This window comes from Pinus tabuliformis, chromosome 7 (genome assembly GCF_031772625.1).
Source record: "Pinus tabuliformis cultivar Carrire ecotype Pingquan chromosome 7, CPIR1, whole genome shotgun sequence".
Taxonomy (NCBI): domain Eukaryota; kingdom Viridiplantae; phylum Streptophyta; class Pinopsida; order Pinales; family Pinaceae; genus Pinus; species Pinus tabuliformis.
Window position 1 is genome coordinate 245,346,276 of NC_142293.1, and position 72,089 is coordinate 245,418,364.

A 72,089-nucleotide genomic window follows, 5' to 3' on the forward strand; every position below is an offset into this window, starting at 1 on the left:
GCCAGTCGAAGTAACTGTCTGAGAATCGAACCACTGCAGCACCCTCGTCAGGATGCCGGGCCATCACCGCAACCCATCGAACAAGCTTTGGCTCCCGAGGACCCAAGTCATCAACAGTGAGTTGCTGAGGGATCAGCATAGGAACTCTCTCCAAGGCAAAGCTCACGACTAGAGGCCCATATCCAAAAGTCTTTAGTCGTCCGTTCTTTGCCTTGGTTAGTTGGCTCTTCATATGAGCCGACACAGCTTCGCACCAGTTGAAGATGGTGCCTTGGTAACAGTCAACTGCCATCCGCATTTGGGATCCGGAAGCAATGTGCAAGGCGGCCGCGCCACAAATCCTAGTGACCGTAAATGCAATAACTCTAAGTTCCGCCAGAGCGATGTGCTTTATCTCCACGCCTTTTTTATGGCGAGTCCCTGGTCTGCACCACTCCTCGCGGAGATCATCAAGGGATTGGCCACCCGGCCTGGTCCCCGCAAGGTTGAGTTGCTCACCTCTGTTTGGCAAGCCAGTGAGAAAGTATACATCCGAGGGCTCTATCTCGAGCTGGTGCCCTCCAATGTAAAAACATTGATCCTGAACGTTCCATCGCTCAACCAGCCATTCCAAAAATCTTACCTGGCCCCTCATGCCCGGTATGGTCCAATATTTGTACAATCCACATGTTCTTAAGGCATCCAGAGAGGGTTGGTGGTTAATCGCAGCTTCATCGTCTTCTACGTGCTCTCTCTCTCTCCAGTCTAACATGTTTTGGGCCCTGTGCATCAAAAGAGTCAATTAGAAATTAATTTGAGCAATTTTGGTGGTTTTTTGAGAGAGTTGGGGTTTTAAATGCGCCCTTTGCGGAAGACGCACCCCGGCTTTGTAGCACAGGGCGTCCGGACGCAGCTCGCCTGAAGGCGGCCTGCGTCCCCCGACCTTTTTCCCGTGTGAGAAAAAGTCGGGGGACGCAGGTCACCCGAAGGGCACCTGCGTCCGCCGAGGGGCGCATTTTGAACCCAAAACCCCCCCAAAAAATGAAACAGAGACCAAAAACAAAAAACTAAACGGATAAAAATGAAGAGTGGGATGTGTAAAATACCTCGGTGAAGCGGCGTTCGATTCCGACGGTCAGATTTTCCGCAGCAACCACGGGAAGTTTCTTGTCAAAAGCTCCTTTTTCAACCTCAACAGTGAAACGGTAAAAATGACATGGTAAAAGGTCTTTTTATAGGTTTTTTGGATGAATTAGTTCATTTTTTACCATGAAAAGATGTTTTCAAATGTATTTTTGCCTATTTTAAACAGGTATGAGTAATGTGTCGCTTTTGTGCAGGACGAAGGGATTTCAAGGGAAATTGTAATTTTTCACAAACAAAATTTCAGAGTCATCTTTTAAGCCCTTTTCTGACTCCTAAAACATGAAAAGATCGCCGAGTGTTTCTTTTTCACTCGTTAAAACGGAATTAAAAGACGGTCCCCTTTTAGCTCTTTTCTGACCGTAAAATCAGGAAAAGATTGCCGGGTTTTTGTCGTTTCAAACTCGATAAGGAAATAAAACGACGTGTCTTTGATCGCTTTTTACTTTTCAGGTCAACGATACTATTATGAAAGTACTCCTTGGTCGCAAGATCAAGCGGTTCCCCCAGGTATTATTTTATACTTTTTCGGGCTTGAGGGACACAAATATACGAAAAAGTTCAACGTGGAGTTTCCTTAAGTTTTTCAGACTCTCTAAAATTGAAAAACGCCGAGTTTCTCCTATACTGGGCTCGTTAAACTTTTACAGTAAAGGACCTGTTCAATTACAAACAGGAACGAACCACTCCTTCCTAGGGTTCGCATTTAAACTAGGTTGGACTCGTCCGAAGGATGAGCTTATAATCAAGCATATGTTATCCTCCTCAAGCTTGTTAAAAATAAAGAGGTACTTGCCAGAAATGGTGGGGGAAAAAAGAGAAGAATGAACCTATTTGTCACCTTTTGCCTCAGAAGAAACTTTATTACCACTCTTGAACACGACACTTTTCATTCACCTGGGTTGGGAAATCTTTTACCTCACAGTTGACTAAATCACTTTGAAAATCTTTAACCGGGTTCAGGGATCAACTTTGAGTTATTCGTCACCAAACCATCTGTTGTGTCGTTATGTGTTCAAGAGGTCTGCAAGCAAAACTTTCATCTGCAAAATACTTGTCATCCATTGACCATCCCTGAGTCAGTCCTTACAGCAACATTTCTTCAACTTGAACAATGATTTCGTGTTGCGGGCTTGCCTGCAACGGGTCGCTTTCTATCGACATCGACACATTATCTAGAAAGATGACTTAGGAATCGACAGTACCTTGAAGTCTGCATGCATCAATGGCAGGTTTCTCGCCTTTGACGTCAGTTTACATCATTGACTTTCGATCAGAGGATTCCGTGAAGTGTTCGACATCAAAACATCTATTCACATTTCACGGGTTGTGCTTGGTACTTTGAGAACCATTGACATTACTGGTGGTTTCTCTCACGCTTGTTAACAGTTTACATCATTGACTGGTAATCAAGTGGTTTCTACCATGTTCGACATCGAATCATTTAATCACATGGCTAGAATCGTACCAATTCGGGAAGTAGAAGTGAAGACCCTGGATCTAGTTTCTACCATCCAGGCTGCGAGGAGTTTTGTATTCATTATCTATGTAGACTAATCATAAACAGATGGCTGCGTCCATACTGTGTCTACAAAAGTCTATAAAAATGATGTACTGCAAGATCATTCCTGTATCAGAATAGTTAGTCCATTAGTTAAAGTTTTGAATCTGAGTATGGGAATGCCTACCTCAGTGATGATATAATCTTATCATGTATTTTGTGTTGAAAATTGCAGGTTCCAACCAGGCCATCCACAAGGCAATCCTTGAAATGATAAAGCGCTTCACCCTTCCTAGAATTACAAAACCCTATTCTATTCCAGGCTTCGCACTTTAGGGGGCAATCTGTTACACTAAAAAATGTCACCTTGACTACTTACAGTTAGTATGGCTCCAATCAACAGTCATGCTACCCTCTTAGGCAAGTCTCATGCCTCTGTTATCCATCTCAAACTCAAAGAAGAGAGAAAGTCTTGTAAAAATCATGTTTATCTCTGGGGTCGCAGGTTCTCTCTAGCCTTACCTGCGGGGACGCTGACCATGTTCACAAAATCTGCGTCCATGGACGCTCTGTATGTTAAGGGACAGGTGCGTCCCTCTGTAAAAGGCAAAATGCGCGAGTTTTATCTTGAAAAAGTTACTTGTGGTTACTTCTAGAACATTCTAGAGGTCGGTTTGATGAAATGGATGCGCCTCCAGTTGGTTCATGTATCTCTATTAAGGGGGAACTTATCCCATCAATAAGGGAGCTATCCCACCCATAGAGGGGGATGATCCCATTGATAGTGGACCTGAATAACCTCTTTACAGCACTATAAATGAAGGCATTGAGCCAGAAGGAGAGGAGGTTGGAGCTATACATTTTCTTTGGGTAAATGCTGCAGGATTTAGGTCTTCCATTAGAGCCTTTGTGAGGAGAGATTGTCTTCACTTGATTCTACTTGGGAGAGGGTGAGCTTTGTCAAAGTAGAGGAAAACCCTTGATGGACCCTGGGAGGAACTTGCACAACACCAAGGCCAGGTTGTAAGAGTTTCTTTGTTTCGTTATTAATACAAACTGGTTTATTTTTCTCAATAGCTTGTGTTAATGAGTTATTTCATGTGTTCCTTGGTCTGCATGTTGAATATATGTTTTATTATATGAAATGCAAGTGCTTGGTAATTGTTTGATTGTTTGTGGTTGCAGGAATTGACTTGAAGGAGGAGCTCATCCGGATCGTCAAGAACGGACTTCAACAACAGCGTTTTGGAATAAGGTAAGCCTAAACACTTGTAGTTTTCATGTTGTAAAAGGTGTATTTAGAGAAAGATCACTCCATTTTGTCTTGTTTGTCATTAGAATGTCTTAGACTTCTAGGAAGGTCAGTCGTGTCCGCACCCTTGACAGATTCCGTGTGACACAAGACTCAACACACAATGTGATGCATTAATGAAAAATGTATTATAGACTATGTGTGAATTCGCTTATGTTACTTAGTGCAATGGATCGAAAATATTGCGAATAACATAAACACATAAACAACTTGAAAACACATTCAAACACATCAATACATCCAAATTTAATAAAGGAGTTCACCAAACTTTCTAGCTACGTCTCTTGGTCCTTTCGCTTCCAGTGTTGACCTCTTTATTTTGTCTTCAAATTGTTGTTACAGGTATGAGCTCAAAAACAGAGTCTCAAATAAGAAAATAGACATCACCACTGCATTCAGCTCGAGATTTCGAGTCAAACAAGTGTAAACTCGACCATATTTGGCCATTGTGACCTCCAGGCCCCCTAGAATGGTCCAAAACCACCTCTGTCCCTACAAAACCACCCTTTGTTTGGAAAAAGCCACTTTCTTCCTGCATAAAACCACCTCGGACTACACGCTGGTGGTAGGGCAGGTTCAACACCTACTCTGGGTGGCTTGGTTAACCAAGTCCCACCCTTTGGCATGTCGGTTCTCCTTTTTTTGATATGGTATTGATATACCATATATAGTTGCAATATGCGATGAATGAGGAATAACGCGATAACATAAAATCAAAGGATCGACGGTCGTGGGGTTGACCCTAACCGTCCGGCCTTTTTCTTGGCAAAGATCCCAGCACAAAAATAAATACAAGTTTATCATACCGATCCATCAGCTATCATATCACCCGTTCACTAACTATCTTGGCCGATCTCCACCGTCAATCAATCCCGCATGATCCAACGGCTATCGTGTCGTCCTCTCGTCAACTATCCCAGACAATCTTCACCATCGATGTGACCCGTCCAATTGAACGACTATCGTTCAATCTCGCGTAGATTCTTGCACGATTGATATTAGATCGAGAGTGTGCGAGGAAAGTGTTTTTCTTGTGCTATGTGTCGCGAGCTAAGGTTAATCGCGTGAATTTTAGAAATACCATTTCCAGCCTTTAAGGCACGCGAGAAACCATTTACCACTTGCCAAATAATACCCACATGCTTAATCTGATATTTTCATTTCTTAACTTTATTTTGCGCAACTTAATCCTAGCCGTCTATCTCCCTCACTCTCGTTCGTTGATCTGACTGATCCAACGACTGCGCTTCATTGCTCTAATACCGCTTTCAACTACATTTGAAGACTTCGATCCGAAGGAAAAATTGAATCCATTTTGGATCACTCCTCCCCACTAGAATCTTTTGGTCCACCAAAAGTTGGTTTTAGCTGTCGAGTAAGTGAGGATAAAGTTCCCTCACTTTTCCAATCTCTATCCATCGTGCTTTACTCGGATTTGTAACTTTGAGTCCAACTCGAAGACACTCAACATTCCCCCATCGTGAAGTCCTTATCCTCCTGTCAAGAACTATGTCCTCCGGTAACTCATTGAGATACTCGAGAAAAATATCTTCAATGGAAGGTAGCTGACCTTGCTCTTCAGGATCTTCAATCAATGAAGGCTCATACAATCGCAAGTTTTCAACATTTACAATGAATAGATTTTCATATAAGCTGGTAGATCTAGGTGGAAAGCATTTTCACCAATTTTGTCAATTATTTTGAAAGGACCATATCTAATTGGTTTCAACTTTTTCCTTCCCCTTGCAGTCTTTCTTTGCTGATGTACAACCAGACTTAATCACCAACTTGAAAACTATTCTCAACTCAATGCCTGTCATGCTACGCCTTATACTTTGCTTGGCTTCTTTCTAGCTGTTCCTGTACTGCCTGTTGAATTTCCTGGATTTGTTCAATGAACTTGGTTTCTTTTTCCACATCACTGTGTCCATCAACTACTATGTCTTTACCAAAGACAAAATCCAAGGGAGACATTGGTATAAAACCAAAACAAGTCTCAAAAGGAGATCTCTGAGTAGAAGAATGTTTTGCATGGTTGTAAGCATGCTGCACATAACACAAATGCTCATCCCAAAGTTTGGGATGCTTGCTGCAATATCCTCGAAGCAATTGTATCACTGTCTTGTTGACCACTTCTGTCTGACCATCTATTTGCGGATGAGATGCCGCACTCCACTTTAACTTTGAGTCCATTAACTCCAATAGACTTAACCAAAATTTCCCAACAAATCGAGAATCTCGATCGGATACAATAGAAGTGGGTAACCCAAAATGAATCCATACATTTTGAAAGAACAACTTTGCAGTTTGTTTAGCTGTGACCTGTTTATTACATGGTGTCAAAATAAAAATCTTACTGAACTTATCCACAACTACATACAAATAATCATGACTCTTTCTAGACTTTGGCAATCCCCCAACAAAATCCATGGAAACACTTTCCCAAGGACAAGAAGGAATTCGAAGTGGAGTATACAAGCCTAATTTTCTATTACTTGGCTTGCTTGTAGCACACATAGTACATCCTTTAATATATCTAGAAACTGTCTCATTCATTCGTGGCCAATAGCAGAATCTTTGTAATTGTGCAACTGTTTTACTTACACCAAAATGACCTGATATGAGAGAAGTATGTGCTTCTCGAATTATATTTACTCTTTTATTTTTTGGAATGCATAACTTTCTGAAATGGTATAAGAGTTTGTCCTTTATGAAATAATCCAATTCTTCTACCTGCTTTCCATGACTTAAAGTTGCATATACATCCTTAAAATCTGTGTCTTAAGCATATTGTTCAATGTAACTTTCATGAATTACCGAATTATGCTTAAGTATTGTGGATGCATTTATAATTGGTCTTGATAACATATCTGCAACCTTATTATGTATGCCCTTCTTATATCTGATAACAAGATGAAATTGTTGTAGAAAACCCATCCACTTGTAATGTCATGATTGTTGCAATTTAGTTTGTGAGTGTCAATATTAAAGTGGTTGATGATCTATGTGTATGATTGTTTCTTTACCCATTATGTAATGTTTCCACTTTTTAACACTCTGAACTAATACATACAATTCTTTATCATATGTAGGATAGTTAACTACTGCTAATGTGAATGTCTCAGAATGAAAGCATATATGCTTTTTGTGCTGCATCAACACTGTCCCCATGGCATATTCACTTGCATCTGTCTCGATCTAAAATGGATGTTGTAGATATGGTAGTGCTAGTACTGGCATTGTACTGATCCTTTCTTTCAATGTGTCGAAGGCTTTCTGCTGTTTGCCTCCCCACTGAAACACCTGTTTCACACTTGTCAAAGCATGTAAAGGAGTTGAAATCAAAGAAAAGTTAGCAATAAACTTTCTCCAATATTGTGTTGCCCCTAAGAAACTTCTAACTTCTGTAGCAGTATTGGGCTTAGGCCAATTTACAATGACTTCGACCTTAGAGGGATCTATCTTCAATTCACCACCCCCTACAATATAACCCAAATAATTCAAAGATGTTCTACCAAATTCACATTTTGACAGTTTTACATAGAGATTTTCTCTTTTCAAAACATCTAAAATCTACTTTACATGCTTTACATGTTCATCCCATGTTCTACTGAAAACAAGAATATCATCTAAATAGACTATTACAAAATCATCAATGAATGGTCTAAATACATCATTCATGACTCGCATGAATGTAGCTGGAGCGTTAGTTAAGCCAAAAGGCATAACCATCCATTCATAGAGTCCTTGCTTCATTTTGAAAGCAGTCTTCCATACATCCTATTCTGCAACTCTGATCTAATGGTAGCCACTTCGCAAGTCCAATTTAGAGAAGTAAACTGCATCTTTTAACTGATCTAACAAATCATCAATACGAGGAAGAGGATAACTATTCTTTATTGTGATTTTATTTAATGCTCTAAAATCAATGAACATTCTCCATGAATCGTCTTTCTTTCACACTAACACAATAGGTGATCCGCACGGTGATGTGCTTGGTCGAATAAACCATTTATCGAGCAACTCCTATACCTGCTTCTTTATTTCTGCATTCTCTAGAGCTGATAAGCTGTACATTCCAATGTTCGGTAGTGGAGCATCTTGCTGCAAATAAATCTCATGTTCTATCTCTCACTTGGGTGGAAGCCCTTTAGGCTCTTGAAACAGAATATCATAATTGGAAACAACTTTAACTAGATTTGCTTTCTGTTTAGGATTACAGCCTTGGAAAGCATCAGATTTATGAATATCCTTTTCTTTTACAATCTTAAGTAAAAATTGTTTACTTGAATTTACAATTCTTTTCATCTGTCCTGAATTTATGAGAGAGAAGTTATCTTTGAGTTTATGAGCCCTTACAATATATTTAGTTCCATCCTTAGTGAGTTGATACTTATTTTCAGTTCTATAGAAGATAGCATTTCTATCGTACAAGTTTGGACTTCCTAATACAATTCCACATATGTCCAATGGGACTATGTGTAACTCAACCTCATCAACAAACTTTGACCCAATAGCAAAACGAAGTTTACATTTTTTCATAACTTGTAGCTTAGTTTTATCACACACCCAGCCTAATGGATATGGCTTTTTACGAGGTTTTGTTTCTAGACCCAACTTCTTTACAATTGCTTCAGAATTCAACTTAACTTGTGACCCACTATCAAATAAAGTATCAATTTTAGTATGCTTGGAAATGACCCTAATATGAAATAGCTCATTTCTTTTCCTCTCATTATTATCATTATAAATAGAATGCGAAGAAGTACTTATAGATGCTTTAGAATCTTTACCTTTTATACCTGTAGTTGTAACCATTGTCTCATCACCTGAATTTGATCCCAAGTCCTTTTGAATAGCAGTAACATTCTTTCACTCTTTACTCCAAAACTTCTTAGGCTTCAATTCCGGATGCAATGACTAGCAGTGTGCCTCATCATGTCCTTCCTTCTTACAATGAGTGCATGAAGGTTTATCCTTCTTCACAGTGTTTGTTTTCTTCTCCTTCCATTTAAGTTTCTTTTTGCCTTTATTCTTGCTTTCAATAGGTTTGGATGACTTCCCAACATGTTGGGCTACATTTTTACCTCTAGATTCTAAATGAGTTGCTTGAACCGATACATCATCTAAGCTAGTTGGATTAAGCATAAGTATGGTATGCCTCAAATAACTATGATGACAACTTATGTATTTCAACAATGTCTCTGGTGAGTCCAATGATATGCCTAATGTTAAAGCTCTCTTATGGAATTCCTGAGTATAACTTTGAACACTTTGCCCTTTTAATTGACGTAGTGTTTGCCAACTCATCATTGCTTGTTGCATATAAGCCAAAATATAAAATTTCTTTTTAATAGCAGAAACAAATTCATTCCAAGTTCAAATGATTTTACCATGCTTTTGGAGATCTGCTTGTGTTTTGCCTTCCCACCATATAAGTGCGGTTCATCCAAGTCGAAGGCTAGCAAGATGGATCTTCTTCCTTTCTAAAACAACTTTCTGCACCTTGCAATACACTTCAATTTGTCTTATCCAATTGTCAAGCTCTTTAGCGTTAAGTTCTCCATCATAAATTGGCAAATCAAATTTTACATCTAATTTGATCAAAAAGGATTTCTTCTTCTTCTTCTTAGAAGGACTAGATTTATGAGAAGAAGAGGATGATGACGATGATGGTGATGATGGAGGAGACGGTGGAGGAAGCATTCCTCCCTTTCCCTTATCTTCTTGATCTTTAGGTGATGAAGTGCCTTCATATTTGTTCTTCTTAATCTCGTGATACATCTCTTCCACCATTGCACGTATCGTCATGAAACTATCCAAGAATTGAGATTCTAACCCAAGTGGAGTTTCATCTGCCATCCTTCTTCAGGAAAAGACCCTTCCAATCTTTGGATTCACCTCAACAAGTTCACCTTCACCTTGTCCGAGCCTCAACCTAGTAAGCATTCAAATCTCCACACAAACTTATCAAACCTTAAAAACCTTGATGCTCTGATACCACTTGATCCATTAATGAAAAAGGTATTATAGACTATGTGTGAATTCGCTTATGTTACTTAGTGTAATGGATCGAAAAGATTGTGAATAACATAAACACATAAAAAACTTGAAAACACATTCAAACACATCAACACAGCCAAATTTAATAAAGGAGTTCACCAGACTTTCTGGCTATGTCTCCTGGTCCTTTCGCTTCCAGTGCTGACCTCTTTATTTTGTCTTCAAATTGTTGTTACAAGTATGAGCTCAAAAACAGAGTCTCAAATAAGAAAATAGACATCACCACTACGTTCAACTCAAGATTTCAAGTCAAACGAGTATAAACTCGACCATATTTGGCCACTGTGACCTCCAGACCCCTTGGAATGGTCCAAAACCACCTCTGTCCCTACAAAACCACCCTCTGTTTGGCAAAAACCACCTTCTGCCTACATAAAACCACCTCGGACTATGCGCTGGTGGTAGGGCAAGTTCGACACCTACAATGGTTTATTAAATTGGTGGCTTGGTTAACCAAGTCCCACCCTTTGGCCTATTGGTTCTCCTTTTTGTGATAGGGTATTGATATACCATATATAGTTGCAATATGCAGTGAATGAGGAATAACGCGATAACATAAAATCAAAGGATCGACGATCATGGGGTTGACCTCAACCATCCAACCTTTTTCCCGGCGGAGATCCCGACACAAAAATAAGTACAAGTTTATCATACCGATCCAACGACTATCGCGTCACCCGTTCACCAACTATGTTGGTCAATCTCCACCGTCGATCAATCCTGCGTGATCCAACAGCTATTGTGTCATCCCCTCGCCAACTAGCCTGGACGATCTTCACTGTTGATGTGACCCGTCCAATCGAACAACTATCATGCAATCTCATGCAGATTCTTGCACGACTGGTACCAAATCGAGAGTGCGTGAGAAAAGTGGTTTTCTCGTGCTATGTGTCGCATGTTAAGGTTAATTGCGTGAATTTTAGAAATACCATTTCCAGCCTTTAGGGCACGCGAGAAATCGTTTACTGCTTGCCAAATACTACCCACGTGCTTAATCTGATCTTTTCATTTCTTAACTTTATTTTGCACGACTTAATCCTAGCCGTCTATCTCCCTCACTCGTTCATTGATCCGACTGATCCAATGACTGTGCTTCGCTGCTCTGATACTGCTTTCAACTACATTTGAAGACTTTGATCCGGAGGCAAAATCGAATCCATTTTGGATCACAACATGAATTTGACCTCTATAAAAAATGTAGCTTAGCTTCGGATAGGGCCTTGTTACATATGACACCTCTTTTATAGATATTTTGAGACTATGACAATATTTTACATGATCATGACAGCCTTCAACAAGTACACAATAGAATAAAAATGATACATGGTGACTCATGAGTACATGACATACAACAGCTGACATCAATGGCAACACAAACATGCGAACAACAAAATTATATTCTTGTCTCAAACAAGCATTTGCCATATTGAGTGATTATTGAAGGAGAGGTTATATCATGTTTTCATCTTCCTTCCATCTTAGAATTGGCTTGCATATTTGTCACTTGACAAACTCTAGAAAAAAATGATATTTTTCTCTACATGGGCTGACATTATTAATAGATTAGTCAACCAAATCCAATTTCGTCTAGGTTTCTCATAGGTAAGCCTTCTAATATTTTTCCTCAAACTAAAATATTCTATTGTCCATTGCCTTGTATGGTCCATATTATGTATTTTGTTGAGTTTATATGTGCATAATCTAGTCACACGTAGTTTTAGTGAGTGTTTTAAAGTATCTGATTGACTTCATGGATTTCCTTTTTTTCATTTGAGTCGGTCTTGAGGAAATTTGTAAGTATCTGGATGAGGTCGTTATAATCTCAATTTAATGGAAAAAAAAAAAATATAGAGTATTCAAATTGTTCAACATCAACATCAACTAGGTTGGGGCATGTATCCTCCAATAACAGAGTATTTGTAGATGTTTTATAGAGTTCATGTAAGAGGTTGGAGTGGGTCATTTGAATGACAACAATCTGCTTCTCAGAGAAATGATATACATATTTAGAATATCATTTTTTATTATGTGATACTTGATTCGACATATCTTATCAATCTATTGTTTCCATGTGTTGCCAGAGAAGCCCACCTACAGTCATTATGCCCCATAATTTCTTAAAAATTAGTAATATTAATCTACCATTTGTATTGTGGCATTGATATCTTAAACTTACCTGTGAATGAATTTGTTATCTGATGATGGTGCACATTTCCTAAATATTCTTTGCAAGATAAGGTGTGACCTACATGCATTTATTAATACTAAATTTTATGCATGAACTTGCAATTGTCTAGGGAGATCCATATGATTTGTGTAATACAACCTACATCGATTAATGGGCATACATTTATTCGAACTAACACCCTTAGACCTACAAAATTGCATCAGATAGACCTAGTATAAATTAACACTGTTGGATGCTAGAATCGGGTGTGAGAAAGAGATTGCATGCAGACTGACAATGTTCATACTCTTAGATCAAAGGAAAATTGGTTGTTTCTAACAAATTTTAATGGTTGTAGCCATTGTTGAAAGAAACAACTAAGAAACTAAATAAATATTCATAAACCTTCACTATTGAATGTTTTCTTCAAACGATGCACACATATGATTGTGTTGTCTTTGATGGCATGTTGTTGGGTATTGATGAGATGGTTTATGCTGTAAGCAGTTAGAGATAGAATGGAAACAAATAAACTTAACTTTAGAAAAGGTGAAAACCAAGATCATAGGAAAAGCCAAACCAAAATCAAAATACATAATCATGTCTCTCTATAATATGAGAGACATGATGAAATTAAATATAGTTTGTATAGTTTGATTCTTTTAATGTGCGGGCAATTTTTGTCATTTAAGATTGCTTCTTTACTTTGTTATGGTTTTGTTTAATTATTCAAATTTGGTACTCAGTGCTTCATGTTAAGTTTGTGGATGCTTATAATTCATTTCATTACCAATCATTTATATTTTGTTAATGAATACTTGTATGTTGTCTCAAATTTTGTTCAAATTTCAGGATGCTCTCTATCTATATCTTATCAATTCACCAGTTGTACAGGCAGAACCCATGAGATTCAAGAAAGATGGAGTCTATGGTGTGGTAATGATTTCGTGAGATTATATATTTATGATATAATATTAATATGCCTTATTAACATATAATGTGCTCTCATTCCCTTTAAGATTAGTCTTATGGCCAGTTTGTATTCTATTATTTTTTTGAGGCAATGCTTTACAATTTTTATCTTTCCAGAAAATGAAGGCTTCGTATTCCTGGCTATGCTATGTGCTTTGTTGACTACTTTAGGAGTTGCATTAAGATAATTATAATTTTGATATTCCATTTCCAGGTCAAAGATGTTTTTCTTCCATGGTACAACGCATATAGATTCTTGGTTCAAAGCACATAAAGGCTTGAGGTAGAAGGTATGAGTCCTTTTAGACCTATTGACCACATTATATTGTTGACATCAATAAATGTCCTTGATTAGTTGATCAATTCTACTTGTGAGAGTCTTGTACAATTTGTGCATCAAGAAATTCATGCATGTCATCTATATACAATAAGACTTTGCTCTCTTGAATTTGTGGTGGTAATTTTGAATGTTCATGTCATCTTAGTGCTACTAAATATATAAAATATTTAAATGGGATTTTCATTTTAGCTATTGGCATATTTTCTTCAACCTTATGTTTTTTTATCTATTTATTTGTTTTTTCATTTTCTTCATAGGTGGTACCTTTTATTTTGAAGTTCATTGACAATCTTACTAATATATACATGTGATTTAATTGCAAGAGATTGAAATGGTGAATAGGGGAAGAGGGTTGTACAATGACACTTTCAACTCTTTACCATGTGAGTAATTAATTCAATCTTATTTTTTTCCAATTTATATTACATAAATGAATAGAGCTGCTAGTTTATTTTCTTTCACTGCATGCTTATTCCTACTTTCTCTGCTAGTTAACATGCTTTCACTGTATTTGATAAGTCATGATTTTAGTTAGCTAGTAAAAGAAATGAATTGCTAGCTACTAATGAATTGTTTCTCCTTTGTGATATATGTTTAGGTGGATAATATAGAAATTCGATAGTCTCTATTTTGACAATTCTTAAAGGCGAATTAGGTTCCCAAATTCCCTTCATTCAATGTTCTTTTGGCATGCAATGGGGACTCCTTGAATTGAAATTTGAAACTACTCTTCTATATTGCTACCTTTTCTTGAAAAAAAATGCTTTTATTTTCTTTTTTGCTATTTTTGCATGGTTAACTCATGCCTATGTATTTAAAGTTTATTTCTGCTAATATTTACGTACATTACTACATTTAAATCTAGTCATGCATGGTTTTAATGGGTGATGGCCTAACTAATGCCTATATACTGGTGCATATGTATATGAGTACTATCAACATTAGTCTCAAAAACATATAGGTAACATAGGTAGGAAATTTGCCAATATGGTTATCAACAACCATATTAGCAATAGACACAACAACTGTATCATTATCAATTGAAACAACAACAATCTACACTCTAACCACTATATCATGTTGGTAAAGAAACTCCTTTCTATATTTTGGACTTGTACAATAATTTTACTAGTATTTGAGAAGGGATTATTCAAGGATTGTTATCCTAGAGAGATTCCTTTCTTTAGCCAACTAGAGCCCAAGCAGGAGGCCATACATTTCAGCCAAATTAATTTTCCTCTTGCCAAGTCCCCATGAATACTTAACTACTTGATTTCCTTTGGAATTTAAGAGAATCTCTCCCCCTCCTGCCACCCCTATGTATTGTGAATTATTTTAGCCATTGTGCTTAATGTTATTGCAATATGATGGAATGATTATATTGTAGGTGGTTAATATATTTTTTTATGGTAGCTTCTTAGAAGATATTGATCATTTTTATATTTCTACTTCCAAGCCTCAAAGATGAAGATACCTACTACTGGGTTCTATTATGACCCTGACTATGGCTTGAAATTCTTCTATATATGTTTTTGCGGACCAACTGGCCTTTCTATTTTATGCTTTTTATAATAGATGGTACTTTCCTTATGGCTCTTCTTTTTTCCACATGATGTGGCCTTGTGGCACATTTTTTCATTTCTGAATTTTGATGTCATCTCAGTGCTACTAAATATATAAAAGATTTAAATGGAGTTGGCAGTTTAGCTATTGGCAGATTTTCTTCAACTTAATGGTTTTTTGATGGATTTATTTGTTTTTTCCTTTTCTTCATAGGTGGTACCTTTTCTTTTGAATTTCATTTACAATCTTACTAATATATACATGTGAGTTAATCGCAAAATATTAAAAGGGAAAGGGGGAAGAAGATCGAAGAATGTAACCTTCAACTCTTTACCATGTGAGTAATTAATTCAATCTTATTTGTTTTTCCAACTTATATTACATAAATGAATAGAGATGCTAGTTGATTTTCTTTCACTACATGCTTATTCCTGCTTTCACTGCTAGTTAACTTTCTTTCATTGTATGTGATAATTCATGCTTTTAGATACTAGTAAAAAAATGAATTGTTAGCTAGTACTGAATTGTTTCTTCCTTTTTATATATGTTTAGGTGGATAATATAGAAATTCAATATTCTTTATTTTGACAATTTTTAAAGACGAATTAGGTACCCAAATTCCTTTTATTCAATGTTCTTTTGGCATATAATAGGGACTCCTTGAATTGAAATTTGAAACTACTCTTCTCTATTGCTACCTTTTCTTGGAAAAAGAATCCTTTATTTTCTCTTTTGCAATTTTTTCATAGTTAACTCATGCCTGTGTGTTTAAAGTTTATTTCTATGAAAATTTACCTACATTACTACATTTAAATTTGGTCATGCATTGTTTAACATGGGTGATGGCCTAACAAATGCTTATATACTTTTGCATGTGTATAGGAATACTATCAACATCAGTCTCAGTGGCCTGTAGATAACATATTTAGGTAGGCGGTTTGACATATGGATATCAACATCCATATTATCAATAGACACAACAACCATATCATCATCAAATGCAACAATAACAATCTACACTCCAAACACTATATCATGTTGGGAAAGAAACTCCTTTCTATATTTTGGACTTGTGCAACATGTTTACTAGTATTTGAGAAGGGAGTATCCATGGATTGTTATCTTGGAGAGATTCCTTTCTTTAGCCATCTAGAGCCCAAGTAGGAGCCCATACATTTCAACTAGATTATTTGTCCTCTTTCCAATTCCCCATAAATACTTGACTACTTTATTTCCTTAGGGATTTAAGAGAATCTCTCCCCCTTCTGCCACCCCTATGTATTGTAAATGCTTTTAGTCATTGTTCCTAATGTTATTGCAATCTGATGGAATGATTATACTATAGGAAATTAATCTGTTTGTTTATAGTAGCTCCCTAGAATATATTGATCTTTTTTTTCTTTCTACTACCAAGTCTCAAAGATGAAGATACTCACTACCGGGTTCTTTTATGACCCTGACTATGGCTTGAAATTCGCCTTTCTATTTTATGCTTTCTATAATAGATGGTACTTGCTTCATGGCTATTTTTTTTCACATGATGTGGCCTTGTGGCAAATTTTTTTATTTATAAATTTAGTGCCTTAGCTGATAGAACTATTTTTCTCATGGAAGTTTCTTTATGAAACCTTTTCTTCTTTTTTAAATGGCTTGTATATGTTTCATTGTATTAATTATTAAAGGAGATATTTTATTATGAAATGGATGGTTTTATCTTCTTGTTTCTATTTGTGCAAAGATATTTGTGCCAAAAGGTCTTATGGAACATGACCTATCTAGGTATGTGTACTTTGTTTGTATTCAATGTTCTTGTGAACCTTTCCATGTGTTTTAAAGGAAGTTTTATAGTCTCGACGTTATATTGCAAATAGTGATTAGATTTTTAGTGGATGTTTTCATTAAAAAAGAAGATGAGATCACATTATTAATAGTTAAGTGAATATTTGTTGGTTGCGCATCGAAGGGCTCAGATTCATCTTCCAACGTTGGACTATCCAAAGAATGGTGCTTCTATCCTCAACATGACTCTCAAATGATGGATGCTATTACACAATTAGAGGCAAACCATTGAATGATATGAAAGATGGAGAGACATATGTGCAATGCATTGGAAACATAGTGGGAATGTTTTGAAGTGATTAAAAAATATTTTGTGTGTAAATTGTAGCCCAATCAATATTCAATTGGAAACCCATATTGTAATACTTGAAATTTCATATAATAAAATTTGTGGTTCAAATTATTTATGAGTGTACTTGATAGTTTTTTATGTTGTAATCAACTTATGAGACTTTGCATGATTCACATGTGTTTTCATATTAGATGAACATGAATATTTTATGATATCTTTTATTATAGTTGCAAAATCATACTAATTCATTTATGTTGATTAATAATGAGCAAAAATAAAATGAATATAAAACTACTAAATAAGTAGTTTACATTGATTAATAATGAACACAAATAAAATGAATATACAATGACTAAATTAGTTGTTTATAATGATGATTGATGAAATTAAAAGAAATGAGTATACACTACTAAATTAGTCATTTCACAACCAAATATACTACTATGTGATCACCCAATGGAACCAATTAATGACAAAAGAAATATGACCAAAATGTTGATCGGGAGATAAGATACTGTAAATTAGACACCAATAGTCATTTGTGTGCAAATTTTAGTCATCATTTGAAACTAATTAATGACCAAAAAAATATGACCAAAATGTTGGCCGCGAGATAAAATACTATAAATTAGCCACCAATTGTCGTTTATATGCAAATTTTAGTTGTTGTTCACAGTGACAAATATGTCATTTCTAATAGTCATTTATTTGTTTGTTTGGTCATTAAATGTGGCAATTAATGACTAAATAAATGGCCAAATTCACGACTAAATATACTACTAGACGATAAAATTGCGACACCAATTAATAACTAAGTTAAATATGACTAAATTGGTCGCAAAGATATGATCTTATAAATTATTTGCTAATGGTCATGTAACCAAAAATAGTCATTAATATGTGGCTTTTAGTAGTTCTTTTAGTCACTAATTTCTGTTTTTCTACTAGTGATTTCTTCTAACTCTACTCAAAACCACCACCTTCAACTTAAACTAGGGTTGCATAAGGATTCATAGTCTTGGATAGACCATTGTAGAATAAAGGAGGAGATCATCTTGTAGAATTCAGATAATATTAAAAATATTTTTACTTCTAAATTTAAGGAGAAATTGTGGGGAAATAAAGAGTTGGAGGGAAAAAGAAAACTATAATATTATAAGGAAGTGATCAACCCCAATCTCGAAAACAAAATTTATCTGTCTTGACTAGTGTTAAGAAGAAAATAAACATTGCCAAGACTAGAACTAATTCTCATGAGCTTCATAGTGAAACTGGGTGTTGGTAAATTCTCAAAACATCATGGGATGACGAAGTTTGTCACCTGTGGAATCCTAGGAGGGTTGAAGATGAAAAACACTCTCTTATATTTTCCATACTATAGTCACATTCATTCTAATTTTCCAAATATATGTCACTACCAACCTTCTTGACCTTTTAACTCAACAAAACTACTGTGATCTAGGAGTTGTTCTCTCACTTCTTTTCTAGCATATACATAAAATGTTAAAGAATTGTAATCAAATTCTTACCTTCTTAAGATGTGGTAGACCATATAAGTCTTAGTGGATGTTAATCATTATCATGTTCATTTTTTATGATTAAAAAATATATAAATAACAATAGTGATGGGCACAATTTAGATATTTTATAAAATAAAATAAATTATGAAATATAAATTTGCAAATGGTGAAATTGTAAGAATAAAATCGATGAGTTGGAGGAATCATGGTTATCCTTCCTAGCTGGGTTTGATTTTGATTGTTATCCTCTTCATCGAGATTTAATTTCCACATTGACATAATGAGTTTATATTGAATATATTATTATTATAATGACTTTAAACTATTAAATTCAATAACTTTGAAACCTCAATAATATCTCACTCTGAACTATAAATTCAATAATAATTTAGATAAACAATTTAAAAACGAATTTCACAATTTTATTGACTAAAAAATAAAAAAAAATTCTAAATGATAAATTAAATTTAAAATAATAATTAAATAATAATAATAATTAATTTTAAAAATTTTAAATATATTTATAAAAATCTAATATATTTTTAATTATAATTATAATTATTTTAAAATATAATATTATAAATTCCGGATGATGAGAAAGTAAACCAAATCGTCAGTACATGATTAAAGGTGGGTATGTTTTTATAAACTCTCCAAGATTAAAGGTGGGTATGTTTTTATAAACTCTCCAAGATATTAGAATTCAGACTTTCTCATTGGCTCGTTATTGTACTTTAGTGTGATTTTGGACCACCATAATTAAAAATATTTGTTTGTTTTTTTATTTATGATATTGGGGATTTAGATCATCAAAGAGATTTAGAACAGTTGGTGAAGGAGAGCACTATTAAGGCGCTCTGTAAGGAAAGGTCATTGGTTCTAGTCTCGCCGATACCAAAAAATCTAGCATGGTTTCCGCTGGTGCGGCTCATGCCGACTGCAATCCCAGGGTGACTTTGATGGCTTAGATGCCCCTGAATCATGACCTCTCAGCCACAGATTAACAGTGATTTTCAGAGTTCACCCACTTATCAACCAAAAAAAAGATATTAGGGATTTAGATCTTTTTATTGAATCTTTTTGTATTTTTTTGGGTAATCAAATAGAGTTAGAGTTTTGATTTGAGTTAATGTTATAAATAATAAAGTCAACTTTGTTTTAAATTTCGTTAAACTAATAAAATAGAATTTAGAATTAAATAATTATATTATTATAAATTTTAATTGTTACCATGGAATCTTATTTTCTAGCAATTTATTTAAAAAAGTTTCATTAACATTATCAATCGGTGTAATCGAAATGGTTGTAAGGGAAACTTCTTATGTTTTGATTTAAGTTCAAATCTAACAATGTAGTGTGGGATATCTATTCACATGTTGTTGACTTGGTTATGGCTTTAGAGTTCACACATATGAGGAGAGGTAAGTACCTAGAAAAATCCCCTAAAAATACCTTTTTTTTCCTGTAAAATACCCATGTGACATCTCGCTAAAAAAATGAGCTACATATGATATATTCACATGTTATTGAATTGGCTTTAGGGTTTACATATGATATATTCACATGTTATTGAATTGGTTTTAGGGTTTACCCAGAATGAGTGGTTGAAGTGCCCAGAAATTTTCTTTCTAGATATTTACCCATGTGAATCTCAAAAAAAGTTACTAGTGTATATCCTTAATCACATCACAAAGATAGGGAGTCTAGGTGACTTCAAAATCTAGTACATTAAGTTCAAAATACTCAACCACTAAAAATACTCAACCACTAAAGTGAATTTACAAACTATTTTTTAATTTATGTTTAAAATGAAATAATAAATAAATTGAAAATGAATATATGAATAACGAGAATGATGAGTTTATGTCAAACTCTCATAAAAGTAGAATAAGTTATAGAGCACTAAATTGGAAAGACGGAAAACGATTATAAAATTTTGATGGAGACTTTGAATGTCTAAATGGTTAAAAGTAGAATAAATTGGAAAGAGGGAAAATGATTATAAAAAGTTGATGGAGACTTTGAATTTCTAAATAGTTAGGTTGTGACAAGTGGTCAAGTAGGTTGATCTCATAATTTTTTTTGGTAAAAAAAAGTGTGTAGTGGTTAATATTATAATTTTACTTGATACATATTTAAAAATTTGAGAGTTAATTTTAAAAATTAGAAAAATAAAAATTATTTGATTAAAATTTATTTTAAAAATTGATTGACATAGAAATTTGTCAAGAGTATTTTTCTATAGATGGAATCACAAATATCAATAATTAATATTGCAAAACAAAGTTGTCACCAGGGTCTTTAGGGTTGTTAGTCCATTGGGCTTTGAATTGACGGTAATATGTGTATTGTTAAGGCATTTATTGCAAAAATATCATTGGATACATGATTTGCATTACAAATAACAATTTAAACTAACAAAAATTGCAATTTCAACAATTGTTTTATAGCCAAATTCCAATGATAACAAACCACAAAAAATTCAAAATCATAAAATGATTAACCTTTTATATATGTCACTATCAATGAAATATTTAGTATATGCAAAAATATGCAATTTTTTGTGTAGAATTAGTCACAATGGGGGTTATTTAATCTCTATTGTGTTTTAATGAGACTTTAGGTGACACTAGGTTATATTGGTATGATTAGGTGTATTCAAAGACCAAGATTTTGGGGTAGACTAGATTTTCTAAATATAACTCATTGTAGGAGCAAAGTCAATTGAGTTTGTTAAGGTAACAAACTAAAACTTAAAATTAAATATTTTTTTGTGCTTATTTAGCATTCATGTTTTTAAGTTAAAATATATTATTTAATATTAATTTACTATGTTTATTAGCATTCATGTTGTTTTTTAGAGTGTCTTTCATATTAATAACATCATTAGTTGTTTGGTCAACATTTTGAATCATTTAAAATGTAGTTCATCCCAAGGACAAAGATGAAAAAACTACGATTTATCCATAATTTTAAATAACAAAGTTGCATCATGTTCCAAATATAAATGTTAGAGAGAAGTGAGAGAACACGTCTTCTAACCTAGACCCACACTAAATGTGATTACTGTTGATTAATTTTTTATTTTAAATACTTTGATTGATTTTAATGTATCACTTTTCGTTAAAGGTAATTAATGGTATAATAACTCAATTCCAAACTAATGCAACGAATATGAAATTATAACCTTTTCAATTCGATGAATACTAACTATAGTAAGGAATGAGTGGTTTCAAGCAAAGAAACAAGTGCAACATTCAAAGCAAGAAACATGAACCACTTTTTGAATTCAAATCAAGTAAAATGCATGATACATGAGTCTTGGCCCCCATGTCCATAAGGGGGAATTATTTTTGAAAAATACAACTTATTTTCCTTAAAATCCAAGCTAAAAAATGCTTCACCAATGAACTACAATACAAGATTTTTCTTTCTTTTTGAAAAGAAAATATTCAATGGAAAGGAATAAGAACTTTTTCAAAAAACACTCCAACAAATAGATCTTTGACAAAGTAATTCCAATGCAGAAGAAGATTGTAAATACTTCAATCAGCAAGTAGAAACTAATTACGTCAAAGGAATGTAAATGGAAACTTTTCACAAACAAAAATATTTTCCACAACAAGCCAAACAAACAAACAAGCTCAAATTAATCTATCTTTTTGTGAAAATAATCTAAAATTCTTTACCATAGACACAATGAATTCTTTGATCAAATCACTGAAAGAAGACAGATTCATACAACCAATTTCCAGAAGTAAGAAACGATCTTTTGATAGATCAACAAAACTAATCAATTCCAAAAGCCTAAATATGTAAAGATAAAAAAGTTACACAAAAAGAAAATCAAACACGACAAGCTAAGGTAGACTTTCCAGACAGACAATAGACTCGAAAAAAATAAAAAAATAAAATCAAAATTTTAGACCCAAAAGGAAAATACCCTATTTTTTGCAATTTACAGGTATCATCACACGTAGCCAGTTGACACCAATGCACTGGACACACTTTCTATATAGGAAAAATGTGTTGCATCTCTTTGTCTCTAAAGACAAAGTGTGATGATCACTAAGAGCAAGGAAAAAATAAAAAATCATTCAACAGGTCATAAAATCAAGTTTTCAAGGTCATATTACAGTTGATAGAGATTCTAGAAGGCAAAGGTAGAAAAAGGAGGCCGCCGAAGAACTAAATCGTTCCCCAGTATGGTCGCCAATTTTTATATTGGACAAATCCCTCTTGTGGATAAGAGTGATCTCTCTAAACTCAATGATCAAATCTAGAACAACCCAAAACAGTATATGCTACCTTTTCTCTAGAAAATACTTGAACAATTCTCACTTGATTAATGAAGTAGGTTTTTTGTGCTTGATATCCCGCTTCACTTTCTATCTTTGAAAATGGAACTTGCAACAACAGAAACATACAAAAGATCAAAGCATATAATATATAAAATCTCAAGTATTAACTAATTAGAAGATAAAGGAATTTTGAAACATACATGTAAATACTTAACACATAATGTGAGAATAACAATATACTTTGTATTAAATAATTGAGAAGGAAAGGTTACAACCCAAGCCTTGATGTCATAATTCTCCTTCCACCATTCTCCAATCCTCCCTTTAGCATAATAAGCCTTCACTTCAACAACATGAATACATGAGTTAGAAACATCCAAAGCCAACCCTCTCCTCTTTAGTTTGCTATGTATTTTTAGGAGAAGAGAAGAGGTTGCAGATCCACTTTTGAAGGGGTGAGATCCATAATGAGGGGTGATAGGATCCATAATGAGTGGGATGAGATCCATAAAAATGGGGATAATGCCTAGATAGGTGCAAACTTGAGTTCATTTAGTTTGAAGAAGATTCTTGAATAAGGCTTCTAAAATTTACTTTTTATTTTTACCCATGTACAGTTGTCATCACACTTTTTGGTCTAGAAAACTGCACTAATAGTTGCATGTTTTCAATGATTATAGGTGCGACATCACACTTTCAGAATGAAAAATGTGCAATGAGGGATAAAATTAGGGTTTTTGCAATGTAATCCAGGATTCTTGTATTTATTAGAATGACTGTTATTCCATCTTTGTAGGGGAATGTTGAAAAGGGTTCATCGGATAACCAGAGATCGAGATTTAGGGTCCTTTTCTTTAGTGTGACAAAATGGTGTGTAACAATGTGGTCCATCGTAAAGACAAAGATGAAAAAGTCTTTATCTATCTATAGGTTCAAATAGCAAAGATGCATCATATTCCAAACATAAACATTAGAGAAATCAAATTAATAAAATTTTAATATTTAATTAAAATACAAACATTAAGTTAGAATATTTAGTCATTTTACTATTTTATAAAAAATTACTAAAAATAAATCAGTTACTTATAGAGAAATCAAATTAATAAATTTTAATATTTAATTAAAATATAAATGATAAGTTAGAATATTAAGTCATTTTACTATTTTATAAAAAATACCAAAAATAAAACACACACTTAGGGAAACTAACAGTTTAAAAAAAAAAAAACTATATATTTAAGAAAGAAAAATAATAAATAATATAGAAGAGGGAAAAAAGTTTGACCAAATTTATATTATATTATTTTATTATATAATAAATTGGGAATAAAGTGATCCAAATATAATTATATATTTATATTATTATTATATATAATATATTTATATTATTATTAGAATAGTATATAATATTATGATCCAGGTAGATGTTGGTGGCCACCCACTTATCCCACTTGGACCCCCACAATTGTCTCTTTCATCTTTTCAGTTTACTATTTTTAGCAGTTTTTCGGTCCTGAACTTCTGGAGCCATTTTGAGGCACTAAACGACGTTTTTTGGGAAAACTGGGAGCAACATGGGTCCAATGGGTCCATGGACCAATTTTTCTATTCCTAAAGTTGTAGTTCTCAGATAGATCTTTCTAATGAAATATTGTGTGCATCAAACGAAGATCGTATGCCAAAGTTACGACCCCGGGAAGTTGATGTACCAATTTACCCAAACGGGGCCTACAGTTTGGCGTTTCATCTTCTAGGGTTAGGTTTTTGGATGTTTAGGGTTTTCCATTGTTTCTAAACAATAAATAGGCCTTCGAGCCTCATTGTAACACAGTTCAGAGGAATGTAGCCACCACATATCTTTTCAGAGATAAGCTACTATCACCCTAGCTGGTTTATTTCCATTTCTGTTTGTAAGCATATTTCAGTATTTTACATTAATGAAATGAAGTATTATTTCCACTGCATATCTATATTTATGGTTATCTCTGTAATTTGTTGCGTTCCTGTTTAAATCTGGATCAGTGGTATCAGAGCGGTCTGATTTTTCTCTGTTTTTCTTTACATGTCCCCAACGAGGTCGGGATATAAGGAGTTAGGGCTTGAACTGGTTGAACCTTTGCAAGACCAGCCCCGCAAATCCCGACGGCCTCTCATAGCAGATGAGAAGAAAGATGAGGGGGCAGGAGATCCTATCAAAATCTTACTCAAAGAAGCCCTCGAGAGGCAAAGGAACGCGATGATGGATAGGTTTGCCCAGATCCTTCAGCGGCTACCCAGAGGCAACGCATCGGCTTCCAACAGCTACTCTGGAAACGCCACACCATTTAAGGTACAAGTTAATTTTGAAATCCCCATCTTCGAGGGTCTAATAGACGTAGATGCCGTAGATAAATGGTTAAATCTGCTAGAAGGGTATTTTTCTGTTCATGAATTTTTGAGTCAGGAAAAGATTTTTCGCTCTTCTCAAAGTATCCCCCCACGTCAAGGACAGGTGGGAAACCTACTGCGAGCATAAGTATGAAAGTAAAAGCTCACTATTTTCAGCTGCACCCACTTGGAATTGATTCTGGGATGCCATCAAGGAGCAGTACTACCCTGTCAAAAGCTACGAGGAAAAATACATAAAGTGGACCACGCTGCGGTAGAGAAGGGACCAAGATGTGTCGAAGTTCACAAACATTTTTCATACCCTTCGCACACAGTTGGGTATCAAGGATTTTGAGCTACATTTGGTACTCAAATACCGCGGCTGCCTACACAGATACATCCAGGAATAGATGGAGTCCTTGAACATCTCCTCACTCGGCACGGTGTACCGATGCGCTATGAAAATCGAACAGGAGCTCAAACAGAAGAAGCGAGACTTTGGATCTGCAAATCCGAAGACCAAAGGACAAAGCCAAGGCAGGGTGACCCAAGACAACCCGTCAAAGCTGCAAAAAAAGAACAACACCACGAAGTCGAAGAAGGACACAGGAAAGTGGTGTGAGTTCCACAAGAGCCCCACTCACAACACAAGTGAGTGTCGAACCAAGTAGTCGCTGGTGGCCGAGTTGAAGGCTTCAGAATCAGATGCATGTTCCAACCCTGAGTCAGAACCCGACAAGGGGAATGGCAAAGGGCAGCAGATCATTGATGTGGAGCCTAGCTCCATTTTTACCACTGCCAAGATCCAGAAGAATGAGCCCGAAGATCCAGAGGAGGGGAGCGTCTTTTCCACTCACAGATGTGGGTGAAGGGTTCACTGCTGCAATTCATTGTCGACAGTGGTAGCCAAAAAAACCTCATTTTAGCAGAGGTCGTGAAGCAGTTGGGCCTACTGACTACACCACATCCGCAACTGTACAGTATCAGGTTGCTTCACCAAGGACGAGATCTTTAAGTTTGCCAGCAGTGTCGCCTTCCCTACAGCATCAAGCCCTTCATAGATAAGGTATTTTGTGATGTTACACCTCTGGATGTTTGTGATGTATTATTATGCCAACCATACTTGTGGAGGAGACATGACGTGTATAAGTCAAGGCCCCGCACTGTTATTATTTCTTTGGATAATTCATTATACAGGATACCTTAGGTAGCCCCACCTACTGCCACCTCTTTGATCATTGTTAAGAAAGGCAACAAGCTCATCTCCTAGACTAGGAAATTCATTTTCTGTCTGGTTCTCTCCCAAAGTAAGGGGAAGGTCGTCGCCACATCCATGACCCCCACGAAGGGTTCCTCGACACAATAGCAACAACAGAGGGATACGGTCATGAAAGAACATAGGAATAACTTCTCCTCACTCACAGGGGTACCACACAAGTTTCAGGTGGGCAACAAAGTCTGGTTGCATCGACAGAAAGAAAGCCTTACCAGAACCCATCAGAAACGCAGACCACTCCGACATGGTCCTTGCACCATTACCAGGTTGTGGGAAACAATGCTTTGGAGCACAGCATTCCCTCATTCCTTCGACTGCACTGAGTGTTCAATGTGGAACGCCCTCGATCATGCTTCCCACAATTACTGGACACATCAGAGATTGCAGAATAGCTCACTAGGGACCAAGTTCAGCAGATGGAGTAACTCAACGCAATGGGGACCATTGCTTCCTAAGGGGGGAGGAATGATCTAGGTGGATGTTGGTGGCCACCCACCTATCCCACTTAGACCCCACAATTGTCTCTTTTAGCTTTTCAGTTTCCTTAATTGTAGCACAGTTTACTATTTTTAGCAATTTTTTGGTCCTGAACTTCTGGAGCTATTTTGAGACCCTAAATGATGTTCTTTGGGAAAACTGGGAGAAACATGGGTCCATGGACCTATGTTTCTCTTCCTAAAGTTGTAGTTTTTGGATAGATCTTTCTAATGAGATATTGTGCGTGTCAAACGGAGATCATATGCCAAAGTTACGACCCTGGGAAGTTGATGTACCAATTTACCCAAACGAGGCCCACAGTTTGGCGTTTCATCTTCTAGGATTAGGTTTTTGGATGTTTAGGGTTTTCCATTGTTTCTCAACAATAAATAGGCCTTCGAGCCTCATTGTAACATAGTTTTAGAGGCATGTAGCTGATGAGCCCCAATTTTGGTACAATTTGGGCTCATTTTTGGCCTATTTTGCTTGCTCAAACCATTCATTTTTATTGTTTATGCATACACTTCTTAGTTTATTCATGTTGTTTGTAGGAGAAAGGATAGGCACTTTATCTACGTAGCTAATGCATTGTGATTCCAGGTTTTGGCATTAAAAGGGAGCAAAAGACAACGAAAAGGTGGCAAGGAGACAACGAGTTGGCATTGCTGACGTAAGGAGAGGTTGTCCACGGTCTTGGGGGACATTCCTCGTGATCCTCACCAAGAACTCCGAGCCCCACTCCATCCTCCCTCCGAGCTTAATACACGGCCAGCTGTTCTACAGGAACAGCAGTTCAAAACTGCTCTACAGGAAACAGCATTTATGATCATCCTACAGGATCAGCAATTAAACTATAGATTGAACAGCCGAGCTCCTAGAATCATGGATACTTGTTGGAGCATCGTTTTGTATAAGTATAGAGGCCTTAGCCTTGTTTAGGTTGTTGAGACTCTCGTATTACTATTGTAATTTTGGAGCACAGCTCAAGTTTCGTTCTCTTTTGTAAGCCAATTTGGCATGTTATCAGATTATGAATAAAGAAGGCCACTTTTGAGTTAGTTCTGAGTTTTCTCAAGGAGCTATAGCTCTCAGGTTAGGGCCCAACCTGAGAGCCATAGACCTCCTCAGTGTTGTAATGCATTTACCATTAGTTCCAGCACTTGAGTTTGTTTAGTTTCCTATGCAATTCGGATTTCCAGCTTGTTAGTTTAATTGTTTTCATTAGCATAGATGGGACTGGTATGATGCTTTGCTTTCAGTATTCAAGTTTGATAGGTTGGTAGAATAAATCTCTTGGAGCTCCAACAAAAATAGGTTGTAAAGGTTCACTGCCATCTCACTGTTTGGGATTGGGGTGTAGACCATGATCAGCCACCAAAAAGAACAACAGTCGTTTCATCTCCACACAAGCTGCCACATGAACATTTGTATTGAAGATCCATTCATACATTCTCGACATTGATCCATACTGCACTCTCACGCATTAGTTTCATTTCTTGTTTTCCATTTCGGATTTATAGGTTTCATGGCATAATAGGTTAATGAATTTCTTGTTTTGATGCACAGGTCATTTGTTTCATTTACACTGCTCTTTCTCAAGCCACTTCCTTCGTTGTTTTCTCCATCCACCTGCAAGTTCTATTCACCTTCTATCTCACTCACTTGCCCTCCAACTCTCTCATTTCACGTACAGCTCCATCTCCTGCACTCTCGTTGATTCCACCTTTCCAAAACATCAACCCATTGCATGCACCCTTCCTTCGTCTGACTTTCCATTTCCTGAGACATCATCAGGTCCATCTCCATCTCCCTTAGCCTCCCACACCATTCCATTTCTCCTCCATCACTCCAACCACTCACAGTAGGACATCCTGTAGCCATTTGTAGACATCCTGTAGAAAACAGAGTATCCTGTAGGATCCCCTGCAGCCTTCCTGTAGGAGGCCACTCACTTCGTTGCCGAGCTTCTGAATGTGAGGGACCTCTGTGGATGGGTGCTAAGGATCCCTAGGGACCTTTCCTAGCCTCCCCAACCTGTCCCACACTTTCCTTCCTTCTACATCCCACCTGCACAATCAAACCCTAATTAGGCCAAGTTCACACTCATTCCACACACCTAAAGGAAAAACACAAAAACACATTTCTCATGATGCAAGTAGCTTAGACCCATGCATTTACACTTGTTAGAGGTAATGACAGCATTCATAAGAGTTGCATCCACATTCTTTGCATTATAGAGGATAGACTAGTTAAATTAGGGTTTCATAGATTTACATGCTTTAAATTGCTTTTGATTCAGTTTGTCAAGTAGAGTAGCCTTCCTTTGAGTTAGCTTTCGTCCATCATTGATAAAGCTTCTTCTGTGAGCCTATAGAAGTTGGCTTAAGCCCTAGCGGACTTGTGCCAGCTGACCAAGTGACAGCTGCGACAAGGGCTAGTACTTGTGCATACAGCACCGTCGCTTCCAAGTTTGTACGAACTGCCGGGTTGATAAAATTAAGAGACAGGAAGCCCCAGGAGTTGTAGCATTATTGCTACAATACTGGAGCTCACCATCTTTTTGGCGCCGTTGCTGAGGAAGCGTCAGAGTATTAGTAATTGTTGCCTTTCTTCTACTTTCGTACTCTTACTTCTGCTAAGTAGTTTGCTTCATTTCCATTCTGCAAAAGTAGCATAGACTTTCCTGCTTTCCTAGACTAATCTTTCCTGCTTTCTTAGATTAATATTTCCTGCTTTCCTAGATTAATCTTTCCTGCTTTCCTAGATTAATATTTCCTGCTTTCCTAGATTAATATTTCCAATTCCGCAAATTTCATTTGAGTAATCTAGTTAGTTGTAGATCACTTTGTTTCAGTTTTGCAGGTACAAGAAAAAAAAACAAAAGCACTAAAAACAGAGAAGAGTCCTTTCCCTTTCATGCCTCGTAGGAACCGAGATAGATCAGGCAAATTCCTACCAAACACCCCCACCACATCACTTAGTCACCCTTCACTCTTCGGTGGTGACAGTGATTCAGAGGAAACTATAGGTGAACGTCCCAAGACATACCGAAATCCTATAGAAGAAGAAGAGTTAGAGACCACTCCACCTAAAGCTATGGCTGACAATAGAGAGGATGAGAGGATAGAAGGAGCTTTCCCCATCCGAGAGACCAATGGTGAGATGAAAATGAAAAACATTAGCCCCTCTGCTTTGCCTCACTTCCATGGAATGACCACTGAGGATCCTGATACCTTCCTATTTGAGTTTGCTGTCCTCTGTAGGACCTATGACTATACTGAGGATGAACAAAAGCTAAAACTTTTCCCTTCTACTCTCAAGGATGCAGCACTACGCTGGTTCATGGGTTTTCCTGGGAATAGTATCACCACATGGGCTCAGATGCAGCAAGCCTTCAACACCAAGTACCGGGATTATTGTAGGTCCAAGGAGACAAAGGGGGAAATCTTTCGGGTGACCATGGGAAACGATGAATCTTTAGAGGACTATGAGGAAAGGTTCCAACTTAGTTACAAGCGGGCCAGGTGCACACTTGACCCTGAATCCCTTAAGTTGGTTCTGCTCCGAGGAGTACCTGAAGATCTCTTAGATACCCTTCACATGTTAGCTGGGGGGGACATTTACCAACTGCCTTATGAGGACATCAAAACTGTGTTTAGAAATCATTCTAGGGCAGCTAGGAAACGAGGTAGAGGAAACCTCCTCTCCACTGGTGTCCCTTTCTCCAAACATGAGTTTACAAACCAATTAGAAGACCTTAAGAGTGAGGTGAGACATACCATCGCCATGCAGCTAGACACATTCAGGATCCAGCAAAAGAAAGAAGAAGCTGAGAGAGCCCTGGCTGTCTTCTGCCCTAGGTGCACAAGAAGACATCCTAAGAACGAATGCCCATTGCATTCGGTTGAAGTGTGTTTTGTTTGTGAGGAGGACCATCCTACAAATCAGTGTCCCACCTTACCTGGGTTTAAAGCCATGTACCAAGGGACTGAAGCCCCCTCTGAACCTCTCTACTTCATCAACCAAAGGAGGCCACAAGGATCTAGACCCTATCAGCAGGGAATACAAGGGGCACCACAAGCCTATTATAACCCCAACCAATCGATTCCTATGCCTTCCTGGGGTCCCCCTGCTCATCCTTCTTGGTCCATGCCTCCGCCATGGTCTTATCCACCTCAGTATCCTACTCAACCCACTACTCATTCATATCACTCACATGCCCAGTCACAGCCTCAGTGGAGTGCACCTCAGTCGGGGTGGAGGCCTCAATACAACAATCCTCCTGCCATTTTGCCTCCACCTCCAGTTCAGCCACAACCATTACCTCCTGCTCCTCCAAGGCAACCTCAAATGCCTGCTCAACCGAACCCAAACCCCAACAATAGACAGGCTCAACAGGTATATACTGGGGAGACCTCATGCCCTACCTATGCTGTGGAGATCCAGGAGATCAAACTTAGATCTGGAAAGACTCTTCCAGATCGCCAACCTCCTCCCCCAGAGGATGAGGAAAACCATCAGGAGAGTGAACCAAAACCTATTCCACCCTTTCCTGAGAGACTTACAGCCACCACACAACCCAACCCGGAGGAAGATGAGCTTCTGGGAGAGCTCAAACAGTTGTGTGTGAAGATACCCCTTCTCCAGGCCATCAAGGATGTGCCAATCTATAACAAGCTGGTTAAGGAGAAGTGTTTCAAACATCCAGGCAGACGGAAGAAAGATGCTTCAACTATCAATGTCATAGGACAACTGTCTGACCTTATGCTAGGACAAGTCATCTGCCCAAAGTACTTAGATCCTGGAAGTCCTGTAGTAGATGTCCACATCAATGGCACCATCATACCCCACACCCTGATTGATCTGGGGGCTGCCATTAATGTAATGACCAGGGATACCATGTGCAAGCTCAATCTTCAAGGTTCCTTGAGGAAGACCTCGACAGTACTGCAATTAGCAGATCGCTCCACTGTGACTCCCGAAGGAATTGTGGAGGATGTCTTGGTCTCTATTGACTCTTGGGAGTATCCTGCAGACTTCCTAGTTCTGCAACCAAAGGCAAAGCTTACTGGATATCCCCTCATTTTGGGAAGGCCTTGGTTAGCCACTGCAGATGCCTATATCAGTTGTCGTGCCGGAAATATGACCATCAAAAATGGTCCTATGTCCAAGCAACTTGTCCTATACCCTCCTGCCCAACCCTCTTTAGAGCATGACTTACCACTCTGGTTGGAAGAAGGAGAAGAAGACGAGGTGTATTCAGCACCTCTATGTACCATAGAAACCAATAGAAGAAATCCCCCAACCGAGGATGATTTGATCGAGAACTTGATCCAAAACCCACCTACCAGTGCACTACCTTTAGAAAAAGTTGGTGGAGGATGCCCAAGCCAGCACCTTAGTGGATCTTTGTACAACCAACCCTATCACTCCCAGAGTTAAGAATGTGGAATTCGGCCCTGAGAGAGCATTGAAAATCAGCTCCTCCCTATCTCCTTCTCAAGAAAAGGAGCCGTGCAACCTGTTGGCCAGCCACTTAGATGCTTTTGCTTGGAGCTATAAGGAGATGAAAGGAGTCCATCCCTCAGTCTGTACTCATCATATATACATCAAAGAGGACTGTAAACCGGTTAGGCAACCGCAGAGGAGAATGAATCCAGCCCTTAAAGACATTGTCAAGGAAGAATTGCAAAAACTGTTAGATGCCGGATTCATCTACCCCATCTCAGATAGTGAATGGGTGTCCCCTCTAGTGTTGGTTCCCAAGAAGAATGGGAAGTGGAGGATCTGTGTAGATTACCGGGAGCTGAACAAAGCTACCAAGAAAGACCATTTCCCTCTACCTTTCATAGATCAAGTGTTGGATGGACTAGCAGGAAAGAAGTTCTTCTCTTTCCTGGATGGGTTTAGCGGGTACAATAAAATCCAAATCAGCCCAGAAGACCAAGATAAGACCACCTTCACTTGCCCTTGGGGTACCTTTGCCTACCGTGTCCTTCCCTTTGGGATATGCAATGCTCCTGCTACTTTCCAGAGAGCTGTCCTAAGCATCTTCTCGGAGCTGGTCCATGATACAGTGGAAATCTATATGGATGACTTTACTCCTTATGGGGCCAACTTCCAGGAAGCATTGTCCAATTTGGGAAAAGTCCTCACCAAATGCATTGAGATGAACCTGTCCCTCAGTCCCAAAAAATGTGAATTCCTGATGACTGAAGGGACCGTGCTAGGCCACACCATCTCTAGCCAAGGATTACAGGTGGATCCTAACAAAATTGCTCTAATCAAGAAGGTTCCACCTCCACAAAAGGTAAGGGATGTTAGGAGTTTTTTGGGATTAGCGGGATACTACAGGAGATTCATTAAGGACTTCAGCAAGCTCGCCTCGCCATTGTTTGGCTTGTTGGCAAAAGATGTGGAGTTTAAGTGGACTGACGCTTGTCAGAAGAGTTTGAATGAGTTAAAGGACAAGTTGGTGTCAGCACCAATCTTGAGAGGTCCAAACTGGGCCCTACCTTTCCACATCCACACTGATGCCTCAAACAAAGCCATAGGGGCAGCTTTAGGACAAATTGAGGAAAAACTTCCATATGCCATTTACTTCGTTAGTAAGAACTTGTCCAAAGTTGAGCTGAATTACACTGTAACCGAGAAAGAGTTCTTAGCTATAGTCCATGCACTAAACAAGTTCCGTCATTACATTACCGGATATCAAACATTTGTACATACTGACCATGCTGCTATTAGATATTTGATGAATAAACTAGATGTGAATGCTCGTATTATTAGATGGTTACTTTTATTGCAGCAGTTTGATCTAACCATTGTTGATAAACCAGGAAAAGAAAATGTTGTTGCTGACTTCTTGTCTAGATTGGATTTGTCTACAGATGAAGATGGGACGGTGGATGACCAGATGCCTGATGAGCATCTGTTTGCTATCTCAGTACTCTCTCCATGGTTTGCTGATATAGCAAACTACCTTGTTTCAGCTCAGTTTCCTCCGCACCTCTCTTCAAAAGAGAAGAGCAAAATCATCAGAAAGAGTGCCTCATTTACATGGATTGGGGGCAACCTGTTCAAGCTTGGCCCCGATCAGATCTTAAGGCGTTGTGTAAGGGAGGAGGAAGTCTTTGACATTCTCCTCACCTGTCATGATGGGCCTTGTGGAGGACATTTTGCAGCAAAGAGAACTGCCTTCAAGATCCTGCAGGCAGGCTACTATTGGCCCACACTTCATCAAGATGTCAGGAGATATGTTAGCCAGTGTGACCAATGCCAAAGAATGGGGAAACCGACCCAAAGGGATGAGATGCCTCTCCAACCTCAAGTGACTCTCGAGCCATTTGAGAAGTGGGGCATGGACTTTGTGGGCCCAATCAATCCCTCTTCGAGGCAGAGATCCTACATCATAGTGTGTACTGACTACTTGACAAAGTGGGCAGAGACTAAAGCAATCAAAGCAGCAACTGAAGAAAAGGTGGTCGAGTTCTTAAGAGAGAACATCTTCTACAAGTTTGGCTACCCAAGAGAGCTGGTGACCGATCAAGGGAGCCAGTTCACATCCAACTTGGTTGAAGATCTACTAGCTCATCACAAGATCAAGCATAGGACTTCCACCCCCTATCATCCTCAAGCAAATGGGCAGGTGGAAGTCACCAATAGAGCATTAGAAGGGATCTTGACCAAAGTGGTGAGCAGCAGCAGAAAAGACTGGGCAGATCGCCTAGTTGAGGCCACATGGGCTTACAACACCACTTGGAAGACCACCACCGGCTTCACACCTTATGAGCTGGTCTATGGGAAGAAAGCTTTGTTGTCCATTGAGTTTGAGTATAACACTTTGAGGTTGGCAGCTCAGCTGGACCTAGATCTCAGCCATGCACAGCAAGAAAGGTTATTGCAGCTGAATGGACTGGATGAGCACCGCATGCAGGCCCTCCTTCACTCAGAAGTGGTTCAACTTCAGAGGAAGGTGTGGCATGACCAACATCTCCATGACAAGCAATTTCAGCCGGGAGATTGGGCCTTGTTGTATGACTCCAGATTCAAAGATTTCAAGGGGAAGTTGAGAACCAGATGGCTAGGACCTTATGTGGTGGAACAGTGCCATGACAATGGATCTGTCCTCATTCGAACCATTGATGAGGAATCCATTCCCATGCTTGTCAATGGGCACCGATTGAAGATCTATAGAAGACCTCTCTCAAGACAAGAGTTTATCAACACTATGGAGAAATCTGTTTTGGTCATAGAGAAGGGTTCTGCCTCCACTTTGGGCATACCCTGAAGGATCTAAAACACAAAAAAAAAAAAAAAAAAAAAAGAAAAAAAAAAAATAAAGATCCTTGGGTGAAAACCTCTCTGAGGCGCCCAAGGCAGGCAGTAGCGATGAAAACCTCATTGAGGCGCTCCTATTGTCTTTCGAAAAAGAAAAGAGAGAAAAATAAAGATCCTTGGGTGAAAACCTCTCTGAGGTGCCCAAGGCAGGCAGTAGGGGTGAAAACCTCATTGAGGCGCTCCTATTGTCTTTCTAAAAAAAAAGAGGAAAAAAGAAAAAAAAGGAAAAAGCAATCAGCACCATAAAAGGTTTGCATGCAGATGTTCTATGGAGGAGAAGAAGCCTCTCCACTCCAAGCCAGGGGCCTTCATCATGCTAGCAAAGGATGTCATCAGCATCACCTCCAAGAACAGCAATGTTTTTTAAGGTATGTGCAATTATTATAATGCTTTGGATCTTCTACAGGAGGATATAGTTTTTCTACAGGAACAGACAGTCTTCCTACAGGAAGACGCGGATCTTCTACAGGAAAGTGCCAATTTTCTACAGGAAGCTCTGTGTTCTACAGGAAACTTCCTGTAGAAGGTTACGATGGCCGAAATGTGTTTCAAATGAAGATCTAGCGACTGAGGAGTGGATTGAATGCATGCATGCCAATGATGGCACCCCTGAACATTGCCATTATCGTCCTCCACCATCCTCGTCGCCATGCAACCAAGATCCCTGCAGCAGCACAACAAAGTAATCAGTTCTCGTGAGAAAGCATCTGTCAAAGAAAAACTAGGCACTGAGAACCATACCACATCCACGTTGATACATCAGAAGCGCTAGGATCGTGATCGAGAAGCCAGAACCGCCAGCATGCAGCATACACCCGAGGAGAAAGAACGGTGACAAGACCCCTCGCGGGGATCCTGTAACAGTTCAACCTGCTCAAGTGAAGACCGTTCACAGCACCGCCATCTGAGATCAAACACGGGTGCATGAACGGAGAACCATTCACTCCATCGCCAGCATCCTGTAACCACGAGCCTACAGGAATGTGCAGCCACATGCGGCAGGTAGATCCATCGCTCAAAAAACTGGAAATCATGTGCAGCCGCGCGCAGGTAAGTGTTCTAATCCTTCTCTCCATCAAACTGCATGATTATTACTTCGATTTGTTTTGCATGGCATAAAGGTGAATGGTTGAGCGGCCTAAAGGCCAGTGATTGGCCACGTCGGTTAGTAAAGGGATAGTCAGAGGACGAGGTGGCAGCCACGACGAAAGAAACACGCAGCAAGCACGTGAAGATCAGTCCCGTCAACCTAGAAGTGAAGTTTAACCGAAAAGGGCGGCGGCAGATCTGTGGGAATGAATGCGGCAACAAACGAATGTGCAGGCGGATGATGGGTGACGTCACCCAATGGTCCGGCGGGGACAGCTCACCCCCGCGCCACGAGCTGCGCCGATTCAAAATCTAATCGGCTCGATTAAGCGTGTATCTCCATCAACCTCACTTCAAAACTCGAGTAGATCCTCTGCTTACCTCTGCATATTGATATGCCGAGCTCTCGGCTACCTGAACGCTGGTAAAGCACCTCTCGACCGCCAGCCAACTAAAGCTCTTCCCGAAGCCTGCGCACTGCTCCTACAGGAACAGTTTCTACAGGAACGCCGTCCTACAGGAAGCAGTTTCTACAGGAACGCGGCTCTACAGGAAGGTGAAGTCTTCACGTAAAAAAAGGTGGCAGAAAAGAGGTAACCCTGCAACTCCTTCCGCAATTGTTTTTTAAAGGTGGCAAGGCCTTTAGTCACAGTGTGGTCATAAAAAAATTGGATTGCCGTGCCTATACTATCGCTCCTACAGGATAGCTGTATAATCAACTGTGGTCTGAAAATTCATTGCATGTTCTGTCTTTAGACCGAATTTCCTGTGTATCCACCACCTCTGGTATAAACCACTGTGTTCATCATGCCTGGCGGGTTTATCAGGCGAGAGCCCACTAATTCAAATGCATTAAGGAGAAACCCGGCAGTGGTTGAGCTCTTCACTAGAGCACAATGGATGCCTTTCTGTGATAAACTACAGGGCTACGATGATGAAGTAGCCGAGGAATTTTTGCAGGCTCTACAGCCTAAATCACAGACATTGGCCACGGTAACCTTCAGAGGTCTCAGCCTCGAACTCACCCCAGAGCATATCAGTCGGATTACAGAGCTGCCCATGGGTCTGCCGTGGGACAAAGAAGAGCGGAAGATGAGCCAGCAAGCAAAGAAGGAGTTCTTCCCACCGGAAGAGTCATTCACCGAAGATAAAAATGGGGTAAGAAGGACGAGCCTAACACCACCGTGGAATGAAGTCAGTTTGCAAATAATGAAGTATATTACGTGTGAAGGCCGGTTCAGTATAGTATATGCATATCATTTCCGGCTCCTCACTGAGTTAAGGCACGGAATTGACGATCCTGTAGACCAAAAACTAAGCATCCCTTATTATCTTCTACAGTCCCTCATGGAGTGTGCTACCAAACTAAGACAGGGCATCCCTGATTAGATAGCCCATCATGGGTTAATAAAATTGCTTGTGGAAGATGCCTTGCACTCATATAAAGTTCCCCTCTCCTGGGAGTCGTTTAGGAATCTGACACGAGATGGAGACATTAAAATGCTGATCGAAGAGAGTGGCTCCTCCAGCACTGAAGACAAGGAAGAGGTGGCTGAGGAAGAAGAGGCTAAAGAAAAAGCTGACTCCCCCATCCTGTCAGCAAGAGAAATAAGGTCAAAAAGCAGAAGAGACAGAGTCGGGGAAAGCCACGTCAGCCCAATTACCTCTCCAGCACTCGCAAGCAAACAAAAGGATCAAACCACCGTAGAAAAAAAAGAAAAAGGGAAGACACCTACCGCTACAGGAAAGGAAAAGCAGGCTTCTACAGGAAGCCCAAAAGCAAAGACCAAGGCTTCTACAGGAAGCCCGACACCAGCGTCTACAGGAAGCACAAGGGTGCAAGAACAGGCTTCTACAGGAAGCCATGCACAACCAAAATCTGAGAAGCAGAAGGTGGATGTTTTAGCTAGAGAGGTAGCGGCCGTATTAGCTGGCCTCAGTACGCCACCTGAGCCAAAGAGAAAAAGGAAGAGGGACCCTCCTCTCTACTTCAAAGCACGGAGGAGTGTTCGGATAAAAACAGGGAAACCACAGCAGCAGTCTAGCAGCCTAATTGTCATTGAGGACACCCCTGTTTCTCCCAAAGACAAATCTCCCTCAAAGGTCACAGTTACCTATGAAAAGGGCAGCCCGAAGAAGAGCACATGGCAAGACCGAGTGGACCTGTTGGACGAGAAAACCAGGCTACAGGAAGCTGAGAACGTCCTACAGGATACCTTAGCTCAACTACAGGAAACCGAACAGAAAGAAGAAGGAGGACCTTCATCACCCAGGGTGGATGAGGCAGAACCCCCTCAAGAAACAGCAAGAGAGCATATACCTGAACCTAGTCCTTCACCCAATCTGAATTCATATTACACTTTCTTGGAGGCAGGCAAGATCATCCCACAAAAATTCACCGTACCTCTATTCTTCGAATTGGAGAAAGAAAGAGTCCGCTCCCATACCTGGATGCAAATTGCCAAATCAAAGGGGGTGGGGGACATAGGCCCTCTACAAGATCAGCTCAGGGAGGTCAGAAGTGAGTTCACTATGGCTAAACATGTGGCTAGCTGCCAGCAGGCACTTCTACAAAAAGAAAACCAAAAGCTACGGTTGCAGCTGCAAGAACTCCAGGCAAAGGCAGGACTATCCTCCAAGGGCATCACATCTGAACAAGAAGGCAAGAAGGAGCTGACCACCAATATTAAAGGACCAAAAACAGTTCTACAGGAAGAAGAACAACAGTTAAGAATTGAGGTGCAAGCCTTAGAGGAGCAGGGGCAAGGTTGCTCAAGGATGAGCAAATGGTTCAGCTGGGGGGTGATGATGAGCCCCAATTTTGGTACAATTTGGGCTCATTTTTGGCCTATTTTGCTTGCTCAAACCATTCATTTTTATTGTTTATGCATACACTTCTTAGTTTATTCATGTTGTTTGTAGGAGAAAGGATAGGCACTTTATCTACGTAGCTAATGCATTGTGATTCCAGGTTTTGGCATTAAAAGGGAGCAAAAGACAACGAAAAGGTGGCAAGGAGACAACGAGTTGGCATTGCTGACGTAAGGAGAGGTTGTCCACGGTCTTGGGGGACATTCCTCGTGATCCTCACCAAGAACTCCGAGCCCCACTCCATCCTCCCTCCGAGCTTAATACACGGCCAGTTGTTCTACAGGAACAGCAGTTCAAAACTGCTCTACAGGAAATAGCATTTATGATCATCCTACAGGATCAGCAGTTAAACTATAGATTGAACAGCCGAGCTCCTAGAATCATGGATACTTGTTGGAGCATCGTTTTGTATAAGTATAGAGGCCTTAGCCTTGTTTAGGTTGTTGAAACTCTCGTATTACTATTGTAATTTTGGAGCACAGCTCAAGTTTCGTTCTCTTTTGTAAGCCAATTTGGCATGTTATCAGATTATGAATAAAGAAGGCCACTTTTGAGTTAGTTCTGAGTTTTCTCAAGGAGCTATAGCTCTCAGGTTAGGGCCCAACCTGAGAGCCATAGACCTCCTCAGTGTTGTAATGCATTTACCATTAGTTCCAGCACTTGAGTTTGTTTAGTTTCCTATGCAATTCGGATTTCCAGCTTGTTAGTTTAATTGTTTTCATTAGCATAGATAGGACTGGTATGATGCTTTGCTTTCAGTATTCAAGTTTGATAGGTTGGTAGAATAAATCTCTTGGAGCTCTAACAAAAACAGGTTGTAAAGGTTCACTGCCATCTCACTATTTGGGATTGGGGTGTAGACCATGATCAGCCACCAAAAAGAACAGCAGTCGTTTCATCTCCACGCAAGCTGCCACATGAACGTTTGTATTGAAGATCCATTCATACATTCTCGACATTGATCCATACTGCACTCTCACGCATTAGTTTCATTTCTTGTTTTCCATTTCGGATTTATAGGTTTCATGGCATAATAGGTTAATGAATTTCTTGTTTTGATGCACAGGTCATTTGTTTCATTTACACTGCTCTTTCTCAAGCCACTTCCTTCGTCGTTTTCTCCATCCACCTGCAAGTTCTATTCACCTTCTATCTCACTCACTTGCCCTCCAACTCTATCATTTCACGTACAGCTCCATCTCCTGCACTCTCGTTGATTCCACCTTTCCAAAACATCAACCCATTGCATGCACCCTTCCTTCGTCTGACTTTCCATTTCCTGAGACATCATCAGGTCCATCTCCATCTCCCTTAGCCTCCCACACCATTCCATTTCTCCTCCATCACTCCAACCACTCACAGTAGGACATCCTGTAGCCATTTGTAGACATCTTGTAGAAAACAGAGTATCCTGTAGGATCCCCTGCAGCCTTCCTGTAGGAGGCCACTCACTTCGTTGCCGAGCTTCTGAATGTGAGGGACCTCTGTGGATGGGTGCTAAGGATCCCTAGGGACCTTTCCTAGCCTCCCCAACCTGTCCCACACTTTCCTTCCTTCTACATCCCACCTGCACAATCAAACCCTAATTAGGCCAAGTTCACACTCATTCCACACACGTAAAGGAAAAACACAAAAACACATTTCTCATGATGCAAGTAGCTTAGACCCATGCATTTACACTTTTTAGAGGTAATGACAGCATTCATAAGAGTTGCATCCACATTCTTTGCATTATAGAGGATAGACTAGTTAAATTAGGGTTTCATAGATTTACATGCTTTAAATTGCTTTTGATTCAGTTTGTCAAGTAGAGTAGCCTTCCTTTGAGTTAGCTTTCGTCCATCATTGATAAAGCTTCTTCTGTGAGCCTATAGAAGTTGGCTTAAGCCCTAGCGGACTTGTGCCAGCTGACCAAGTGACAGCTGCGACAAGGGCTAGTACTTGTGCATACAGCACCGTCGCTTCCAAGTTTGTACGAACTACCGGGTTGATAAAATTAAGAGACAGGAAGCCCCAGGAGTTGTAGCATTATTGCTACAATACTGGAGCTCACCAATAGCCACCACATCTCTTCTCAGAGATAAGCTACTATTGCCCTAGCTGGTTTATTTCCATTTCTGTTTGTAACCATATTTCAGTATTTTACATTAATGAAATGAAGTATTATTTCTGCTGCATATCTGTATTTTTGGTTATCCTTGTAATTTGTTGCATTCTTGTTTAAATCCGGATCATATTATTATATAATATCAATACAAGTTATTATTCTATATATCAATGGGATCACAATTTTTTGAAATCAAGCATTCATGTTGTTAAATTAAATTATATTATTTTGTTTTATTTTTTATTATTGTTATAAATTTTAATTACTATAATGAATATTTTATTTTTATTTGGCATTCATCTATTAAGAAAGATTGTATACATTATTTAAAACAAGAAAACAAAATGTCCATGGGACATCTAAGTAAAATGATTGAAAATATATGTTATAGTGTTTTAGTACATCTTATTTATTTAATTACAATTGAAATTTTATTTTTAATTTATGTATTAAGAAATATCATATATTATTTGTAGGAATTTACAGGGTAAGTTCCTCAGACAGAACACCAAAGGACACCGCTCACAAACAGATCACAGATCAATACACCAGTACTTTTGACGTGGTTAAAACCCTCAAAGAGGGAAACAGTCCACGGCCTAAGCCAACGCGGCCACTTCAGGCAATTTATTAATAAAAGAATGAAAATTTACATAAGCTTCTCTCATGGATGGTTAACCTACAAATGACCCTCCATGCTCTTTAAATAGAGATCATGGACCAATTGGGTGTTAAGCCACGGATCAAGTGTCGGTAATACCGAGGAGAGAATGAACCATCGAATCACTACATATTGTGACCATCGGATTGTAAGTTACAAAATGTACATAGTAAAGAAACACACTTTACCTAACTCTATACTAGACCAAGTTATACTTAACTATTTCCTATGTGTTGGAATATCCTAACATCCCCCCTTAAGAACAACTTGGGATAGGATTGAAGGATTTACAAATATGACACAATAGGAGAAGGAAGGAGGCACTAGAGCCTATCCCCCCTTAGTGACAACTTCCTTAACTCCAACCATAAATTGAAGTTTAGTGAACTTCGCCTCTGTGAGAGCCTTTGTAAAGATGTCTGCAACTTGATCATCTGTTGAACAATATTGCACTTAAAGAACATGGTCGTGAATGAGCTTTCTGATGAAGTGCATGTGCAGTTCAATTTGTTTGCTGCACTGATGTTGGACTGGATCTTTGCATAGCTGAATGGCACTTTGATTATCACACCAAAGTGTAGTCGAATGCTGCTGCTGAAAGCCAAACTCTGACAGGATCTGACGAAGCCACAAGGCTTCCTTACTAGCTTCTACGGCACCACGATACTCTGCTTCTGTTGAAGAAAGAAAAATGGCACCTTGTTTCTTGCAAGCCCATGTAATAGGTCCTGAACCAAGAGTGAACACATAACCTGCAGTAGACTTCCGATCATCAAGGTCACTAGCCCAATCGGAATCAGTGAAACCAACCAATAGAGGAGATGCTTCGGCACTGTAATGAATCCCAAACTGAATTGTACCTCAAACATAACGAAGTATTCTTTTAGCTGCTTTCCAATGACTTTCACGTGGGTTTTGCATAAACCGAGCAACAAGGCCAACAGCAAAGGAAAGGTCAGGACGAGTATGGGTTAGATACAAAAGTTTTCCTACAAGTTGACGGTATAAGGTAGCATCAACTTCAGGAGAAGTACAAGTGACTGAAAGCTTGACTCCAGACTGAAAGGGAGAAGGGGCTGGCTTATAGTCTTCCATGTGAAAATGGCATAGAATATCGCAGGCATACTTGGACTGGGAAAGGGAAATACCTTCCTTGGATTGCAAGACTTGAAGACCAAGAAAATAATGTAAGTGTCCTAAGTCTGTCATTTCAAACTTCCTTTTAAGGCTAGTCTTCACATGGTTTATAAGGTTGGGATCACTACCAGTCAGGATAAGATCATCAACATAAAGAATAAGAATGATAAGAGACTTGCCCACTTTCTTGGTGTAGACAGTATTGTCAAAATGACACCTAGAAAAGCCATTTTCTAAAAGAAAGTTATCCATTTTGGCATACGAAGTTCGAGGAGCTTGCTTGAGACCATAAAGGGATTTCTTAAGCTGACATACAAGGCTGGAGTCTGTTTGTATAAAGCCAATAGGTTGTTCCATATAGATTTCTTCATGCAAGTCCCCATGCAAGAAGGCAGATTTAACATCCATCTAATGGACTTCCCATTTGAAAGAGGCAGCAAGGGAAAGAACAAGGCAGATAGAGTTCATTTTGGCAATAGGGGAGAAGGTTTCAGTGTAGTCAATGCCTTCGACTTGTGAAAAACCCTTAGCAACAAGACGAGCTTTATGTTTATCAACTTTCCCATCTGGTCCATACTTGGTTCTATAAACCCATTTGCATCTAACAAGTTTTCGTCCCTTTGGTAGAGGAACAAGATCCCATGTATCATTTGCCAATAATGAATGATATTCTTCATTCTTGCTGCTTCCCAATCTAGATGGCCTGAAGCTTCTGTAAAGGTGTCAGGATCATGATTTACTGAAGCTTGAGCCAGTAAAGAAGAGGCTCTATCAAACTGAGAATGTGTACGTCGCTGATCTGTAGGATCACCAGCAAGATCACCTGTTGCATCCCGAGTAGCACGGACCCATTTTGGACGCTGAGGAGCTAAAGGAGGATCCTGAGAAGGTGGGGGAGGATTTTCATCCTTGCTTTCATCATCTGAAGAAGAAATATTTTCAAAAGTAGAAGAGATAGGGAGAGGTGGCACATCCACCGAACTAGGCTCACAGGCCGATATATTTTCAGCAAACTTTACATCTCTTCTAATGATAACATTTTTGGACTTAAGTGGAATAAGTCTATGTCCTTTGACATCTTCAGAATATCCAATAAAAATACATTTTTCACTCTTAGGTTCTAAAGCTTTATGTTTCTCATCTGGAATATGGGCCCATGCTTCACTTCCAAAAACACGAAAGTGACTCACATTTGGTTTAATTAAGCTCCATGCTTCTTCTGGAGTGATATTCTTTAAAACCTTAGTAGGAGTGCGATTTATTATGTAATTTGCATAGTTAATTGCTTCTGCCCAATAATTAAGACTAAGTCCTTTAGATTGAAGCATACAATTAGCCATTTCCTTTAAGGTGCGATTCTTCTTTTCAGCTACACCATTTTGTTGTGGAGTATATGGAACAGTATGTTGCATTTGAATTCCATGCTCAGTGCAAAAGTTGATGAAGTTGTTTTTAACATATTCTCCACCATTATCAGATCTTAGCTTAAGAATTTGATGTCCAGATTGTTTTTCAACAAAGCCCTTAAAGGCCAAGAACATGTTAAATACTTCACTCTTGAGTTTTAAGAAGTATACCCAATTGCGTCTGGAGAAATCATCAATGAAAGTTAAGAAATACTTGTAGCCAGAGAAGGAAACAACTGGAAGTGGACCACATAAATCACTATGCAAAAGCTATAAAGGGGCTGAGGCGTGCCAAGAGGCACGTTTTTCAAAACTGTCCCGATGATGTTTTCCGAGTACACATCCGGAACAAACACCATCTCTGCAAGATACCATTGGAAGACCTGTCACCATATTTTCTTTACATAGATTCTGAAGAGAGCGATAGTTTAAGTGACCAAATCGCTCATGCCAAAGTTTGCTCACTTCATCATTATGAGCAACAAATACTGAGGGAAGATTTGACGACCCAAAGTTGTGAAACTTATACAACCTTGTAGAATCATCAGCAATGCCAGTAGCTAAAATCTGTCTAGGATCTCTTAGGTCCTTAATTACAACATCGTGAGGTGAAAATTCAACGATTTTACCTTCACCTGAATAGGTTATCTGATATACAGATAGAAGGTTGCAGGATAAGGTTGGAACACATAATACATCATTAAACTGACCATTGTCTATATGAACAGTTCCAGTCCCTACAACACTAAGAAATCTATCATCACCAACATATATATTTTTTGTGTTACAATCATTTAAAGAAGAAAACACGGCTTTGTTTTTGGCCATGTGATAAGAAGCTCCATAATCAATGAGCCACTCATGAGAATGAGAAGAAGAAGATACATTTAGTGCATAGCCAGACCGAGATGCTTGACAACCACATGCAGAAAGTGCCATTCCTGAAGATGAAGTTGAAGTTGAAGAGTGCTCCAAATGGATGTTATGCTTCTTCATTGCTGCTTCCAAGGCTTCCATCTTCTTAAAGCATTTGGATTCTAAGTGGCCATCTCGATTACAAAAGTTGCAATGTCTATCAGTCTTCTTCCCTTTGTTTTTATTTGTCTTATCATTTTGTTGAAATGATTTTTCATTTTGAGGCTGAAATTGCTTAGGACCCTTGTTTGTTTTAGGACCATTCTTTTTAGGATACAACTTCTTAGGATTCTTTGGATTTGGTTGCTACTGGGCGGCTAACGCTTTCTTAGAAGAGTTTCCAAGATTAAGAAGACCAAGGTGTAAGAGTTTTTCTTGTTCTCTTATTAAAGAATCACAAAAAGAATCAAAGGAAGGGGACTTGTAGTCTTGTCCTTGAGAAATGAAGGCTTCTCTTGTAGAATGGAAGGTGGAAACAAACACAGAGTAGGCTGGTCCCAACTTAGTAAGAATGGAATATATAAGGTTACTATCTTCTTTCTTAACCTTAACACCTTCCAAGAGAAGTCTAAGGGTCTTGAACTTGGACAGAAAATCTTCAATGCAAGAAAAATTATTGGGGTCCAATGTAAGCAACTCATTTTCAAGTTGATGGGCTCTAAGTTCATTTTTAATTCCAAAGACTTTAGTAATCTGTTTCATTGCTTCATCAGGAGCATCAAGTTCTGCAATATGGAATCTAAGATTTGGAGAAATAGACATCCCTATCAACCCACGTGCTTGATATTGCCTATTTTCCCATTTAGCTGCCTTATCTTCATCTTTCGGTTTGGTTTCTTGGCCTGTGGCTATTCTGTAGAGACCTTTACTTCTAAGTAAATCCACAATGTAGGACCACCATTGGAAGTAGTTGGTGCTGTCAAGAATAACTTGGCATGGACTTTCCATTTTAACAGAAACTGAAGCTATAGATGTTGAAACTAAGTGTTCCAATGGAAATATCTTGAAAAATTAGGCCGTTTCAAAAAAAATGGTTCTGAAAACGGCTTCCGGATGAAGAAGTTATGGCTTTTTGAAGAAAATTTGATGAAGTCGCCGACGAAGTGCGGGAATGTGCGGAAATGAAAAATCCACCCCCACAAAAAGGAGACTTGAACTCAAGACCTCTACTCTCATAAATTAGCTTTGGACCAAGTGAGCTATACAAAAAGTTTGAGAGAGAGAGAGAGAGAGAGAGAGAGGGGGGGGTTGAAGCTTTGGGTTGTGTGCTTGCTTTGAGAAAGCTCTTTTTTCCTACAAAACAAAAAACAAAAAACCCAACACGGACATACAAAAAAAAAACAAACCTTGCGGCTCGAAGCTAGCTTTAGCCGGAAACTAAATATTTTTCTCAATGTTTCTGATTTTCCGAGATCACACTAAGGCGCAGCGGAAAACAGCATACGCATGAGAAAAATCATTCCTTTCTATTTCTGATTTTCCCAGATCGCACAAAGTCGTGGGGCAAAGAGCATACACAGAAATGAAAGGTATAGATCCAGTAATAAAAAAAGGCTAAATAAACCGAAACCAAAATAAACAGAGAGAAAATAATTGTAAACTGCAAATAAACACTGTATACCTCCAGATCCTAAAAATGACGTAGCTAGGGCTACCGGAAAATTTTTCGCATGAAACGAAAGGGGTTCCTCACTGGAACAGATGCTCCCAACACAATAGAGCAGTCCTCTCGGCCCGAAAGCAGTCAGAAACAGTAGATCTAGAAAACGACAGTCGGATGCAGTTCTATCGGCTTCAGATTTGGATCACCAACAGACGCGACCCTCAACTTGGCTCTGATACCATGTAGGAATTTACAGGGTAAGTTCCTCAGACAGAACACCAAAGGACACCGCTCACAAATAGATCACAGATCAATACACCAGTACTTTTGACGTGGTTAAAACCCTCAAAGAGGGAAACAGTCCACGGCCTGAGCCAACGCGGCCACTTCAGGCAATTTATTAATAAAAGAATGAAAAATTACATAAGCTTCTCTCATGGACGGTTAACCTAAAAATGACCCTCCATGCTCTTTAAATATAGATCATGGACCAATCGGGTGTTAAGCCACGGATCAAGTGTCGGTAATACCGAGGAGAGAATGAACCGTCGGATCACTACATATCGTGACCGTCGGATTATAAGTTACAAAATGTACATAGTAAAGAAACACACTTTACCTAACTCTATACTAGACCAAGTTATACTTAACTATTTCCTATGTATCGGAATATCCTAACATTATTTTTATGTTACATTTGTAGTATACCTAGGGGGGATAATATGGGGTACAAAGGGAGGTACCCAATGGAATAATAATGGGATGGGCAATAGTAATAAATAAAGTGGTTAACTCGTATCATGTAAGGGACCACAAGTAGTTAGAAATAATGTAATAAGCCCATGGTATTAGATAGATGGTATTGAGAGAACCATGGTAATGACCCATGGTATTGTATGTATGAGGCCTATATAGAGGCTAGAGACTCCACATTGAGGGATGTCAAGGAATATTGTATGAACAGGCATATGGCTTGTGGAGTGTTCTCCTTCCTTAAAGAGTGAATGTATGGTGTTGCCCTACCTTAAGGGTTTTGATATCAATAAAGTGAAGCATTTTTATATATTTCTATCTTATTATTTCTGGGTATATTTGCATTGTCTTATATTTTCATATCAGATCTATAACAAGTGGTATCAGAGCTATAACAAGTGGTATCGAAGCTAAAAATCAGTGGTGTTGCAGAAATTTTTTAGAACAACGAATTTGTAGATCAAATATGTATGATTTGGGGCAAAATTTGCAAAATCTAATTGCAGATCTAGATTCTTTGTGAAAAAATACCAAAGTTCAAAAAAAAATCGGCCGAATCGGAGTCCGAATGAGGGAGATATTGATGATTTAAAAATCAGTTGGGTTACAGACATTTTTCGGGGTGGCGAATTTGCAGATCAGATCTGTATGCTTTGGGGCAAAATCTGCAAAATATAATTGCAGATCTGGGTTTTTGGTGAAAAAATACTCAGTTTGAAAAAAAAAAATCGGCCGAATCGGAGTCCGGATGAAGGAGATATCGCTGATTTAAAAATTAGTGTTGTTGCAGACATTTTTTGGGGCAGCAAGTTTGTGGCGTAGATTTGTACGTTCTGGTGCAAAATCTGCAGAATATAATTGCAGATCTGGATTATTTGTGGAAAAATACCCAATTTCAAAAAAGAAAAAACAGTCGAATCAGAGTCCGAATGAGGGAGATATTGTTGATTTAAATCAGCTATTTTTTTAGCAAATTTTTGTGATGGTGGGACAGTTGCAGCGCGAATAGGAAATTCTAGTGCCCAGATCGGGATTTCTACCACATGAGAAGATGTAGAATGGTTTTTCTATTTCCGAAAACAGGTCATAATAGGGATTCTGAGCAATATTGATGGAATTGTGGCCATTTCAAATTTTCGCCAAGTAAGTGAATTTTTCCAAACCCTCTTCATGGTGGTTCAAAGTTTTACAGGAAAAGATAATGGTCCTACTATTGAAGAATACATAAAAGCAAAAAAGTCATTATGGGAACATCATTGGAGATTTTTTGTAGTGGGTAATTTTGAAGATGAGGCGGCCACATGGTGGGGATTACTTAACCAAAAGAAGTGTTCCAACTTGCCCAATGAAGAATTTGAAAAATTACTTTTAGACAGATGGTCTCATGCCAGAAAATAAGATAATGAGAAACATGTGGGGTTATTTCCTACTGGTATCTCCTTATTGAAGGTTCATGGATTGATTCAGAAGGAGAAAATCATTGTGTTTATAAATCCTAGCTGCAAGCATAATTTTATCAATGTTAATTTGGCAAAAAAATTGCAAGTTCCAGCCAAACACATTGAAAACACACAGTTAATGATGAGGATGTGCAAGTTTATAAGGATTTGAAGCTTTCTATGGATAAGTATGTGTTGCATGGTGATTTTTATACTTTAGATATGGATAACATAGATTTTGTTTTGGGATATCCTTGGATGGAATCCGTGGGTACTATCAATATTAATGTACAGAAGAAATTCTTGAAGCTCTGGTATAAAAAGAAGAAAATTACATTACAAGATATTTCCATCAATAAACAGGTAGAGTCCAAGGAGGTTGAAGCAGAAGATGTTCCAGGGACTGACATATCAGATGATGAGCCTTTGATGATCGAAAATCAAACACAAACGAAGGTTGAAGCAGAAAAGGTTACAGGTACTGATACATCAGATGAGGACTCAGTGGTTGAAGTAATATTGGAAGATAAGAAACAACAGCAGGCACCACAACATGTACCAGATACCACTCAGGCTCCATTGTTGGTTAAAACTTTAGCATATCACCACCCACATCACCTCAACGCAAGAAAACAACCAACAAGATGGCAACGAATTAGCCAGAAGGACAACAACCCCCACATGATAGATAGAGAGGAGCGACGATCCACCCTCTACACATCAACACAGAAGAGCTGCCACGGTCAACTTCCATCTCAAGCGAGCGAGGCACCAACTGGATCTAGGGTTCACCTTTCTCTTAGATGGCTAGATGCACGTGCATGGTACCAATGGACTACTCTTTTGAGTAGATCTTATTATTTGTGTTCTTCCCATGTTTCGAGGACGAAATATGTTAAGGGGGGTGGAATGTAGTATACCTAGGGGGGATAATATGGGGTACAAAGGGAGGTACCAAATGGAATAATAATGATATGGGTAATAGTAATAAATAAGGTGGTTAACCCGTATCATGTAAGGGACCACAACTAGTTAGCAATAATGTAATAAGCCCATGGTATTAGATAGATGGTATTGAGGGAACCATGGTAATGACCCATGGTATTGTATGTATGAGGCCTATATAGAGGCTAGAGACTCCACATTGAGGGATGTCAAGGAATATTGTATGAACAGGCATATGGCTTGTGGAGTGTTATCCTTCCTTAAGGAGTGAATGTATGGTGTTGCCCTACCTTAAGGGTTTTGATATCAATAAAGTGAAGCATTTTTATCTATTTCTATCTTATTGTTTCTGGGTATATTTTCATTGTCTTATATTTTCATATTAGATCTATAACAAGTGGTATCAGAGCTATAACAACATTTAAGTAAAAATGTTGGAAATATAAGTTTCTTTTTGGTAATGTAGGAAAATCTAAATTTGCTTTGGAATGTTACTGCTTAGTTGTGGTAATAGAAGTTTACATTTTGTCCCATTTCCATAACTTTTACACAATGGTTACGAGAATTTCAAGGATGAACAACAACATTGGATGAACACCAATGTTTGAAGAACAACAACGTTTGGTATTTAACTTGACATCAAACACTTAAATTTTTTGGTAGCTTTTTTATTAGGATTCTAATATGACTACAATTTTTGCACAAATTTCATGAAGGTTTCAACCCTCCACCTTCTCGACACACAGTAAATTCATAGATTCACTCTAAGTCTACACTGACTTCTACAAACTTCTTCTAAGTCCCTCCTGACCTCTACAATTGGAATATGAAGGGTCATGTCTTTGTATGTTCTACCCAATTTTTCCTTAACAAAATCTCACCCCTTTCATTCTCCTTCTTTCTTACAACATAGATTAATTATATCTACAACAGGTTCTTCTCAGATCATTGTGTTTGATATTATATCTCACCCTTAAAACATGAATAATATCATTTGTATGACAAATTTACACATAAATCTATCATTAGCTTTAGTAATCACACACAATTGAAACCCTGCTTAATTCCATATTACAGACATGTGCAAGGAGTTCTCCATTCACACATGCAAACAAAGACAATTATAAGCATAAGGATGCTTCCATTTACTTTCATTCATCAAAACTCTGTACATACAATCTAATTCAGAAATTTATCTTCTTATTTGTAACTATCGCCTAATTTCACATTCGTTGGGGCATAATCACTCAATCTATCCCTAGAATCAATCCATAAATCTCTTATGCCTTCTACGATAATTAGAAAACTAAAATTATGTACACAATTCCTTCTCCATGTCAAAAGTCCCATTGGATATTTGTCTCCAAAAAGCTTGATTTTTTAAAAATGACTTGGAAATTGAGATGCTTCTGTATCACTTGGGGGAAATTTAATTAGTGATGGCCATGAAATTGAAGTATTATGTACCATGAGATACCAAGTTTAAATCTCCCGAGTTTCCCCATGGGTTGCATGTTGGGGGCGACGTGGTTCACCTAGAGGTTAGAGTGGTAATGATTGCAATTAACCCCGTATCATGTGAGTATGAGACCGACCCAATCATCAATGCCTTTAGTAAAAAGGAAAAAGAAAAAGAAAAAAAGATTAGAAATATACTTTGTATGATGTTTTAGTACATCTTACTTAATCCATAATATTTCTTCTAGTCCATTTTCAACTTTAGGTTTTCAAACCTTTTTAATGATATTGAAGATAACTATTACATTGATTCCTTAGAATTAAGACATTAAAAAATATTTCATTTAGTTTATAAGCAATAAAAAAGGTAATTTATAAGTAGTAAAAAAGGGTTAAATTTTCATATAACATATATATATGAAAAAGTGGTCTTTACACCGAAAGGTATTTTCTCTGCAGGCTTGGGTTGAGCAGACACTGTTCACCCCAACCAATGGCAAGCAAAATTTGACCTATTCCTTTCATTCTCCCAGCGATTTCGAGTGCTATTGAGTCATGTCGAGGAACAACATCCTAGTATACACTCATCACTCACATAGATACCCTTCCGATTGAGGAAAAAAATAGGTGTCATCTGGCTCTGAGTCGAGAAAAGTCTAGACGACCTATTTTTCCAAATCAAAATTGGCTCTTCCAAAATGCCCATGTTATTTTGATCCTACGCTGACAGTAAGCATACAAGATTATAAACATTCAACTGTTTCGAGGTAATCTGTCCGAAAAGAGAACATAAATGGAAAAAAATTAGTGTCAGTGGAGGAAGGCGTTTACTGTAATGGATGGAATTACAACAGAGGAAGAATGGTGGGGGGCATGTAGAGGGTTTCGTCCATATCTTCTACTCTCACAAGGCTAGATATTCACAATTTACTTGCACCTCTAGATGGAAGGCACACACTAGTAGCCTGGTAAAGATAGTATGGGATCCTCTTGAGTATGGAGACATCATTGCTTCTTGTAGTATTGATGGGACTATTTCACTCTGGGAGGAAGTGGAAGAAAATTATGAATCATGTAAATGGAGGTTGTGTTATAAGTTTCAAGATGGACCAATGGTGACATTGGATATTCAATTTGGTGTTTGTTTTTTGGGATTGAAATTGGTGGTTTCATATGTTGATGGCCATGTAAATATCTATGAATCACTTGACTCATTAGACTTAAAGCAATGGCAACTTTGGGTAGAATTTCAAAACATAAGTCATGTAGTTGAGAGATTTGGAAAATGTTCATGTTTGACAGCCTCCATTGCTTGGAAGCCCCACGCCAATGCTATTAAACAACATGCATTTATTTTAGGCTTCAACTCGAATCTACAACAGTAAAAATTTCAGAGTTTATAGATGTTCATTAGCATTGGCATCCAATTGCAGAGTTAGTAACCCCTCGTGAAGATGGAGACCAAGTATACGCTACTTTATGGGCACCTAATATTGGTAGGCCATATGAACTAATAGTTATTGCTAGAAGAAAATGAGTCTCTATATCGCACATTGAGCTCGATTCAAACACAAATGAAAATCCCTTACTGAACATAGTTGCTTTTCTATCAGGGAAATATGGTGGGGTATGGAAATTGGATTGGGATATGGGTGGCATGACATTAGAAACATCAGGAAGTGATGGTGTTTTGCGTATGTGGAAGTCAAATACAAGTGGAGTATGGAAGGAAGTGGCAGTTATAGAAAGCAATTAAAGGAATAAGCAAAGATACATTATTATGATGTCCTTGTACCATGAATATTGAATTGTTTTAACCTAGAAATAGAGACCCTTCTGACTACTAGATTAAGGCCCTGTCATTTCCGAGGGCCCATACAACTTTCTCTAGTATTTTCTAATGGAGACCACAACTACACAAATACACCATACGTTTGACCATGACCATGAGTTTTCCAAAATTTAGGACAAATTATATTTACAGAATTAATGACAAATTAGATTTACAAAAATATGAAAGTTAATGAAATTTCCTTCCTTTCACGACAAAATTCAAGATTGGTCCAACACTTCTCATCCATAATTTCACCATCACCAAGATTTCTAGTCCTCCTCTCGTAAACAAGTCCCAATACAGAGGAATCGAACACCAAATGCTTCACATTCTCTATGAAAAAGCATGTTTCCACCACATTCAATGGGCTTCAAAGCTTGTAGTCTATGCTATCAAACTACAACGCCCATTAAAACATTATGAAACCCTTGCTTTCGCCATAAATTGTCCGAGAAACCTTAAATTCATAAACTAATTCATATCAGATACCCCTGCAATCTATCAAGATGATCATAGGGCGTAGGGATGTGGAAAACTTCGGAGCAACCATTGATGTTTCCAAAAACACTGCGATAATCTAAGAGATCAGCCAGGTATATCTCCAGCTTCCCTGATAATGCTTCTTCGGACTCCATAAGTGCAGCTGCCTCTTTTGTAAATTCACCATAATTTAACATATTCATGATTAGATTTTCAGAGTCATTCATTGACTTTATGATTGAACTCTCAGATAATCTACATCTACAGTCTAATTAAGCTCAAGCTAAAAAAATTATTACTTAAAATCCTTCTGATCAAACTTTAGATACTGATCTACACTAATTGAAATTAAATATTTATATGATTCTACAAGTATATAGGACTGACTTACAGAGTAAATTTATTATAAAAATGCTACAAAACTTTAAATTTTTCCACACACTTTTCTTTAAAAGATTTTTGCATGAATATCTACTTTGAAACATAATCATACTTAGATCTATGTTATGAATCTTTAAAATTTTCTACAAAGTTTTCTTTAATTTTTTTTGCATGAATATATACTTTGAAACATAATCATACTCAGATCTACGCTATGAATCTTTAAATTTTTTCACAAAGTTTTCTTTAAAAGAATTATGCTAATAGATGTGGTTTCACTTGAACATCCAAGTTTATATATTGGCTAATAGATGTGGCTTCAATTGAACATATTTAAAAGGGATTCAGTTTTAAACAGGGAAATCTCTGCAAGGTTACCAATTTTCTTTCATTTTTTAGTTTGTTGAGCAAACTAAATTGTTGTAGAATTTTGATGGCTATCAAGGTATAAGAACTACAATAGATTTTTCAATTATCGTTCTTTCCATTATTGTTCAACCGACTGTTTATAGAGACCCACAAGCTCTACCTATCGCAGATAATAAATTTCCAAAGCATGATTTACATGTATATAGTTGTTGCTTACATTTGAGTCACTTGCATCGAAATTTTTTTTATGTCTTTATTGCTTCACATCACTGGAAACAAGTTTTTTTTGAGGCCAAGTGAGTGATTCAGTAGGATGGAAGGAGTATGCAACATGCAATCATATTAGTTGCCATTTCCTCCTTATAGAATGGCATCATTACGTAATTAACTTTGCAAGAGGAAAATAAGCCACCCAACCTAGCAACAGTTGCTAGTTCAGAGCATATATGGAGATAGTCTTCTAGTGGGAACAAAGTTGATTATAGTGGCTCTTCTAGTTTTATAGGCAGAGGAATTGAATTTTCAAAATGGATATTTTTTTGGAAACATAGAGATGGTCTTCCAGTGGGTAGGGGAATGTTTCATTTTTGTCCTCTGAAATGCTCATGCAATTCCAATTTTCTCTACATATTTGATGGATTTTCATTTTAAAAATAAATAAATAAGTGTCTAAGAAACATAGACTAGAATAAGAAAGTTCACAAATAAATTTACTCTAAATTCTCCAAAAATAAAAACACAATCTTGAAAAAATCCCTACTGGTCTCTAACACAAACCGCATTCTATTACCATAAAATTCCTTGAAAGAAAAATGGCATTCTATTGCCATATATTTTCTTGCTAAACAACAAAAGAAGCATACTATTGCCATGTATTTTCTTTGTAAACAATGAGTAGAAATACAGAAACCAAAATTATAACAGATATTTCTGGTTTTTATTATCTTATGGTAATAATTCTATTGCATAATGACAACAACAAAAATTATGTATAACACTCAATGATCATAAACAAGAACATTAAAAATGATTTATTGTTGGTTGTAAATCATATGGTAATATTCTTACTACATAGTTGCAGCAATAGAAACCATGTATAAAAATCAATCATCATAACAAAAACATTAAAAAAAGACAACAATAATTGTCCTCAGGATAGTCACCTACCTTAATCACATTAGATTCAATGCTATAGACAACGTTGGAATTCTAATTGTATACATGTATTTAGGTTAGATATTGATTCATCTACAAGGTACCAAGAAAACACAATTTATATTCCATAAATCTCAGTTGTAAAGAGAATTTAGAGCAACATTTGGAAAAAGGAACAAAGTAACTACCTCATGGTCAATAAAAGTGTATTTATGATGAGACGCTGCAACCTGCAAAGTACATGGTATACAAGCATTCGAGTATACCAGACCTCCTAGTCTGATTTCCAGTCCCACTCACAAGTTCAAATGAGTTCCACTTGTGTATTAAGTTTTACGTCCTCTTGCCCTCTCTTGTTCAAACAAAGTGACTTAATATTGATTTGAGCCTACAAAATTTGTTACATGATCAATACAACATGGCACCTGTTCAAATTTTCCTGCATGTAACTCTGAATTTGAAACTAAATGATTTTCATGTGAAATCCCATGGAAAGCTTCATGTGCCTTTGGCCTTTGTTTATACAAATAGTCAACGTTCAAAATACATTAAACAGGTATTAGATCATTTAATATAGTGGTGTGGTTAGACATTTTTACTATACATGTCAAAAAGTTACAAAGTGAAAGTATAGGAGCTAAGTCCTCTCCAACAAGTGGAACACATGCAACATTACAAATGATTAGTAAGAAGTGACACATGCTAAATAACAAAGAGGGCATGTTGGAACGTCGTGGCACTTGCAAGACTTTACAGGGCGGTCTAGGACTCTAATTGCCAGAGAAATTGTACTGATATTATAGACAATAATATTATAGACCAATTTAATGCATGGGATTCCTAGAAACAAGGATTTAGTTTTTCTATCTAATCAACGTCCAGAAAAATATATGACAACTAATTTATATATATTGATTTGTTTCTAAATTTTGGTTCTAAGGGACAAACGAAACTGGTCAACTATTACCAAGTGGATAGTCAAATCTAGAATGAGCTGATTGCAATTGACCATGCCATCAACCCATATGATAACATATAATAAGAGAGGAAATATGAAAAAGGCAATTTTTTTTTTTTTCACTTTAACTATAGTGAATGTCTAGACGTCCAACTCTATTGGAGTGGTGGAATGTTATTAAGTAGAACCTTATTTTATGTTTGTTTACACTTTTAGTGTTATAATAAGTCAAATATTTTTTAAAATAAGGATAGAAAAACAAATTATACTATAACAACATAACAAATAACAAATTTTATTGAAAAAATAATAATAATTAACGAGAAAATATATTCAAAATACAAATAACATTTTTTACTGAAAATAACAATTAGTACTTGTTTAAGATGATGAATCATTTGTCAATTTCAAGAGAGCTATCTCAACCAATATTTCAATTCTTTTGCAAAGAACTATTGTATATAAATGGCATATTCATCCAACCACCTTTTCACAAAGATGCTGATGTAAGATTTGTTAAAAGGCACTCTCGACTCAGTTGCCCCAATCACGGATCTTTTAACAATTACTTTCACAACATTCATTGATACAAAAATTCTATTTGAAATCCAATGTTTTCTCATCTTCACAACAACTTACTAATAAACTTTGTTTCTCCCAAGTGCCAGTGGTAGCTTTAGTTGATAGATACCTCATAATTTCCATCTTCAAAACTTATTTCATGCCATTTTAAAAAACCCCACATAAATTTATCTCCTTTGTTATGTACCTTCTGCCTGCAAGGATTGCCATTACTTTGGGACATTTATGTTAGTGTAAATTTCTTCTTAAATTTAATCTTCTGTTACACTCTTTAGAAGATATATAAAAACTCAAATTTTGATTGTATTTCACTGTCCATATATTTCACTTGATTATTGTATTACATATTCCCTGCTCCTCTTATCTACGTTCCTTTGCACCTCTTAGTGAAATTACTAGTATATAGTTTAATATAACTTGAGTTATTATATTTTTTCGAATTCACTTACAGATTTTATGTATTGTATTATTTTGGGTAAAACATTAGTTATGTAAGGCATTATGTAATGTAATGTTAAGCTGACTTAGTCAACATTAAAATTAAAGAAATTAAAAAATAATAAATATATATTTTAATTATCTATAACTCAAATTAAAAATTAACACTGGACATATCTCTCTCGATGCTTGGTAGATCTGGGTTTAAGATGGACCCTGGTTGGTTTTTAAATTTTATTTATTATATTTTTGTTAAATTTTGGAATTAGTTAAATATCTAACAATATTGATGATATATAATATTTTTGGCCTAGTCTAAATGAAATGGTTTTTTTTGGCATTTTTCCTAGTCAATTTTGCCCAAAATTCAATAGAAATTTTTATGAGTCCTAAGTTTAAGTTGCCTAATTCATAAAGTTAAACTGCTTCAAGTGTTTTTGAGGGTGTTGAATCTATTTATGAATTCAAAAGTGCATTTTAAACCACAAGAAATCATAATCTCCCTAAAAATTGTATTACCAAATTCTGGCGAAAAAAAAAACTATTTTGTCTATTAATTAAATTACGCCATATTTTTTTAATTTTTTGTCACTCCTAAACATTTAAAATATTAGTAACTCATCAACTTAATCCAACTGTAAACTTTAAAAATATTGTTATTGTTATTGTTATTGTTAATTTTTTTTTGTAAGCTTGGTAGGACTACATCTTCATCATGTCTAACTTCTCACCTCGATCACGGGGATAGCACAAGATTTGAACCCAAGACGTCCGGTTCGGTGAGACTTCATTTCCACAACCATTGTCAATTGCGCTACCCCAAGTGAACTTTAAACATTTTTTTTTGTAAGCTTCGCAAGACTACATCTTCATCATGTCCAATATATCACCTCAATTGGGGCGGAGAATCGAACCGGTGACTTCACATCAAAGAGTGCCTTAACAAACACCCAATCACCATCTATCCAAAACCCGTAAACATTATTGTTATTATTATTACTATTAAATAAACAATTAAAACACTTTAATAAGCTATATAAACACTTGGAACACTTTCTCTAAATTATAGAAATTGTATATAATATTATTTTAAATTTTTAAAGCAAAATACTCATATAACATTTAAACATGAAAATCATAAAAAGTTGGAATTATATAAATCATTATAATTTTAAAATCATAAAAGTTCGAATTATATAAATCATTATAATTTTAATTGATTCATCGTATTTTCTTAATTGAATTTTAATTTTAATTTTTTATTAAAATGTAAAAATAATTAAATGTCCAAGGAAACATGTTGCAATGTTTTTTTGAGTTTTTAAAATGTCCAGAACATGTCATCTCATTCTTAAGTTTTTAAACAACAATTTTAGAGTATTATCAATTTCGATTAACTTTTGGATTTTAAAAATATTTAAAACATACCATTTAATCTAATTTTTAAGTACTAAAGTAAAAATGTTAGTAGTTTTTTAGAATTGAAAATCTTTAACAAAGAAATCACACCTAGAATAATCTTAATAGATGTACATATAAATCCAAAAATAAACTGCTAGATTTGTAAAAATTAATCAAACATATTGTCGTTGGACCAATTGCATATGACTTAATACTTTACTAAATACATTCACTCATAAAAAATAAACATGTACTACAATAAAAAGAATAACGTCTCAGTTTAATTAGCCAAACTCTCTATATATATTTATTAAATATTGAAGTGTAAATTGAACGAGTCCATAAGTAAAGTTCTATTATTCGCGGGGAGTGTGTGATCATCATACTTTCAATTTATGTTTTATGTTCCACACTCTGTGGTAGTTTTGTTGATTATATTTATTAACTATTCATAAACTAAAATTATTTTATTTTATTTAATATTTTATGATTTATAATTTTATTTATAATTTATTTTATTTTATTATTTTTTAATAATAATTATTAAAATTATAAATACCATTATACAATTAATAATACTAAAAATAATGAAAAGGAGCATCATATATTATTAATTAAAATAGTTTGAAAAAACATTAAAAGATCAATGTATAAAGTGCAAGGGTAAAGGGGTGAGCCATTAGGTATACTTTACTTTTAAACTCATAAAGTAGGAGACTCTCCTATCATGCATGATATGACGTTTTGACCATTTATAATTTGATAAAATGCGAGCCCACAATTAAAAGTGGATCAAATCCTTAAGTAGGTTAAGGTCAATGATGTTGATTTATTCAGTACGATGTGAAGATATGGTTCTTAATCTTAAGTACATTTAAAAAGGTTTTCACACCGAGTTGCTATCACTAAGGGTAAAGGTCCATTTCATCTCAAATGCATGGAAAGGTAGAGTCCATTTCATCTTTCAATGAAATTTATATTGGTATGAAGATATTGACATTAACTTTATAATTACCCTCCCAAGCGTGGTTAGTACTGAAAGTAAGATTATGATAATGTATTTTAATTTTTTATATTATATTTAGTTAGTCGTTAATTTGTACTTATAATTTTTTTACGAGTTGTTTTTAAGTGTGATTTTTTGAAAAGTTTTCCGGTTTATTTTCCGATTTTAAAATCATAAGTTTAAGAGGTGAACTCTGTACAATCAAAGTGCCCCAAAGGTTTTTCAAGGTGTTGAATCCATATATGCAGTGAAAAATTTAGTTTAAACAACACAAACCAAGATTTCACAATAATTTTTTCCGCCAAATTTCGGCCATAAATCTACGGGAAACTCCAAAAAGTCGCACTTAAAATTCGTTATGATTTTTTTTTTTCAAAATAAAGTTAAGCGACAAAAGGTAGTTGGATTATGTATTTTGATAATACTAGCTACATTAAATATCTTAATAATATCATTTAGATAAAGTTTTTTTTTTTTTTTTTCCATTATTATTTTTTTATATCTATTATAAAAAGTAAAGTGGGGTGGGAGAAAATAATAAGAAAAACATATTTTTATTTACTTCCACATATATATATATATATATATATATATATATATATATATATTTCTTCCTGCCCCACCTTTACTTTGGTTTTCAAATTCACCCTCATATACAAGGTTATTTTAGGTAATAATCAATATGTTAATGAAAAAATATATATAAAATAAGAAAAATATTAAAATATTGTGAGGATAGAATGGTAACTCTTGAATAGTTGCATTTCATTAAGATAAATCTCATTATATATAATCATAATGGTGACACTTGGGTTTCACATTCCAATGCCTTTCCCTATTCTAATTTTTCAATTTACATATTTACATAATTTCGCCTAACCTTGAAGGATTAAGTGTCTAACATTTGCCCCCTTAATCTCAAGGGGTGTTTGTGAGTCCAAGCATCATTCTAAATCTTTCAAACTTTTTTCTTCCAAGTTCTTTGATGAAGATGTCCGCAATTTGCTCATTTATGGAACAATGTCGTAGGTGAATAGTGTTGGCATCTACATGATGTCAAACCAAATGATAATTTGTATTGATATATTTGGTTCGATCATGGAATTTTGGATTCTTGTCCAATTTAATTGTAGAGGTGTTGTCAATCAGAAAAGGAGTAGAGTTCACTTGTTTCTCCTACAAATCTTCAAGAATTATCCTAAGCCGCACAATCTCCTTGGTTGCTTCTACAGTTACCACATATATTTCGTCCATTGTGGAATCTGTTGGAACTGATTATTTGTGTGACTTGCAGGCAATAACTCCTGATCCAAGACTCATAACATAACATGAAGGAGATACTCCAGTTTCCTTATCTCTATCAAAGTCTGAATCAGAATATCCAATCAAGTTGAAGTCATCCACTTGTGTATATTTGAGTCCAAAGTCTTGAGTTCCTTTTAAGTACTTTAGAACTCTTTTTATATTAGACCAATATCCCTCACAAGGATTTTACATAAATCTGGAAAGGATTCCAACAACAGATTAAATATATGGTTTGATGGTGGTGAGGTAGATAAGACTTCCCACAAGCTGTCTATACTTAGTTGCAAGCTCAAATTCATTTCCTTATTTAGATGTAAGCTTTAAATTTTATTCCATTGGAGTGGACAAATGATTACATTCATCCATCCCAAACTTGTTCAATAATTCTCCAATGTACTTATTTTAAGAGAGGAATATATATCTTAGATGTTGGGTCACTTCAATGTAGATGTCTGAAATATGTCTCAAATCCTTTCTTCAGTTCTTTCTTTATGGATGCAATATAATCTTCTTTATTCGTTGTCATCAACAAATTATCTACATATACCACAAGATAGACAAAAAATTTCCAACTTTCTTGACAAATAAAATTGCACCATCAAGATTAAATAGTTTGAAATTTAATTTCAAAAGATGCGCAATCAATTCTTCATACAAGGCTCATGGTGCTTGTTTCAGGCCATACAAGGATTTAATGAGTTTACATACTTTTTGTTATTGTTCCTTCATAACAAAACCTTCTAGTTGAGACATAAAGAATTTTATTTGGTATCTATTCAAGAAAGAAGTTTTTACATCCATTTGATGGACTTTCCATCCATTCTAAGTTGCCAAGGCAAAGAGAGCCTGGATGGTGGCCCATATTTTCAAATGGGGGCAAATATATCCTCATAATCAACCCCTTATTTTCATGAAAATCCTTTTTCCACGAGCCTTGCTTTGTTCTTGTCAAATGAGCCACATGGTTTATACTTCTTCTTGAAGATCCTCTTACATCCAATTGGTTTTGTTCCAATTGGAGGGTCCACTAGCTTTTAAGCTCCATTTTTTATGAGAGAATCATACTCTTTCTACATTGCTTCTTTGCATTCATCATGAGAAGTAGCTTCTTTAAAGGAAGCTAGTTCAAAATTAGTAGACAAATTTAATTCACAATCTAAAGAAACATCCATATCATTAGGTGAGTCATAATCATCTACATCACATTGATTTTTCGTAGTGGAACTTCCAGTTCTTGTCTTTCCAACCTCATAAGGATGAACATTTTCAAGTGTTCTAGTGAGCCAACTTGGAGGACCTTTCTGAGATGGTCCATGCTTCTCTGTTGACTGAGATGGGGCTACATCAATATTTAGCCTTCCAATCCTCTCAATCACATCACTCAAAGGATCTTCCTAATTTGAAGAAGTGGTTAGAAATTCACGATGGGGAGAGAGTGTTTCAGAAGGAGATTCCATAGATTGATCCAAGATAGGGATCCCACCTTCAAGATGTGGTATCTCATTATTAAATTCAAAAAAAATATTTTTCATGACTTAATCTATCCAAACAATCAAGCTACCACTCAACAATATTATTAGTTTTGGAAGATTCAATAAAATCACATCTCTAGACAATATAAACTTCTTATTTACCTCATCGTAGAGATGATACACTTTTCTGGTATCTGAGTACCCCAAGAAGATACACTTTCAACTCCTTGTACCAATTTTTTCTTCGCTCCTTAGGAAAAAAGGCTTATTGGGTGGAACCAATGATATTGAGATGCCTTACTAAAGGACTGTGGGCATACCACATTAAATAAGGAGTCTTGTTTCTGAGAGCATGAGATGGACATATATTTTTAATATATAATTCACATAGAACTACATCAACCCATAAAATTATCTTCACATTTTTTTAAAACATCATTGAACGAACCATATTCAAGATTGTCCTGATCATTCTTTCAACTACACAGTGGTTTGATGTTGAATCCCATGTTAGCGAAAATAGTTTTGAAATTCATTTGAAGTATAATATTTTCCATTATTAGTACAAATAAAGAAAATATGATATTTTGCATCATTTTCAATCCATGAATGAATTTTTTTGAAAGTTTCAAAAGCTTTAGATTTGCTTTTCAATAAATATACCCAACACATCCTGGTGTAATCATCAATAAAAATAATCATATATTGATTTATATTTGCAAATGGAACATGCATTGGGCCAAATAATAAGAATGAATCAATGTAATATTTCTACGTTCTATGGAAACAAAATCATGAAATGGTTGTTTGCTATGTTTTCCTAGGATACAAGCATCACATTGCTTCAATTTCCCTAGAATTGTTGATAAACCAAAAAATACCATTCTTTTCAATAAATGAAGATTGTTATAATAGTCCAATTCTTGCATGCCATAGAAGATTGGATGGCAATGTACCTTCATTATACTGAGAACTTGTTGACGCTGCGATCAACACCCTCCAAAATTTTTCCTACACTTGAATTTTGGAGCCTACTGAGGATCTTACAATCTATCATCCCATACTCACTTCATGGTTGATTGAAGCTTTACTAAATGTTTAAGTCTTCTTCTCAGATTCTAAATGTCAATTTCACTTTCTCACACATGCTTATTGCTTAATAAATGCTTGAACGTGTCCTTCTTATGAAAGCTTAGCTAGGCATTGTGCACCCCTTGAAATAAAGGCTTAAGTACAATGCATTGCACAACTTATGTAGATAGTCAGTGCACACTCTCCATTCACAATCTTCCTCTAACTTTCAGTTGCATTTGTCTCATCATTTCAATGAGTTTTCTTAACTATCGATTTTGCACACCTTTGCTTTCACAAGTGTCACTTTCTCGTTTGCAACTATTTTTTTTACTTGCTTTCACTTTCACAAGTGGTGTTTTCATGTTATCGTCTCTTTGTCATGTGTTTCCTTCAATTTCTTTAGCTTTTGCAAGTGTCGCTTTCATGTTTTCTTATGGTTGCAAATGTCAATTTTAGCTATTTTCACTTATGTATGTGTCACACCTTTGCACATTACTAGAGGAAACTCTAGTGTATTTTCTTGCATTAGATGGTCCTATATATCATGAGAATATATGCTAGACACATTCCTACAACTTAGCACAATTTCTGGCCATGGTTGATAATTGTGTAGCAACTTGTGTTCTAAGTGTCGTAATGTGTTGTCTTAACTGTCGTCTTAGAAGTAAGTGTCGTTTTGTTGTTGTTTCAAGGTGTGACTATTATGCAACTAGCTCACAAAATAGTTGGAAAAGATAGATCACAGACTTAAAAACTATCCTCTATTGGAAACCTTTAAGGAATACTGAGAGGGAGGGGTGAATCAGTAGTGTGATCTATATACGATTTTTTCCTTTTATTAACATCACTTACTGAATCACGCATACATGCACCAACAACTCATTAGATCATCCATTCATATAACATATAAGCAGCTAAATCATAAACCATGTGAGCAACATAAACAATATCAACACATCCACACAAGAGACACAAGATTTCTGGTGGAAACCTTTCGGGGATAAAAACCACCATTACTTTCGCTGCTCTGCTATGAATTTCTATTATTTCAAGCAATTGATCTTTTACATAGTTGGTTTACTACCATCAGCATGGAGACTCGACCTCATATACAAAATCTCAACCACCATCAGTTAGAAGACTCCATTCTAATGATTTGCTCAAAACACTCTATTCTCTATGTATCTCTACAGACTACCATCCGTTGAAGGTCACCACGATCAGTCGATCCTCACCCAACCACCATTGGATTGAGAATATTGTTCCTTTCGTTGAAACTTCACTATCTTTGCTCCTCTCTCATGAAGTCACTTCTCCTCTACCACTACACAAAGATCCTTTCATGTATTTTCAAACTGGATATAAAGACACTATGCTCAACTAGAAATCAACTTTACATACATGTTCTAAGCAGCAAGATCTCATCATAAAATAGAAGATAAATAAGTAAACTCGTGGCCACATAAAAACTGAATACAATTAGATCCTCACAAAAATAAGATGTTGCATAATACAAATAACATCATAAGACACAGGGCTATGTGCTACATGCATCAACAACTCCTACAAAAAATGTGTGAGAGAATCACCACCATATACTACAGCAACATACCAAACTCTCCAACCAATCTCTACACCAACAACTCCAATTTTTATCTATTCTGCAGCATGCTTCATATATTCTCATTATTCAGCCATTAACACTCATGGATTGAAGCAATCTAAGAACTACAATAGGTCTGAAGCATCAACACACTATTCATCCTTCTCTCCACAAATACACTCAACATCTAACTCCATCAATAGCCACAAAGCTCACAATGCAAGAATATAAAACATGTAGGGAGAAATTGAGCTTGGGGCTAGGATCAAAGGTGAAAAAATTGGACCAAATAAATCCACTAAGGTCACTACTAGTGCACTAAATGCATTCATACCATGAGAGGACCTTTTCAAACCATTTCTAACATTTTTCACTTTTTCTGGAAGCTTCTGGGAATTTCCAATCTAATTTTCTTTCGAACAACGCGAGGAATGCAAAGGAAATCTTGTGAAATCCCATAGTCTCTCCCTTTACATTGTCTAAACTCGACTGGGGCTATAACCACTCCCTTGAGCTAGCCTCCATGCAACTGGAACATTCCAAACACTCCCATAGGCCTCTGTGCATTCGACTAGGGCTTAGGCTCAATAAAAACATCAACTCTTTAGTCCAAAACCTTTGTCACTTGTTGGATCACCTTCCCCTACATATGTAATAGCCTCTAGACCTCTAACATGGTCTATAACACATCTCCAAGTAGATAAAACATGCCTCCCAACTGTCACTACCAAGCTAACCTAGAAGGGCTAACAAACAAGGTTGGCAAGTGTGCCAACAAGTCCTCCACTCTCCATTGGGCCTCTGAACAAGCTGCAACACATTTGAAGCACCTATAAAACCTTTGTTACACCATCATCAATCCATCACGTCACTAAAACAAGTATCCTCATAGGCATAAACATGAAGACCTGGTTGACAACTCAACTAGCGTGCCATGAACCATCTCTATCATATGTAGATGATCATCACATGTAGCAGCCTCCTCTACCTGTAGCAGCATAAACAAACCATCATGACAAGTCCACCAATGCACATGACAACACATTCCAACTCCTCCAAGACCATCATTCGACCATCAAGCTCCATCAATTCCAACACATACCGACGCACACCATGGTCCATCAATCTGCATCATCATGAGGTTGACATAAGTGAATGACCTCAAGAGTTAACATCAATGCCAACACAACCATCTCACTATCAATACATCGTTCCAACTAATAGGACCACCAAGTCAACATCCATCACACATGATCATGACCAGTATGACTATGACTATGACCTTGTTGACATCAATTCCAACACAATAATGCCAACAAACTCCCCATTTGGCATTGATGTCAACCTCATCAACATGTGAGGTTGCTGGCTTAGATTGGGCTGACCCAGGCTCAAAATTTACTGTGCACCAACAAAACCCTCAATCATTGGTCCTTTCGGCAACGACTTGCAAGCAAGTCACGGTCTCACCCAAATTGACTATGAGAGGTTTTAGAATTAGGTTTCTGCAGCCTAGAGGGATACTGCGATGTGGCAATTTCGTATTTTCTTATGCTTTTGATAAAATACTTTGCACTTATATATTACTTCGCAGAATTACATTCATCATTTAAACATATCATAAACTTCGCAGTATTGAAATAAAGTGAAGATCATAAGCAAATCAACACATGAAGACACATATTTTACCATGGTTCATCCTAATATGGGACTATGTCCACAAGAACTATTGCTTATAATAGATAATTTGGTACAACAAACAATTCTTCACCTGCGTACACAATTGCAAGTTGTTTGCGCACTAAGTTGTAGACCCAGGCCTCCATGCACTTATTTGCGAAGCCTCGCCCCATTCTCTGAAGTACAGATCACAAAGATACAACCATAAACACATATCTAGATCAATGTTGCTTTCCTTATTTATTATTCATCCCTATATATACTATTACATTGAGGGATTACATCACTACATTACCATGGACCTAATTCCATGGTTTCCAAAATACAAGGGACTATGGTCCAAAACCATTCAACGTTTACAATTATGCTTTTACAAAAAGTGAAGGGATTCATCGTGAAGCCCCTATACTACGCGGTGAGTTTTTTATGCGGTATTCGTTGTGCTCCGCTGCTCTCTTGTGTTGTCTACTTCACACTCCGCGACATCCTTTGTACTGCATGCTCCATGTAGAGTCTCCAAAATGTATTCAAAATATCATCCAGCTTCACCTTTATCACCACCATTTCACTCACATGTCAAAACTCCATGACCATATAACCTTTCATTAGCCTCCATTTTCATAATTATATGGGTTACCTTTGTGTTTTCCAAAAGTTAATGATTTCTAGTATTATATGTGAATTAAATGGTTAAAATGTAGAAAAATGACATATACTTGCTAATACTTAAAAGTGGCTTGAGTTTCATGACATGTGTAGGTCATTTGGAAGCTTCCAAAGCACCCTTATGTGGCCTCCAATACTCAAATTCGAATTATCTTCAAGATATGGACGAAGATTTGGATAAAGGTCAAAGAGGATATGTGTCTCATCATTACTTATTTGAGTTGTAACTCTATGAGATTCTCTAGGGATCTAGGGAGAGAATAATGGACCTCCAACAATGAGGTATCTTCTTATGTTTTTGTATAAATAGGAGAGCCTTCTCCTTTGAAAGGCATGTGTAAAGTTGGGAAAATGCTCATGTTTTGAATATAGAATTTGGATTTGGCACCATGCTCATGAGTGATGTTCACCTTGATTTGGTTATGCTTGCATTTGGAGCCTCTCAACTTGCCATATCTCATGCTTTTGGATTGGCCACCTACAATGTGTGAGATTTATTATTTTTCGTAGATTAAGATGTATTACTTTCATAGATTAAGATTTATTTCTTTCATATATTTTCCTATGTGAGAGGTTAAAAGTGATTGTATTTATTTTCTTTCTACCTAGAAGTTAAGAGCATTTGTTTTTATTTGCTTTCATATCTTTTCCTGTGTGAGAGGTTAAGAGTGATTGTTTTTATTTGCTTTCTACCTAGAAGTTAAGAGCATTTGTTTTTATTTTCTTTCATATCTTTTCCTGTGTGAGAGGTTAAGAATGATTGTTTTTTCTTTCATTTCTAAAAGAGTGGTGTGCTTTTCAGTTCCTGCAAGATTGAAAGATTAAGATTTCAATTCCGCGCGTTGTACTATAATTGTACTATAATTTCTTTTGAGTTGATTGTTGAATTAGAATAGGTGAATTTGGTTTGTTGTTATTTGGTTTTGTAGTTAGATTGATCTAAATTGAAAGTTAATTTCTAGCATATATAGTGCACGCACGCTTTGCAAGTTTTACGAAACCCCCAGGTTGACAATTAAATGGTAGGTAATTAATTTACCTCAACACTCCACAAAATTCAGAATCCTTGCCCAAAATCTGGCTAGGTTGAGTTACACCCAACAGAGGTTGAATTCCATCCATATGAATTCTCTCCAAATTCTCTGCCCCTTTGACATCAATGGAAAAGGGTCAACTCCATATGAATAGGCTACAAGAATTGAAGCACAAGAACTGGAGTAGTACATATCTACATGGATAAGATATAATGAATTAAAGAATCATCCATGTCTCCATATAAACAGTAAGTAGCATAATGTCCAATCGCCATCATAGAAGAATACCAACCAACACCTGTAGCAGCAAGCATCGACATGCCAACATAAAGGCAACCATAATCAACGTATGCAACATGTGCAACTATAAGAAGCATCAAATATAGCAACAACGTGCGCATGAGAATTATCCAACACTCCTCCTCATAGAAATATCATATGAGCATCACATAAAATGCAACAACATCCACATGAGGCAACCACATACAATCTCTCCCATAACTACATATTAGCAACTACCAAAACATCTCATCACATCAGGCCAAAAACCCCACTGTCATAGCATAGTATGAGGCATGGAATGAACACCTCCAAACAGATCATAATTCCAACAATGTATGGCTGAAATAAATAGGAACAAATAATGCTCCCCCTGAACATGTGCCATCTCCAAGATGTAGAGATACCAACTGTTGGGCTGAAACGACTGCTTCCGTTGTAAACAATGCTTCCTTTGACAAAGAGAAGCACCATATGGACTGTGACTCCACATGACCATGAACATATGATATATACAATGATACATACATGGATGTAGTAGAGATACAAGACCTCATACATACTCTCATATGACCATAACATGACGTCATGAATCATGGCTATATGACCAAAACATAGTACAACATAAGTACATGGCTCCATGAACATTTTACATGATTACATCAATGAAATACATAACTTCTATGATCATCTCCTATGGCCAATAATGAAAATACATAATACATCATGACAATTACATCATCATTATCCCATAGATATGGCTACAAAATGGCTCATAAGATTCCTCCACAACATGCCTATCACCATGATGGCTCAACATACTATTGACTGGACTCTCAACCAATACATAATGATGAAAAAATAGTAAGTACATGGTTGTAGTGATCATCATATAACAACCTACACATGGTTGGTCCATGTCACAATTCATCTCAATACATCTTGAAATGATGATCACAATCTATGCATTGTTGCACATATTTTCAACTAGTGGTTAGTGGAAACCAAAAGCATATACATGGTTTAAAAATGTGCTCTTCTTTCTACTCATGAAAGATATATAAAGATGCTACGAACACATGATCGGAAAGGAATGAAAGAGACAAGATAAATCATGAAAATCAATATCATGCATAGCTTCCCCTGAGCTCAATATACCTCCAATAGACAGGTTGATCCTATGGACCTGAATGTGCATGAGGCTAAAATGAACTCATCAATGTTGCTGAAAACCCCATCATATGCTCCCCCTGAGGTTATGCACCTCTCATGATTTTGTTGAGAATAACACTGAGAGGGGGGCTGAATCAGTATTATCAAATTCTTTTTCAACTTATATAAAGATTACCAGATCTGACTAATGAAACTTGTGTATACCTTTCAGACTTATAATTTAATTTATTCTTCAGATGTTGATCATTAATCTGTGTGTCAGAACCATATAATAGTAAGCAGGAACAGAAAAGTAGAGCAGACATTCACACAAAAGAACACAAGATATAAGGTGGAAACCCAATGTGGGTGAAAACCACCTGCTGCAATATGTCTCTATCTTCTTTCAATTAGAAACTTCCTTATATAATGATTCTGTACTGGTGCAGTCTTATACCAGCACGCAGGCTTCAACCTGCAGAAGGCTACAACCTTCTCTCGTTCTCCAGACTCTTCTGGAAGGGAGCTACGACCCCCTTAGCTCTTGTACTAGCTGAGGTACTGGTACGTAGGTGCTGACCTAGAGAAGACTTCTCTTTTCTTCCAGGGACCACGTTTCATAAATTTTTAAACTAGATCCATGAATATCAATCAAACATCAAATAGATCTACAATCAACCAACTTCCTTATACAAATACTGAATCAATAAATTCTCAGAACACAGTACCAGTAACCAGACACCAATTCAGAACCCTGAACACTGCAGTAATGGACAAAAGCAACTAAAACATATTTCAAGAAAAAGTCCGCAACTTCGCCAATAGAAACCTGTGTACGTTCGCAGTATTCAGTTCTTTGTCTTGCGGGTATCCGCACCTCCACTGTGTCGAACCTGCGGGTATCCACACCTGCACTGTGTCGAGACTGCAAGTATCCGTGCCTGCGCTGTGTCTATCCTACAGGTATCTGCGCCTGCGCTCTGTCAAACCTGTAGGTATCCGCGCCTGCGCTGTGTCGAGCCTGCGGGTATCTGTGCCTGCTCTGTGTAACACCTGCAGGTATAGATAATTTATCAGACTTTACTTATACCCCAAATTTACAGATCTGATCATGCACCAAAGAGATCTCGACCCATCAGTAGATTCGCCTTGTAATGCTCAGGTTTCTCCTTGATTCAGGTCTAGCTATATCTCACCAACTAATCACCAGTATTTCAGATCTAGCTCATCTCAAGATATTCAACACCTTAGTTTCCCTTGCCAAATGATCTCCTTTCCTTTTTATAGTCTATGCCTTACTCAAACCATGGTCCAAAACCATAGAAATCCAATACTAGGAACCCAAAACCTGGGTTCAATACTTTGGATGCAAACACCACGGACC

The 72,089-nt window shown here is 37.1% G+C and overlaps 1 pseudogene; it reads left to right on the forward strand.

Annotated features, from left to right (window-relative positions):
- The first annotated feature begins 20,081 nt into the window (after positions 1-20,081).
- LOC149246768 (protein SEH1 pseudogene) lies at positions 20,082-53,592 on the forward strand (annotated as a pseudogene).
- The last annotated feature ends 18,497 nt before the right edge of the window (positions 53,593-72,089 follow it).